At 42.1% G+C, this 72089-nt stretch overlaps 1 protein-coding gene across 2 annotated transcripts; it reads left to right on the top strand.

Annotated features, from left to right (window-relative positions):
• The first annotated feature begins 7956 nt into the window (after positions 1–7956).
• LOC118771149 (1-phosphatidylinositol 4,5-bisphosphate phosphodiesterase delta-1-like) lies at positions 7957–39999 on the top strand. Of its 2 annotated transcripts, none has more exons than XM_036519044.1 (15): positions 7957–8591; positions 18633–18791; positions 25403–25631; positions 26296–26425; positions 26782–27010; positions 27294–27495; positions 29176–29320; positions 29893–30045; positions 32881–33027; positions 34075–34231; positions 36481–36597; positions 37166–37344; positions 37701–37836; positions 38290–38439; positions 39517–39999. In XM_036519044.1, the coding sequence occupies exons 1-15, from the start codon at positions 8561–8563 to the stop codon at positions 39606–39608; spliced, it is 2256 nt and encodes a 751-aa protein (XP_036374937.1). In that variant the 5' UTR covers positions 7957–8560; the 3' UTR covers positions 39609–39999. The 2 variants fall into 2 exon arrangements, with proteins under 2 accessions (XP_036374937.1, XP_036374936.1); XM_036519043.1 differs by lacking the exon at positions 7957–8591 and adding an exon at positions 13352–13462.
• The last annotated feature ends 32090 nt before the right edge of the window (positions 40000–72089 follow it).

The following is a 72089-nucleotide window of genomic DNA, read 5'->3' on the forward strand; positions in this document are numbered from 1 at the left end:
CAGTTAGGAGTGTGTAAGGGGTGGGATACATGTGGTTGTGTGCGTTCAAAGTTTCTCTTCCTTTTAACCTTGAAGTCTTATGTAAATGATATGTATCTTATCTTATGTAAATGATCCTTTCCCCATTCACCAATCCTGTCATGTTGCTCACAAGAAACCTGCTGAACTATTTTAAGTGACCAGATAAGATCACTGAAGGTTGTGTCAGGATCGGAGATCGGGACACAAATGCGGACCACAGGGTAAACGGTTCCAAGCGTTTTAATCATAATCAGTTCGTAGTACAGGGACAGGCAGGGTTCGAAAACACGGGGAAGCAGTCCGGGGGCAGATCCAGAAACAGTAGTCGAGGCAGGCAGAGTCAGGAACCAGGCAGGCGAGTGGCATCAAACAAATCCGAATCGGCAGGCAGAAAACAAAGTCAGGAATCAGGCAGGAACGGCGATAGCAAGCAAATCACGGGAACTAAATGCGGGGACGAGACAGGAAAAATCACTAAAACAAACTAGCAACAAGACAGAGACACGCAGGGAAGATATAGGGCTGGGGTGAGGAGGCAGGCAGGTGCAGGTAATGAGGTGATCCGGTGGGCGTAGACCAGGCAGGGAGCGGGGCGGGGCTGGAACACAAGGAAAACAAAAGCACAGGGACGGGGAAAAACAAAAACACCGCGGCTTAAGGGGGCGGAGCCCTGACAGGTTGATACTTTAGTTAAGCACAAGAAGGCATTCAGATTGCATGCATACAACAGATACAATAAATGCAGAGCCGTGACACCAGGTCAGCAGTACATAAGCAAACCCACATCTTAAGAAACAATGTGTAACTTTTCCCTGTCTGCCATGTTCACCTTCTAGAGTGACTGATAATCACCACAACCCAATGGACTGGAAGGCTGACATCATTCTGCAGACGTAAGGGCTGAACTGATGCCTCTTTTCTGTCGAAATGGGCCAAGCATGCATGTCATATCCAGTACCTGCACCTCCCCCTCCTCTGTCGCTCTTCTAGCAATTTCCACTCAGTGCTGTGTGACCTAGCCTTCAGCCTCCAGCTTCCAAGCAGGGAGGACAGCCGCTGCAAGCTCACCTGGTCACCCACAACAGTGTCAGAGCAGTGGTCAGCTTGTCAGAGGTCAGGGAGCTACTGTTGGTTCTGCATTAGTCCAAGTTCTGCCTCAGCCCAAATGTCAGCATCGGGGTGAGCCCAGCCTCATCTTACTAGCTTTGTCCATACACAGTGAAGCTTGAAACTAATTTAAACAGTAAATAGCAAGAGCAAATAACATTAAACATGGGGCTCAGATCAGACAACTACTACCCACATTGACATAAACACATGTTTAACTCTGACACTGCACATAATGAACTCTAGACAGTGGTTAAATCTAGCATTCAGTGCTCTTTTATTCTTAAATCTGATCACTTCAGCAAGATAACGTTATGTGATTCAAATGTGTTTATGTATTTATGTGACTCAAATGGAGTGCATGTGTCTACATCAGACAAAATTCATTCACTCAACCATTTGGATCATTGCCAGTAAAAGAAACCTATGTTGTCATTGGCTGGAAAGAACAGTTACACCATAATCTTCAAGAACTAGAGGTCTACAGGCCTATAGACTGCTCAAGACTGATGTAATACAAATCACTCAATGACTATGTAGTAATGTAGCATAGCACCTAAGGGGCTAACCATGTGACTACAAGGAGGTTGCTGGTTCCAGTTTTGGGTGAAACACTGCTGCTGTGCTCTCGACAAGGGTGCTTAGCCTCAGTTTCTTCATTTGATATTCAGCTGTATAAATGGATGCTGCCCCAGGGGTGTCTGCTAAGCAATAAGAAATAGGACTCTGATTTATGGGAAAATAATGGATATGTCAAAAGAGACAATTTTACAAGACTGAATCTAGGGATGGACGGTATAAACGGTATAGAAAGTACACTGGTATGAATTTGCCCTACGGTATGGATTTTGACTATACCGTGCTAACTGGTTGAACCCTCACAGATCTAGGTGTAACTTCATCGAAAAGACATGATTCTAAGATTTATCTACATACACAAATCTTTGCTGACCTGACAGTGATTAATCTTTTCTGAAGCATTAAAATATTGTTGTCCGGGACACCGTGAGTTTGCTCCACTGTCAGACCTGCACCCATTCTCTCTCGCTCACACACACACAAAGCAGGAGCCTAACCTCACTAAATGTAGCCTACATACAATGACGTGACAAAACCCTTCAGAACCTCTATATCCCGCTAGAATGGCCACCCATTAAAAGTCATTTTATTTCTTTTAATAATAACGTGTTATTCTCTTTCCATGACTCTTGAATTATGCTATGCATTGTATGTGCTATCAGTTGATTATAGCCTGTTGTATAATGAAGACAAGTAGGACGTCCTCACAAGCCAAGTGCTATAGCCTATGGATGAAGGGAAGTTAGTGTGCGCATGCAGGTGAACACGGCGTTCGGGCTCATCTAATTGCAAACTGTCACGATTCTTAGCTGCTGGAATAAACTTTCCATGTGGATTATTCTAGGTAGGAAGATGTGGGTGGTTGCAAAAGGATTGCTTTCTTCTCGTTCGTCAGAGTGGTGAGATTGCAGGTTGCTCATTTCTGAACCGCGGCTTCTTGCTCCTTCTTCGTCACAAACTTTGACTTTGACTACAGTCTTCATTAACTTTATTCATATTTTTGAACTACTGCTTGCTGGACATGCGACTCTCGTAATGTGGGGATTTTGGGGTATTTTGTCACGTTTATAAATGTACATTTTGGTGTTAATCTAACGTCAGCTTGTGTGTAGACTAAAGTTGAATGTGTGGGTGTCCACCGACAATTGATTAGCCTAGCCAATACACTGTGGGGCTATATTGATTATCGACTCCAATTTTTTCAATAGACTAGGCCTATATATATAAAGGGCTGACCCCGACCAAAGATTTTACTAGTCTACTAGTAGTTGGTAGTTCAAGCTATTAGTCGACTAGTCATGTATGACATTAATTTATTCATTTAATTAGCCTATTTAAATATATAGCCTATTTTTGGGGGCATCAGACAATGGTGTGATTTCCAAGGCTGAGGGACAATGTTATAAGTAACATTGTTAACACTGTGCTATGTTACAGAGAATTACAAAACCGTAATAATGAGCCTTTAAAATATAAATTTTACAAGCAGGCCAGGAAGGCAGCCTGTTAATGACAATGCTAACGGCAAAAGCGGTAAAGATTCTTAATGTGTCCCAACAACCAGCAAGGAGACTGAACATTTTGTTTGTAACACAAAGTGTTCATATGATAAATATGATAAATAAAAAAACAGAATATGAAGTTCAACATGCAGTAAGCCAGGTAATTTAGCTTCACCAGTCCCCACGAACACTTAAGCCTAATAGCGCATATGACAGTATATTTATTTAGCTGCATGAAGCCTTAACTTTGCAATTCGTTAATGTTAATTAAGCCATTAGTTATTTAGCATAATGTAATAGGTCCTAACCCTTAGGATGCGGTCACACTGGTGTGATTAGCCGTTCAGCCGTATGCTAAAACCCGTGCGATTAGAAAACTAGATTAGAAAAATTATAGCTAATTTTAGCTTTGAGGAAACAGTTATTTAACGTTAAAAATATAGCAAGGGTTAACTGAAAACTATGAGAAGCTTAATAACGCTAATGAAAATATAAAGAACAATGTGACCTAACAGCTCGCTACATTGCATAAAAATACGTTATGTGCGAAAGGGATAATAACGTTACGTTACTTAGGGGAGAGCCGGGACGAAGTAACACTTTTCAGATAAACGTCAATAAACTAATTTTCGTTGTGATCAACTCACGTGTGTGTTCTATCAATACCAGGTGCTATTTTGTATTTTGCTTCTCACGAAAGTATGTATCCAGGCGATTTTTCGGGGTTCTGGTAAGTGTTGCATGCTGTACATGCTGACGCAGTCAGGCATATCAGACTTGTATGGGCTCGGAGAAAATCGCCATGTTCCTTTCGTCTGGCTCTCCCTTACATGCTTCAGATGCAAGTCATGTTTGAGGTCGACGAATGATAGGCGAATCTTTGCATGCGGACTTTGCATGTCACCTTCTTGGGGTCGTCCTTTACACGCTTGAAATGATCCCAGACTTTGGATGATTTCCTGCCGGACATAGTAACTAATAACTTTTTAACGACAAGGCGCAGCTCCCGAATGGAGTTTGAGGGTTTTCTTTTTTTCCTGCGACTAAACGACCAATAAAAACTTCGTCGACTAAGACTCTTCTCATCGACTAACGTTTGCTCGACTATTAGGTGGCAGCCCTAATATATGTTATACAATTATATATACAAATATATAATTATATAATATATAATATACAGCGAAGTAGATTGTATGCCTATACAAATCAGCTACCTATCGATTCCTACGTCCCGTAGCACCCACCCCTCGCTTTTTACCCAGTTCGGATCTACACTGATTTCAGACATGGCCTCCCTGGAATCCAATTGACGGAAATCCGTCGTAGCGATGGAGAACTTTAATCCCTGAGTCAGTTTTTATTTTCATTTTGTGCAGCTTGATTTTATTTCATGAAAAAGTGTTTTTCAGAGATGGAAGTTACTTGAGAAAAGGTTTTGGATTTTTTCTATTTATTATTAAAGTTTTGCACAATAAATGTTCTCAAAATACCTCTGTACTATGTGAAATATGTCCTAGTAATACAGTTAAGAGTACAGTAATAGCTGCCATGCAATTGCCATACCAGTGCTTTACCCCTTTTGAAGCATTTATATTGAAATTTTAAGAAAAACGAATATACCATGATATATAGGGGAGCACGGGGCACAACCTAACACATTTTGGTTTTTGCGAAATAATTTTAAAAATATTTAAGTAGGAATAATCATGTTTTTATACAAGCAACATATACATCTCTGCTACAAACGAACACTTGAACTTTGTTTCTAGCACCTACCATTCGTGTACAATTCCACTGAAAATGACGGGAAGTCCAATGTTACAACTTACCCCATGGGTGGGGTTAATTGTAACAGACAGAGGGTTAGTTGTAACACTTACTAGAAAAGTATGATAAATCAATGCGAACAAAAGTTAATTCAATATAATTCTATACTGTATGAAACAAATATATTTTCTAACCATACTGCATTATCTATTATCTATCTATATGACAGACAGACAGATCAATTGATAGATACACACACACGTCAAATTATATATGAATACTGACATGAGACTCCCTTATCTGTTTTTCTTATTCAATGTCTCATTCTGTGAATAAAAAGTTGCATGAAATTAGTTGTATGTATTTTAATGAGAGAGAGAAATAACTGCTTGTCATTGTTTATGAAAGGTGGCTTAGTTGTAATGCCATGTAACAACTAACCCCACAGTATGGAGGCTGTACTTAAGCCTAGCTAGTACTTGCTGTGAGCTCATCACATGTTTCAAAACGGTGGTACATTATAGGCAACAAGATGGTGATTAAGGTAATATAAGGTTGGATTTTGTGATTTACAAACACAGCTCAGTAACTGAAAAACACTTGTGATGAAAAAAATTACTTGCATGCCCTGAAAACACTCTTTGGCACAAATTTTTCAAAAAACTGATTGAAATCTTTCTGAATTTTTGCGGGAGACTGTGGCTAGGAAATATGGTAATGTGGCCAGAAGCACAAGCTGCTTGACCTTGTATAACAACATAAAAAGTCTGTTACATTGTTGCCCCACGTTAGGTTATTCCCCGCACTCCCCTACCGTTACCCTCTGTGCTTCACATTATACCGTGATATAAGTTTTAATCCATACCGCCCAGCCCTAACTGAATCCCTCTATGTGTCAACCAGAGTTGTCTCCAGGACAGAGAGAGGTGCAGAGTGCTGCCAGCATGCTTTTATGACATGTTCCCACTCATATCTCTGATTGGGTTTCAGGAAACAGGGAGTTCAGCTTTCAGTCTTTATGTTTATTGTTTTTGGCACCATGTTGATTCATGGCTGCTTATATGCACACCATCTCCATGGAATGCCCCTATTTTGGCTTTTTCAGATGACAACACACAGCATCAGGCGTGCTTTGTACAGGCTCTTGTGGGTTGTCTGTCATTTTTGTGTGTCTGTTTCTTTCTCTCTCACACACACACACACACACAAAGTAGAGAGTAGACAATGCAGTCTATCAACAAACAGACTATTATGGGCCCTCAAAAGGTAAAGGTAAGAGTAAGACCTTTTTGTTTTTTCTGTCACTGTATGTATGCTGACAAATTTTATCTTGTTGGTGCAATGCTGTCTGCAAATCACACAGATCAGTTTAGGCCTTGTGCTGCGAACTGCTCTGTAGTGGAGTGTGAATGATTGGGTGCAGGCCTGTGTGGATCTAGGATATTCTGTAGTCAAATAAATATAATACTTGCTTAATTAGTTCCACTCTAATTCATGTACATGTTGTATTGGTTAAAGGAAGAATGTAAGCTAAACACACAAATAATGATGATTTCTAACAAGCAGCTTGGGTGAAAATGGCATTATGTTACTTATCACTATTTCTTAATTTCCCTAAACTAGAACAACATACATGGTTTTGATTTTAAATATTATCCATTTATAATGTTATATATTTACTAAATAGTGAACTCTTTAACTTTCTCAATGGCTCAATGCAGATAAGTGGTCATTCTTGAGGTGTAGTTTGTTTCTCACTAGTTCTTCAGGAAACCATGTTTCTGCAGTGTTTTCAGACAGCTCCATCCAAGAAAAAAATGGGGTATCTTCCTGTGATTTTATCATTATCCTTTCTTTTGAATGAATGGTATAACCTTTATTAAATTTATGATTATTATTACCTGCTTAGTAGGTCTTTATAGGGGAGTAACTTGTATGTTCATGTGTTACGCATTTGTAAGCTTATGCTTTAAGCACCTGTATGTTCATGAGTTAAGCATCCGTATGTTCATTCATTAAGCATCTTGCTTAAAAACACAACAGCAGTGCTGCAGTTGGGATCTGAACCTGTGATATTCTGGGCAGCCTGAGCTCCCCAAGCTGTGTCCGAAACATCAAGCACTTGCTGCAGCGCTGCAGCAAAGGGGGAAAGCTGCGGGAAAGTTCGGAGTTCTGGACTTATGACAAGCCAGCTTTCTATGAATCATTCTGCAACCAAACTCCTTGTTTCATTGAAAAAGACAGCGAAAGTTCCAGGACAAAATAACAAGATATCATATTAATTGCAGTTTTTTGAATTTTGCCTGTTCTCAATTTGGTCTCTCTCTGAATAACTATGTATATTTCACACGTCAATATCCCTTATTTTCTCTGTCTTCACACAGCTACAGAAGAGATTGCTACAGGCATCATAAACAAACAGGGATCAGGCAAAGAATGAAAGCAGCACTATCCTGAAAACTTGCTTTAAGTTGGCAAACCCATATCCTACTTCTTCCCCGGCAAATGGCGTATGGTTTCAAACCTGACACATCTCCCACGTCACTCACACACCAGAGGTGAAGGTAACAATGCTGACTATGTCACTATTTTATGATTGTTTCTCAAAATAACATCCCATACACATATCCGCCACTGTGTCTGTCTGTAATATCTGTTCAAATTGTTTGTGTCACATGCAGTGGCATGCAAGTATGGTGTTTTTATTTAAGTGGATGAAATTCCTCTGTATAAGACTACTTTATATGTTCTCCACAAGGCAGAACATTGGCCATCATTGATGATGTGTAGAATTTTCAGTGTGCACTGTTGCTAATCTCATTTACAGTCTCAGTTATTCCAGTTATTCCCCCACCCAACACACACACACACACACAAAGACCCCACCCTTCCCCCTGATCTCTCCCATCCAAACATTTTCACGGGTTTCAGCAGTGTCCCTGTTACGCAATTGATACCATCGGGTGTGGTCCCTCGCCACCCGAGCTGTCGAACGCTCACATACATCAAGGCGCCTGTTCACAGATTCGCGCGAGTTTAAAAAATTCTACAAAACTCGACCGTTTTGTTTAAAATAAATGGAATCTCTGCCCTGTTTTTTTCAACTCCTTTTTTCTTCTAACGTAAACTAGACAGCTAAGTGTTTCTAAAAGTTTTTATGAGTTGACTGAGGAAGAAGTCGGGGCCAACAACAACTCTTTCTTCATATTAAAACAGATAAGAGTTAGCTAATGTTTGTCGACCGTAATATTAATTCATTCGTAGTCCGTCTTGAATACATGTTCTTGACACACGACGCAGAAACGACCTCTACCTTTTTCTTTACAAGACTTGCTAAACCTGCCCGTGACGTCATTGTAGCGAATAAGTCCCAGAAGCGCTCGGAGACACCTCGTCTGTAAACTAATTTGCGCCGTCCCTTTATATGTGTAAGTACTCTCCCCTTTCGACGACTGAACCAAACAGTCTTTATTCAAGAAGCCGCCATCGATTTGGTTCTTCCGTAACTTCCGTAAACGAGGACATTTGGAGGTTTAACACGGCAGTGGAAATTACGTGTCTCATCAAATACTAAAGTCAAAAGGATGGAATCAAATGGCATTGCTGGCAAACACGGTAAGCTACATGGTACAACATTCAGTTTATCTTTTTTGTTTAATATCTTCACTCTTGTATGTGAGTAGCTGTACATTCTTACTTCTGACTTTTGAAACTTCTTATTGTCGATATATGCGGATAGAGACAGGTAGGGCAAAAAAAGTGGATTCTAGGCACCACATATATAGAGTATATTGCATGTGTTGATGAATGACTTCTACGGCTTGCCTACAGACTTGTTGGGATGGTAATCCCAAGTTTTGTGCAACATAAAGCGAGCGAGGTCCAGACATAATTCAGAAACTCGCAGAATTTAATGAGGCAGAGGGGAGGGTGATGCGCGCCTTTTTACCGAAAGCTCTTTTTCGCCTGAAACCTTAAGTACGTTTCGTGCCACATTTTCATAGCGTCCAAGTCATGGACATGACATGTCGTTTTTTCAACTAAATGTGTATTGAAATTACGGTGAAATTAATGTAAACTTCTGTGTCCATTTTTCAAAGATGGTATCGTTTTCAAGGTTTTTAAGGAGTTGGGGTTACTGCATATTGGAATTTTATGTAACTAAAGTTCACTTCTCCTCACTGGAAATGTTTTATTTACTGTAGACACCATGGACAGCTCCGGGCAGCACGAGACTAAATACCACTAATATTCCCGCTAATTAGGAAGTCCTGATGTCTCCTGGAATTCAAATTAAGTAGCATTTACCCTCATCTGGCGTGCTGATTAAACGTAAACGAAAACCTCCCCCTTCCTGCATGTTCCTAGTGTATGAATACGTGTGTGAGACCGTGGAATAGGGGTGCTGTTCCTAGGGACTACCAAACCTTGGAAACTGTTTCATCGAGCAGATAACCGGGCAGGAAACTGTTTCACCTGGCAGATAACTGACAGCTCGTGGCAAACCTGATTGTGGTACCATACATGTAACAAATGAGTATAATAACTTTTATTTCATGTTTTAATTTAATGACTGTGTCACTGTTCATTAGCTTGCGCCTAGACAAGGCCTTCAGGTGTGATTTGAGTAGTAACGAGTTCTCAGGTTAAAGTAAGGTCCCAGAAGTTCTCAATGGGATTAAATGACAGGTGACTGTGACTGACAGCCCATAACCTCTGTTCAAGCCACACCTTCACCACTACTAGTACAGTGTAGCACTGTATCCTGCTGTTTACTCTTGACTAACCTCCAGCTTTTTTCTACACTGAACTCAGGTCTTTCAGGTCTGTTGTGTGGCTGAGGGCAGGGCTCTGTGTAGGCATGCTATTGATTACATTGAACCTTAAGCGTAATTGGGTCAGTTTATTGTTCTTTTCTGCTGATATGAAAATGTTTTGGGCCAGAGAGGAACATTTCTAAGATTGCCCAGATTATATTTCCTTTACAAAAAGGTACAATACAGCCCAGAGCTTGAATGGGGTGTGCGCTTATTCTGTGTAGCTTCTCAATGAAGAGCACACAGCAGGGAGAGCACGATTTCCCACTGAGGAAGAATGTGGTGTAGGAAATTATGAATGTGGCATGAAGCAATGATGCACAACAAACCACATTCCATTTTCTGCATTGCACCATGTTCAAGGTGTCTGATTTTCATCCTCTGTCTGTTGCCGTTCTCCCTGGTTCTTCCTCTCCACAAAGGCAGTGATGACATCAGTAATGCACTGGCACTGATTGGTTGCACTGGATAGGTGCCACATTCTTGAAGAAGGGCTCATTTTGTGTTGCAAAACAAAAGAAGGCATAGCAAAAAATGTACCACATAACACTGTATTTCACATCACACATTTGCAGTTGACTAAGAGACTAACGCTAAAATAGTCACTTGAAGTAGACTGAGATTGCAGTGGACTGCATACCAGAGAGTTACCAAATCAAGACAAAAACCACTATCTATCTATCTACAGGTATATATATATATATATATATATATATATATATATATATATATATATATATATATATGTCTGTCTGTTTGTAGACAGGGAGATTGATTTAGGATTCAGATCAGTTTTATTAACATAACAGGATTATCTGTTGTTGCCAAAGCATTTTACCACATGAACAGGCAAGGTTCATGTGCCTTTTCTCCCCTCTCTCTTCTTCTCCCCCTCCATCTCTCCCTCTCTATTCCTCTCCCACCATCTCCCCTCTCCCTCTCTATTCTTTTCCTCTCCCTCCATCTCTCCCTCTCCCTCTCCATTCCTCTCCCTCCATCTCTCTGTCTCTACTTCTCTCCCTCCCTCTCCTATCTCCCCCTCTCCCTCTCATTTCCTCTCCCACTCCTCCTCTCCCTTCATCTCTCTTTCTCTCTTCCAGTCCTCTCCCTCCATCTCTTTTTCCCTCTCATTCTTTCTCAGCACACTTTACCACTTTAAAAGCGTATGTGCTGTTGTCTGTGGGTGGGTACTTTTGGACCAGTATGTCGGCCAGCGCAGTCCCACATGACTGAGCTGCGCTGGAGCTGCAGTGGAGTGTGCTGTCAGGAATGCACCTCAGCAGACACTGAGCGGAGCCCCTCCAAGGGATTAGAGCATGCTTTGTGCTGCCCCGCAGCCTCAGCCGTGCCTCCTCACATTCCACAGTCACACAATTGAGAAGGGGCAGAGCCCGGTCCATGGCTTCCGCCCCAGTGGGCATGACGCAGTCCCTCTGTCCACGACCGAGGCTCTGTGAGAAGAGGAATCTATGCTAAGGTGAACAGACATGCCAATGCAACAGTATGTTACTGATAAGGGCTTATGTTGTCTGTCTTTTACATTTGAGCATCCACACCGTGAGGCACTCAGGTAATTTAATCAAGCAGTCAGTGGAGTGAATAAAAGCTTTTTTGGTTGACGTCAGCAGGACAGGTAAACAAGTTACACTGGCATGGAGTGGCAGGAGTGTGGGGTAGTGATTTCAGCACTGGAGCTGAGGCCCAAGGAGTGAGACTGATTTAATCAAAACTCTAGCCCAAATTCAGATGCATGAGTTAATACAATTAATAGCACAATGCTCTCTATAACAGTGTGGACAGTGTCTGTCTCCAACATCCACACAGGTGGCTGGCTTCCCTCCCTGAATCCAGAGCAACTTCAGTGTACTGACAACGATGATACCAAAACCATCACTAAGCACAGTGTAGTATCACTGTGATTGTGATGATGTTGCAGGTGATGATGGTGATGGTGATGATGAACTTCACACCATCATCATCAGTTGGTGCACTTTTCCGAGCAGCCGTCTGCTTTTCTGGACCTTCTCCCAGCGCAGTGAAGTTGCGTTGTAAAGAACAGTTCTCCAGTGAACAGGAGTTGGTTATTAATGGCTCCTTGACAAATAGCTCATGACACACCTATGTTCTGACACGTGTACCAGGAGCTGCCCGAGTGCCAGGGGCTGCATGGCACTGCTACTCACCTTGTTTGTACGGAAAGGGCTGACAAACTCTTACATGAAAGGAATTTAGAAGAAAAGGCTGGGGTTCAACAAGGAATGTTAAATTATACAAGCAAACTGTACAAATAGATAAACCATGTGAGCGTGTGGAAATGTGCTCTTTTCATGAAAATGTGTCCTGTGAGGAAATCAGATCTAATACAGAGCAACTATGCGTAAAGATCAGAGCTGACCCATGAGAATTTGAAAAGCAGTGAAAAACAGAAGACAGTTCTAAAGTGCTATATTTGCCCTGGAGTCAGTTTTTAGCTTTGCTGTTTTCGTGATGTGTTGGTAAGTGATTGTGATGTAGCCAGCGTTGCAATACAAATGACAAATACATTTTAAATGTGAGACAACAATGTTCTATAGAAATTAATAATTTAACCACAAGAGGGCATTATAACATAAAACCGTATTTACAAGTGCATTCGGTTATGTGTTTCGCAGGCGCTGTAATGCAGGGTTTTCTTGTTACTAGGAATTGCAGACCTTGCAGATTTTTGCTGGTGCGGATATGGATGAATAAAACCTGTATTAACTTGGTGATAAACTACCGTTTCGCATGTTAAAATCAACTGGTCTGGTAGCATTTGGCGGTCTTTAAGACAGTAAAAATAAATGTAACCGTTGAAAAGTATATGTTTAAATGGACTCAAAGTTCAAGAACATTAAACGATAACTCCATAAGAAACTCCCGTCCACAAAGTCCGCACAAGGTGTCGTCAAAACAAAACATCTGTTTTTACCTATAACAACTTACCCTTAGACATTTGTATGTGTACAGAGACAGACGACACGAATGTTAACGGTAGTATGAAAATAACATTCCATTAGTGAAGAAGAAACATTAAATATGCTGTCCAAAGGACGGAAATAACGGCAGAATAATTAGGTCACTTTTTAACTAAGCTAATTCGTAACATCTCTTGCTTTATGACAGGACGTAAACTGTAATAATGATCAGGTACACTAATAAATAAATACGCTGAACAGATCAAATTATTACTTTTTGAAAACGTGTAAATAAAATAATCCAGGAGTACACAATAAGTAGAGTTTGTTGACAGCTGACTTGTTGATCTCAAAAGGAAATGGACGTATTGTTTTCATGGGAATAGCTGGGAGACGTTTTGAAAAGCTGAACTAACTTCACCTGACTCCAAGAATTGAATAACCTGACTGTTTCGGAACATCCCAGTCGAGTAGGTCGAAGACAGTAAAAGGTGTGTAATCCGAGGATTGGACTTTGAGTAGCACACGCCCCGAAGGAAAGACGGGAATCGAAAACGTCGTATGTAGTCCGCTTTGTTGCAAGAAAAGAGGTGGCTCGTCTTAACAGGGAATAGCGGTTAAAACAAGTAAACCATGCAGTGCGTACGGAAGCAACCTACGAGAACCAAGTCAGAAGAATTAATTTATCAGGAAGAAAGAAAGGCTGTTGCGCGTGAAAATGGGAAACTACTCGGTAAGTTGATATAGGCACGAAGGCTGCTGTACGTAACATTACCACCGCAGGGTTTACACCAACTGCTTGGTTGTCTCGTGTTCATCTTTGTCATTTATACATTTTGTGTAATATCCCGTAATTAACCACAGCAGCCTCAAACATGAAAGGTAGACAATCTGTTGTTTACGAACACAGTGATTAATTGTGACATGAGCTGCACGCTATTTTCATGCTAAGAATTTAGACTTGGTGACGTCACCGTACACTTAAAAACACGAGGGTAGCCTGTGAACCTCAGGTGTAGTTTTGGCGCCGAATGCATGCGTTTGTCGAGATAATTCCTGAAATGCAGTAGATTGCAATGCAGTCAATACTGTGGAATTGGGACAGTCGTGGGAAACGCTCTGTAACATTCTCTGTAATAACCATAATGTGTAAATATTTAATCAAACGATCACGAAGTCTGAATAAACAACAGAAAACAGCTCGATAAACAGGCTGCATGAGTTCAACTGTCCTTTGTTTTACAACGGAATTTGAATACACTTCTATTTTGTTGTGTAAGATAATTGCTCGATGTAGACAAATGCCATTGTTTCCCTTTTGCCCGTTTTTTTTTTTTTTTTCTTTTGCGATTTATGTACCGTCCTGTTTATGATCATTCAGATTCCTCGGTTGGCACGCTTTCTCTGTCTTGATTTTACCTGTTAGCTAACGTTGTTTCTTTGAACATGCCTACTATGACGTGTGAAGACTAGTGTCGCTGTGGGGATGACAATAATAGTTACAGTGTAAATTGATAACAATAATTGACAACAACTTAAAATTCATTCGGTCGTATTGCACGTCATACTCATGAAACACACGCGTGCCGAATACAGTTTGAGAAATGTAGGCCATCCCTAAATGAACAGAAATGCGGGCCCTTGTGTATTTCAGTTCAATCTTTTTGATAAAATCGTGTGTTTAATCTACTTGATCAACCCAGCCCCCCTACCCGTCCGGTTTATCCTAATAGCATGGCCCGAGGAATTTGCGGGGTGTGGTGCGGGGGTCTTGGAGAAAGTGTTCGGTATGAAGTACCAAGCGAATCTAAATCACTAATCTGTAAACCAAGCTTCTACTTAGCACCTGCCTTAATGTTCATTTTCAAATGCTCTTTGTTTTATGTTTAAAATTTAAATTAATTTTAAAATAAGACTTATTATATTTGTAAGATAATTACTGTACATTTAAACCACAGCTTGTTTTCTTAGAATGAGATCCAAGAAGCATGGGTCCCTGATCACCAGCTTGATTGTTAAACGTAGTGTGCCAAGGGGACTGCAGCCTGGATCATGAGTTAGCAGGAGTTGCACATGGAGACCAAGGACTGCTTATTGGATTATACTGCACTGAGGCTGCAGTGATCCATAGTAAATTTCTTTCGTTCCTTCACTTAAGAGAATGCAAAATGAAACTATCCGTGCATTCAGTACTGTATGAAGCACAAGTGTCTGAGACTTCTGTCTTGCTAATAAGCAGCTTTGGATTGGCTCGTCTCTTTGGCTGAGGCTGTTTGGCTCTGTAGGATTGGCTCTATAGCTACCGATGCTTCATGTTATAAACGTAGTTAAAGTTTAGCATAGCTGTGGACACCCATAGTTTACAAACACATGTCAGAACGAAAGGCTGTTAATGGGTGGAGTTGGGGTAAGAAGCAGGGGTCATAGCTGAATCAGCAACATACAGAACCCCAACTTGAAAAACTGTAAGCAATGCAAGTTTCTCTGGGTAAAAGCATCTGCTTAACAAACATTATATATTGTATGGGGCATCACCATCTTGTTCCATAGTTCCACCATTGGCTGACTTGTAACCAGACCTGGAACCTGGTGAGTCAGGCTGGGTCCAGCTCTACAGTGAAAAATGGATATACTGATGCAGTCACAGGGAAGATCAAATGGCTTGTTAATGGCTGCTATGATGGAAAACCCCAGTGGACATAAGTTAATGTAAAAGACTGCTCTCCCTTGCATTATATTCAGTTGCAGCTGGCTATAGAAGGATGTCAGATATCTTCCTCTTCTCTAGCCTTTAGTAGTGTCTCCCATAGTGGCTAACAACTAGCAACCAGAGCAACCTCTAATCTAGCAGAGCAGGTGGAAGAAAGGTCCAGAATTAAATAACCAGTAATTCTCTCTTCCTGTGTTTTTTCCATTTCAGTTTGTTGTAGCTCCTGAGTTAGTGTGTGACAGACACTGCAATGTTAGTAAAACTAAAAACCGTCCTCCCTCCACACAGCTAACAATGTTCCTGACCGGACATGTGAAATGCTTGTTTGAAAAATCATTTCTATTTGCGGGATATTGCCATTGCAAATTCCATGCTGCAAATTCCAGTCCCTGTAGTTTGCTGGTGTGCTCCTGTTTCTCACTAGCATGTGAATCCCTCAAGGTCATTGTTTCTGGGTGGTGCTGGAATGCTCGTCAGCATTGTTTCCTGAAGAGACTTGCGCCGGGGCTGGGGATGTGAGCAGAACATGCCCTTGGGGAGAAGGGGAGAGGGGGCGGGTCACAGTTGTTTAAAGCCGCTTTTTGGTGCAAAACTCACTGTCTGGCTTGTGGCATCCCAGAACAAAATTATTTAAGAGGTTGAGGTCAGATAAAAAGGGTACTTAGAGCTCTTTGGAAGAAACCCCCACACAAAGTGTTTGGTTGGCCTAGCCAAGCATTTTTGAAGCAGCCTGGCCAAAGCTGTGTACTTGGTGCATGTTAGGCATTTCCAGACACTTTCCTTCAGTTTCATATTCTTACAGTCAGTAAATTGTTCCAAGGAAATTAAATGCTTAAATACTGTCATCTCCAGCTGATGCACAATTATATAGTAATAATAAGAAGTTATTCTAATGGAAACATGGTTGCTGTTGACAGAGGGCAGAATAGTATTCAGAAACTGATTTCAATGGAGAAAAAAAACTCATTTTCACCCAACTAGTTTTGTGATGTGTATAACATGCTGTTTTCCCTCTCTTATGGGCAACCCCCTCTGCGTGTTTTTGTGTCATTTGAAAATGCAACAGCAAGTGTCAGGCACTCCCTGTGTGGCTTTGATGTCTCATTAGGAAAAAGGCGTCCAAGCATAGCAGTAATGAGACTGCTGCCATCGTAAAAGTCAGCGGGTTCTTAAAGATGAACGCTGCATACTGCATTTGCAGCTCCGGAGTTTCGGCTGCTCACCGAGCACGGTCCCTACTTTATCACACATTGCATTGCTGACATACTCACTGCTTAATGACTGTTCTTCACTCACTAACAAGCTTCCCTCCTCACTCCATTCGGCAGACAGAAATAGTGATATTATTAAGAGGAATGCGCTACTGCGACCAATCCTCAGAGCGTGGTATCGCCACAGCTCTGCTCTCTGAATAGCAGCCCTTCAACGATTATCCACCCTGACGGGAATGCTGTTAAAGAAGACTGGTGTTCTGGAAAAGCATTGCATTGCAGTAGCTTAGCAGACACTCTTATCCAGAGCAACTTGCATATCTTACACATTTTGCACATTATTGATTTGTACAGTTTGGTAGATTAACAAGGCAGTTTAGCACATACCAAGGATAAGTAGCAGGTTCAAAAACATGATGATCTGTGATTTATTTATTTAGTGAAGCCCATTTTGACACCATAGAACAGAATGACAGTCATGTTGAGATGTATGTTCACTCTGAACACCTGCTGGAGACAGGAGTGAAAATGTGGTAGCCCTTGACAGAGGTTCACAGTATTTAATAAATAACTGATTTTCTCCAAATGAACTTTCAACCAAGTTAGGAAGGGGGATTTCTAATCGGAGTGCTGTAGGGTTCAAATCCGGGGCACCACTGTTGCATCCTGGGTAGTGCTGTTGTGCCTTGCGGTACTAACTCTACTGAAGCCTGAATAACATTCATAGATATTCAGCTGTATAAAAGTACTGAAATGTTAAACGTAATCTGTAATTTGCTCTAAGACTATCCCCTAAGGAAATGACTAGTAATACCCTCTTGCGTGTTTCATTTAGTAAAATAATGGGATTTAGGCAGAAGTAGTGAATATGCAGGTGTCTCGTAGTCTAATTCCGCAAGAACAGACTTGCTAGTGGTTTATAAGGAGCAGCATCGTTGGCCTTGACAGGCTTCGGAAAGTCTAGCTTCATCAGCATGAGTTACGTTTACGTTAACACAGAGGTGAATGTCTCATAAACAAATGTATTCATACCACAAGAAATTCAACACATCTAATGGGACTAACAGGTGAAGTGAGGGTGTTATTTAAATTCCAGGGTCAGGTTGTCAGTATGTGTTTGTTTTGTGATAAAATACATTATGTCACCTACAAATATAATGCAGAATGAACTACAGACCTGTGTGTATGAAACAGAACCCTGGCTACTTAGGGTCATTCCATGAGTAGCTGTATGCTGAGGGCCTGCTGGAGCTGGGGGGGAAAGTTTGGACACTCCGCCCCTTCCTTGCACACAACTTTCTGCTCCCTTCAGATGCTCTTATCTTGTGCCTCCAAGGCCAGAGCCATCCCATAACATCTCCTGGATCCATGTTTGAAGTGTGGCCCCTTTACCTCCACATGGCGTGGGCCTGTCTTCTGGCTGTGAAGCTTAGCCTCCTTCCAAATTATGTTCAATATCTGCTTAAAGCCATGCTGGGTCGGAGGACCCGAGTAGAGCTCGGCAGGCATGAATTTTGGGTTTGTGTGAGCGTTTCTACCCTGAAGGAACAGCTGAAGTTATTCCTCAAGAGGATTTCCTTTGTCCTGGATGTCAAACAAATATGCACTGCTGTGGCGTGCGGAGTGGCAGGGGTTTGAGGTGAGGTTAGCCAGGAGGAACACACACATGGAAATGACTGTGAAGAAGCTTTCCATATGGGAACTATGATTACTGAAAGATGTAGGCATGTTAGTATTAACTGTATGCTTTCCCCTTTAGGTATGATAGGATACAGATCTCTTGTATAAGCAGTATATGTTTAATGCAGCTCTTTAACACAATTCTCTCTCCCCCTCACCCCAACTCTCTCTTTTTCTCTTTGTCTCCCCTCTCTGTCTTTCCTTCATTTCCTCTCCTGTCTATATCTCCTCTCCCTTTCTCTCCATTTCCCTCTCTCTCTTCCTCCCTCCCTCTTTCCCCATCTCTCTTGCTGTGTCCCCAGGTATGGAGGGGGATGCAGACCTGCAGTTCCTGCTGACAGGGGGGGACCTTCTGAAAGTGCGCTCCAGCTCCTGGAAGAAGACGCGCTTCTACAAACTGCAGGAAGACTGTAGGACGATGTGGCATGAGTCCCACAAGAAGCTCAAGTCCAAGCAGACGTGTGAGTGCTTCTGCCTCCCATCCAAATGTGTGTGAGACCCTCAGTGTCCCATCCCCTTCCTTCCCTTCCCCAGCAGTGGGGTAGCGCTGCTTAGCAATGTGTCCTCAGTAAGGCGATGCCATTTTACAGAGGGGAAGTAGCTGTTCCTAACAGTGATGTAGCAGTGGCTCACCAGAATTTAAGATGAAATAATACATGAAATATTCATCTTTTTTCTCTGACATCCATGTGTGTGCTAAATAGACTCCAAAAGGTCAGGTTTAAGATGAAATATTCATCCAAGAAGTAAGGCAAAACACCACAAACTTTTCTGCCCCTACTAACCAAATATGCAGGGCTGGAAAAAAGAGTGCAAGCTAAAACTGATTACATTGGCTTGTCGTTTCCTGTAACTTTTTTCATATCTTCGATTTTTAGAAACGTGGAATGGAATTTTTGAGTCCCATAAACCAGAGGAAATCACAGAGCTATCACTGCTGTAGTCAGACAGTTCCTCTATGATATGCGTTACTTAACACGATCTACAATTAAGTAGAAGAAAGACTTTTTCACTTCTTAAATATTAGTATGTTGGTGCATCTCTTGTGTGGCTCAGTAGGCTGAATGAAATGCAGAACTGTGCAGTTTCCATTCCAAAGAGCCTCAGCAGGGCAACTTCAGCATGGCCTCGAGAAAAACACAAAATTGCATAAGAGAACTAACTGAATTTCTGTCAGTTGTCACATGATAACCAAACAAAACACTGCTGATATAAACTCTGCCACATTCATCTCTGCTGGCTCAGGGTCTAAGAAACTTTGGCCTGCACTGCTATTGGGCTCCAGCGGAAGAAATTAGATTTCTCTCTGAGCCCCAGCTGAAAGGCCGCATTGGCTGCTGCCCTGCCAAGCGGTCTTCTGCAATGTCACTTGACTTCCTTGACATACAATAAAGCCATGGTCAATCTAAACCTTGCAAGAGATGTGGATTTTATTGAGTCATATGGGCAGCAGATGACTTCCTGTCTTTTTTTTGTTTGCAATATTGACCGAGGCACTGCTTAGTCAAGTATTCATCAGGGCTGTGGCAAAACAGAATTTCATAGAAATGTTCCTGGGTTAAATTTCTGTTATATTTTTACTGTGATGCATCTTTAATACATTTGTATGCGGTAGGTGTTTAGTGTATGATTTTATGTGCAGTGACACTCTGTCTATATGAGGCTGTATAGATCATGTGGTCAGTTTGCATTTTGAGGACTGGTCCTTTGTCAATTGTGACTACGAGATTGATTTGGTCCCGTTGAATGACATGCGGGCATGCGTCAGATGCTGGAGAGCAGTGTGTCCGAAAATAAACAGCAGGATGAACAAGTCACAGCAATCCATGAGTGAAAAAAATGCCGGTGTGAAGCAAATGCACACAGATGAACTGATGGAGAGGTTGCTCACAGGATTTTGGGTGGCACAGGAAGAGGAAGCAGAGGGATTCTTTCATCTCCTCGTACAGAAGGCTTACAACACAGCTACACTGTCTCAGGCTCCACTCTCTTCCACTGTCCCATCAATGACTTTGTCTCTGGAGTCTCTGGGGTTTGGCTTCAACTTCAGGGCAAACAGGTATCAGATCTTATTTGCAGACTCTTCAGGCCTAAACTATGGCATTTATGGGAAAGTTAATGCAGACAGGGGCCCATGGCTCGCCTTGCTCCTCTGTCACATCGCGTCCCTGTGCCGGGGCCCTCCTGACTCGGCTCTGTCCCAGGAATGCTGATGGCAGGAAGGCAGGGCTTATTCAGAAACCCTGGCCAGGGTGGTGTCTATTATGGGTGTAGCTGAGACAGGTTAGACCAGCCGCCAGGCGGAGGAGCTAAACAACCCCATGCAGTTTTACATGTACAGTGTCTTCATCCTGTCACTCGTCTTAGTTGGTGAATGAGCTGTAATGTCTGTAGTTTTTTTGCTTGTTTTTTGGACAGTGCTGTGGGCAGTGTTAAGTCTGGAATTTTGTACAATTTACCAAGCATATTTTGAGGAATAGTCCACATTTGAGTTTTTCCATTTGGAGGGTATTAATTTTAAGCACTCTTATTGTGTGTTCATGTTTGGTTAAATATATTTCTGTTTAACAAAAGCCCTATGGTGTATGTAATGCAGGAGGCATGGGTAATGGGTAAAAATGTAAAGATAATAATATGTATTTTTGGAGAGCCAGGATAGGTTTGTTGACAATCAAATTTTAAATGACAAAAGTTGAATGTGAGGGAGAAAAATCTGTTAATCATTTGCTGATTCAACAGATGGTTGTCCCACACTAGACTCATGGGTTTGCAGGAAGGTGTTTAACACATCAGCTATCTTTCTAAACAGGTGACAGTCAAAGCACACAGTTACAAAAGGGTAGTCTGGGCCGAACCACTGAGATCCTCAAACTGAATTCAGTTCAATAATTAAGCTTGTGGTGGACCAGAAATACTCTCAGATTAAACATTGGATCATAACATGAACTGATTATGTTGAAATATTTTTGCTGAGTTCAGGAAGTGATGATGTTTGGTGGTGGCCTTATTATGTTCAGTGATATATGGGTAGGCATTGCCTCAGCTGAACTGCATCATTTCCTTGAGAGTGGATGAATGCACTGGCTAATGAGATTAAGTCCCTCTGAGACTCAATAAAAGTCTGATCAGAGAATCCTTTCCAATCACAGTACCCATGTCAGTGATGTCTGTTAATAGTAAGATTATCTCTATAGATAAAGTGGTTTCAATGTGTGTTCACTGATTAGCTACTAGGTAGACAAATTGAACCATCAGCTGTTGCTTAATTATGAACTAATTGCCAGCATGGAATGCTTTCCAGCTCCACTCACTGTCCCCAAAAGACAAAGCACAGTCACATAGGATTTGGGGTGAGGGGAATGACAGACAACAAGCTGTCCACAGTATTCCAACTCTTTAAACCATTACTGTTGCTATTCAGGAGGCCATAAATAGTTATTTTGCAACTGGACTGCTAGATGTATTGCTGATAATAACTTTGGATGTTATGACAAGGTACAAGACACGGTTTCTCTTGTGATATGAATGTATGTGTGTATACACACACACCTTTTGAAAATAATGCTTCTTTAGAAATTACTCACAGGATAGCCCAGCCCTTTTTGATTGCACTGGTCAAATGCCCACAACCTTTGAACGTTTCTGTGGATTAACCTCAGCAATTAACCAGCACAAAGGGCACACCACCCTCTGTGGAGTTTGAATAGGTTCCATTATTTGGCAGCTATTAGTTAATGGTGGACACTTACATTCGATGAGCTCTGATTGGCTGGCCCCCACTTGTCCTGTGTCAGCAGACTGCTCGCGGATTGTCCCTCACACACTGTCAGACACTAAAGGAAAGTTGATGAGAGGGCCTGGGGCCTGAGAGGTCTGTGAGGAGTTTATCTGGTATGTGAAGAATGGCTGGATCCCATCAAACATTATGACCTGGGATTTTACAGCTCTTTTGAATGTTGGTTTGGCCTTCCCCAGCAGCTCCTGATCCAAGCTGCCATTTGTTGTGTTCTGAGCAGTTGAAACGCAGAAGCTTGAAACAGCTCACTGTGCACTGGTTGTTAAGTATCACTTAGCATATACCAGGGCCTTAGCATGGCCATTCTTGTTGTGTCTTAGGATTGCGGTAATAGTTTTGATTTCCTTTGTGAGTTCACATGGCGTGTGTTTGTTTTTAACCTTACTCTGAGGAACTCTGTATCGAATTTGAACTCAGTTGTAATGAGTTTGAATGAAATGTGACATTAAATGGAGATGAGACTGTTTTGCACTGATGTTACATCCTTCAGACAGGAGCGGATGCTATGTGGAAGTGCTCTGTTCAGTGTGTGCTTAGTATAGGAGCAGACTGCAAGATGCTGCAAGAACGCTTATTTATTTGCCAGAGCAATACCTGCTTATACCACACTGTTGCTCCTTACCACTGCACTACACCTCTGCTCCTTATCACCACACTAAACTTCTGCTCCTTACCACCACACCACACTGCTGTTCTGTTCACTACCACTACACCACAGTGCTGGTCCTTACCACTGCACCACACTGTTACCCCTTACAACCACACCAAACTCCTGCTCCTTGCCACCACACCACGCTGCTGCTCCTTACCACTACATCACATGGCTGCTCTGTTCCTTACCACTTCACCACACTGCTGCCCTACTCCTTACCACTACAACACATTACTGCTCCTTACCACTACATTACACTACTGCTTCTTACCACTGCACCACACTACTGCTCCTTACCACTACACCACACTACTGTTCCTTACCACTACATCACACTACTGCTTCTTACCACTGCACCACACTACTGCTCCTTACCACTACACCACATTGCTGCTCTGACATGATGCAGGCTTTTTGGAAGTTTCTCAGCTGTGTGTGGATTAAGGTTAAGGCAGTTCAATCAGGTCTGAATCCAGAGAAGGATACTACTATTAGCCTTGCGACCAAGCTGCTGTTTTCTTCAATGTGAAAAATGTCAACAATTGTTGGTCAAAATGCATTCAGGCTATGAGTTGTTGTCAAACTCTAAAAGTCTCCCATTCTTAACTCATAAAACAACCCTTTTATCCATTATGCCCACATCATAAAGGTCAAGTGGATCATTGGAAAATGATAATTGCTATGGTGATACATCTTTATTGCCTCTTCCATCAGCCATACTGGCTGAAATAAAAGCCAGTACTTATCTACAGGATTAGTTTAAGATCTGCATTGACTTGCCCTCAGTAAACAACCAGCCTTAAGGCAAAATCAGCCTGTTTGGTAGAGGGTGTTCCCATGCTTCCTGGGGCTTCTGCTGGCACAACACTCATGCGATTATGTAATCTAATCAAGTGGAACATTGTTGCTCTACAGATATAAGGATACTTTACATCATGGTTTATGGTGCCTGCACAAAGTTAGTAGTTCATGTCTTTATAACTGTAGGTTGATAAACCTATGTAATAAAATGTGTTTTTTGTTTGTTTGTGCTTTGCCAAATTTTCTGAAAGACTAGCCTTAATAAACCTTAATAAATTGAAATAGGCACACAAATAATCTAGCAAGATGGAGGATTTTGGGAACTTCTGTTTGTGCTTTCTTAAACATTGTGTGGCATTAGTATGACCTCACAGATTTGTATTAAATAATACTCAAAATTCTTTCATATATTTGAAATATAAACCTTTATAAACTTTATGCATGAAAATGCAACCTCCAGTGAACTTGCCATTGAATAGTAGTTTGAAGCTGTCTACAGACTGTGCAAATGCTGTATTTTCCATGATAACTTTGCATGTGTAATACAGTAAAAACTTAAATGTGCAAAACTCTTATTTCATTATACATTTGCATAGGAAACACCCTTATTCAGGTAGACTTAAGGCTCCAGCTCAGTCACTACCTCTGTTTGCAGTGAACATAACCTCCCCATCAACAACTTCCCCATGAAGACCTACCCCATCAAAAATTGCGCCATGCAAAAATTGCCCAAACTGTCCCATGAAGACTGGTAGTGCAGTGCACTGCCTCCTGTACCATGCTACAGCTAGGTCCAAGCCCACATACCAGTGTGAAAGAAAAAGACAGTCAATGAACTCTGTGTATTTTGTTTCTCAAACTTCAGTTACCTCATAGAAGAAAATATACTTTTAACATACAGAATTAGAATGCAGCTCTTGTCTCTCTGGGATTTTGCAACACTCGCACAATAGTCCGTTGTGTTGAGAGAAATCCCTATCTGGACCCCTGACCAAACAGAAACACATTAGCGAAGGGAAGGGCTCTGGGTACGAACAGCCGGGCGCGTCATGGCAGCGTGGGTGTGTGTCACAGTTCACAGAATTCTCTGTGCAACCAGGCAACCAGCCTCTCGCAGCTGTGTTATTGCGAGGGGAAGTCCAGCTTGGGAGGAAGTCCAGGCTCTCATTGTCACCTAACAAGTTTTTGTTGAGATATTTCCCACTTCCACTCCAGCGTTCACTTTGATTTGAAGCCCCAGTGTCACCCCCTCGCCTGGAATGACCCAGTGGCCAACCCTGGGTCAGCATCCCCTGAGCTGTTTCACCAGCACATCAGATTTCTGGTGTAGGCCTACTGTCATAAATAACACAATTGCAATATCAGTGCCATTTGAAAAGGCACTTAATATAAAAAACAATAAATAAAAGCAACAAATTCTGTTTGTTATTTCCTTTTGGAGCCTGATGCATATATAAATAAAGATTAAAATTCAGAATGAATTCATCTTAAAAGATAGAAATATAGCATTCTGCACTGCTTGCCAGATGTCATATCATCTTGATCATCTGTCACAGCTGGGGAAACACTGTTTTCTTCCATGTTAATGTTTAGCTGTGGGACAGAGCCTGGCACTTCCTGTTGATAATGGAGATGGGAAGGGCCTTACATGGTCCACAGGAACACCCGCTTTCTCTCCCCCCTCCACCCTCCCTCCTCTCTTCCTCTGTCTTCCTCTCTTGCTGTCAGCTGCGTTTCAGGACTACAGTGACATGAGGCCCACGGAGGCCTACAGACACAGAGGCCATGGCCTTGACGTAGATGCACTTTGCTCTCTCTTCCAGTCTCCCTGGATGACATCGAGGCAGTGCGGGCAGGCCGGCAGTCGGAGGGGCTGCAAAAGCACACGGAGGAGCAGGTGGAGGGCCGCTGCTTCTCAATCATCTTCAAGGGCCGCCGGAAGAACCTGGACCTGATTGCCAGCTCCGAAGAGGAGGCCAAGCAGTGGGTCACTGCCCTGGAGAAGATCCTCAGCAACATGCGCAACCTCAGCCAGCAGCAGAAGACTGAGCAGTATCCTGCCACACTGCACTATTTTTCTACATACACTGTGTTAGTTATCCTGGTGATAGGTGATAGGACAGGCAAAAGCTCATAGTCATCAAGCAGTGACATCGTGCCCTGTTGCTTTTAGTCATTTTATGGCTTTCTCGTAACATTTCCTATGGCGCCTTTTGTAAAGTTCCTTTATATATGACTTATATATTTATATCTTAAATGTTAATGTATTTTAAACAAAATAATTAACTTTTACTTTCTGAGGTCTTACAGAAGCATGCATAACACCTTCACACACACACTGCAAAGCAGCATTAACAATCACTAACAAGCTTTTGTAGCTGCTAATTATGGTGAGATGTTTGCATGATGTTTTCAAATCATTAGTAATGCTGCTGCATAGTCTTATGAATGCTAAGAAATGGTTATGAATGCAGTTATTTAGTCTTATAACTTGTGAGGCTATGTCTGTGTAAAGCCGTCTTTGGCACACTTCTGCTGGAGAGGTGGATCAAAAAGTCCTTAAACTATAAAATGACGCATAGATGGAAGATTACAGTGAGCATCCTGGCTTAATGGTTGTATAAGATGAGCATCATGTGGTTATTCTCATTGCATTTCATGCTGTAATTTGTGTTTGTACTGTGGCTCTGAATGCCTCCTTACATCAAATCCATAGCTGGATCCTCAACTGCATGCGCAAAGCAGACAAGAACTGTGACAACAAAATGAGCCTGAAGGAGCTGAAGCACTTCCTGCATCAGGTCAACATCGAGGTGGATGACGACTACGCTGAGATGCTATTTGAGGTGAGGAAGCACTCTTTCACTTTGGGCACTGCAGTTTCGGTAGTTTCCAAATATAAGAACAGACCTACTGTGGTGTTGTGTTGCTATGGTGATGTTGGTTTATGAGAAACCTTTCTGGGGGAAACTTTGAAGCTGCCTAGACCTTCATTTGAACTTTATTTTAACTGTGTCAGAGGGAGGCATTGAATAAGCTGAAATACTGTAGTTCAGTCTGTGTATATACTCTCACACTCCACATATGTAGACATGTATAAAGGGGACTTGTTTCCTTGAGTCAAAACTGACCTTCTTTGAAGAATTACAAAGGATTTCTTAGCTCTGAGTAATGAAGCGTCTCATTTCCCAATATTTTGCAGAAATGTGACCATTCCAAGTCCGGTCATCTGGAGGGGCCAGAAATTGAGCAATTCTACAAACTGCTGACGGAAAGGGAGGAGATCGATGTGATTTACGGGAAGTACGCCCAGACAGATGGCCAGATGAGTGGCACAGACCTCCTGAACTTCCTGCTCAGGGAGCAGCGACAGGCTGTCTCCCTGGACGATGCTCTCAAGATCATTGAGAAGTGCGAGGTGGATGACACAGGTGAGCACATGCACGCATGGCTGAGGAAAACTCATAACCTGCCTAATAATCCTATTTTATCTGACCTAGTACCACTTTTCTAGGGTTAGTCATGGGTCATATGTGTATATATATATATATATATATATATATATATATAAAGCATTTGTGTATGAATTATGTCCTCCAAGACCTAACCCCTAGGGAGGAGCCATCATCTCAGGAGTGCTTTGAGATGGCCCCCGGTGGCTCACTCCAAGATGGAGATAGTCTATGAGAAATCGTTGTTACTGTCACTTTTCAGCCAAGGATAAGCAGCAAATGACCAAAGATGGCTTTCTGATGTACCTGCACCAACCGGAGGCCATGATTTTGAACCCCGCTCACAAGGAGGTGTACCAGGACATGACCCAGCCCCTCAACCATTACTTCATCTCCTCTTCCCACAACACCTACCTGATGGAGGACCAGCTGAAGGGACCCAGCAGCACTGAGGCCTACATCCGGTAAAAAAATGCTGTGTCTACATTGCCTCCAATCTATACATATCAGTAGGGCTGGGCAGTATGCCCTAAAATTTATATCATGGTATAATTTGAAGCACAGACGGTAACGGTATATATCACGGTATATTCGTTTTTCTTAAAATTTCAATATAAATGCTTATGAAGCGGTAAAGCACTGGCATGGCAACTGCATGGCAGCTATTACTGTACTCTTAACTGTATTACTAGGACATATTTCATATAGTACAGAGGTATTTTAAGAACATCTGTTGTGCAAAACTGCAATAATAAATAGAAAAAAATTCAAACTTTTCTCAAGTAACTTCCATCTCTTAAAAACACTTTGTCATGAAATAAATAAAATCAAGCTGCACAAAATGAAAATAAAAACTGACTCAGGGATTAAAGTTCTCTGTCGCTACGATGGATTTCTGTCAATTGGATTCCAGAGAGGCCATGTATGAGATCAGTGTAGATCTGAAGGGGAAAAAAAGCGAGGGGAGGGGGGTGTTACGGGACTTAAGAATCACGCTACCAGGTGATAGGTAGCTGATTAATATGGGCATACAATCTACTTGGATCTCGGTTATATATATATCCATATCTATATATGTATAGCCTATTGAAAAAATTGGAGACGATAATCAGTACAGCCCCATGGTGTACTGAAGTAGGCTGATCAATTAATCTCGTCTTGGCGGATGCACATACATTCAACTTTAGTCTACACGCAAGCCGATGTTAGATTAACACCAAAATACACATTTATAAACATGACAAAATACCCCAAAATCCCAAAATTACAAGAGTCTTAATTTCCAGCAAGCAGTAGAAATAGTTCAAATACGAATAAAGTTAATCAAGATTGCAATCAAAGTCAAAGTTTGTGACGAAGGAGCGAGAAGCCGAGGTTCAAAAAGGAGCAACCTGCAATCTCACCACTCCGACGAACAAGAAGAAAGCAATCCTTTTGCAACCACCCACCTGTCTTCCGACCGAGAATAATCCACAAGGAAAGTTTATTCCTGCAGCTAAGAATCGTGACAGTTTGCAATTAGATGAGCCTGAACACCGTGTTCAACTGCATGCGCACACTAACTTCCCCTCATCCCTAGCACTTGGCTTGTGAGGACGTCCTATCTGTCTTGACTATACAATATAATCAACTGATAGCACACACAATGCATACCATAATTCAAGAGTAATGGAAAGAGAATAACATGTTATTATTAAAAGAAAATAACATGCAGCTAGACTTTTAATGGGTGGCCATTATAGTGGGACATAGGGGTTTTGTCCCGTCATTGTATGTAGGCTACATTTAGTGAGGTTAGCCTACTGCTTTGTGTGTGTGTGAGCGAGAGAGAATGGGTGCACGTCTGACAATAGCGCAAACTCACGGTGTTCCGGACAACAATATTTTGCTTCATGCTTCAGAAAAGATTAATCACTGTCAGGTCAGCAAAGATGTGTGTATGTAGATAAAGGTTAGTATCGTGTCTTTTTGATGAAGTTACACCTAGATCTGTTAGGGCTCTACCGGTCAGCACGGTATAGTCAAATTCCATACTGTAGGGCAAATTATCTTACTAGTTCTGACTGGCTGCAGTAGTCCATAATGATAGGTGTGGTGCATAGCTCTCAGCATGGTGTTGCCATGACAGCAGTCCCCCTCCTCAGGGCCCTGATGAAGAGCTGTCGCTGTGTGGAGCTGGACTGCTGGGATGGATCCGAGGGTGAGCCGGTCATCTACCATGGCTATACGCTCACCTCCAAGATCCTCTTCAAAGATGTCATCAAAGCCATTAAGGAGTACGCCTTCAAGGTGAGTGAAGCCCCACCTCACTCTTACCATGGGTCCACCATGCCAATGTTTTTGTGTTTTTTGAAAGGCAACATTTATTGAGGTTTCATATAAAGATTTGAGATGAGAATTTTCACTCTCCATGCAATTAACAAACCAGTCTCATCCACAATTATAAAAATCCCAATTACCACTTCCTTTCTGTGTCAGCTGTTCACGGCATCCCTCCTCCACACCATCTCCCCCTTTCTTTAACCCGTTTATAATGTGGCCAGGTGCAATCCCTTCATCTGACTCCAAGGCAAAGATCAGCACCGCTCTACCATAATCGACAACTTGCTAGTGTTGAAAGTTGCTGTCAGTTGCTTTCCACCACACTAGTATATCAGTAGCTTTCTAAATCGTTATAGTGCTTTGTTCATGTTGAAATGTAATTAACTTCCCTGTTGACTTTCTTGCTAGGTCTCTCAAGGCTTCCTGGTTAATTAAAGTTTAAATAAAAGAAATGAATAGAGTATGCGTGTGTGTGTTGTGATACCCATCCTGAGTTTGAGATTGTAGTGCGGTCCCTCATTGACTCATTACCCACCCAGACCTCTGAGTACCCTGTGATCCTCTCCCTGGAGAACCACTGCAGCGTGGAGCAGCAGAAACTCATGGCCAAACACATGACCTCAATCCTGGGCAGCGCTCTGCTCACCGAGCCCCTGGGAGACCAAATGCCCACAAACTTCCCTTCACCTGAGGTGAGCTGTATATTACTTCCTCTTAGGGAATTGCTTTTTTGCTCAGGGGATTCTCTGATCCAGAGTGGCTTAGACAGCTTGCAGTTTTCACATATAATCCACTTATACAACTGCGTATTTTTGGAGGTAATTCCAGTTAAGTACCTTACCTAGGGGCACAACAGCAGTGGCTCAGCTGGGAATCGAAGCAGCAGTGTTTGGGTTAGATCCCTGTCACTGTGCCACACTGCTACCAAGCCCAGCTCTGACACTGCACAGAGGGGGAAATACAACAGGGAGTATATCTTAGCAGAGTATAAGGTTACTTGTGTCATATAAATTTTGGCTTCCTAAAGTTCATGTTGGCAGTTTACAACCAGCAGCTGCATAGCAAAAATGACATTTTACGCAATCAGATCACATGAATTTGTTTATAGAAAGTACAACGGGTAAGAACTTTGTATTGATAAGGGCTACAATTTTCAACCTGTGTTTGTCAGTTAAATGAGATCAAAGTTTTTCAGTTTGAAAGATAGCATCCCCGGGACAAGAAATCGAGTGACACCAAGTCTTTTCCACAAGGATGCTTTGGTCAGAGCTGCATGGATCTTGCACAACACTGCCACCTCCTGGTTCACCACTGTATGCACAGTTACAGTATCAGCTTCCTGTAGGACAAATCTATGCCAAAATTGGCCGCACCCTGCCCTACTAATCTCCTGAAACCAGATCTGACCTCTCAGCAGTGTTCTTGTTTACTTTAACACTGCTCCATGGGGGACAGAAAACACATGTAAGTGCAGGTGATTGATTATCAGAAAAACACCAGACACACATCATGAGATCCTTATATTCATTCCCCAGTTACCACGGACACCTTCACTTTGCGTCTAAGGCTGGGTACTCTTAACCTGCTCATCAGCAGAAATGTCTGTCCTGACTGTGGTTGGGGAAGGGGTATAGACTCACAATGGGGTGTTGAGTTATGACCTGAGCTTTGATTGAGGGGGGTGGAAAGGAAGGCCGTGCATTAGTAGGCTGGACAGGGTTTGTCCCAGAGGATGGGCTGTGAAACTGGGAGAAGGGGCCAGGGGGAATTTTCACACTCCCATTTGGACAGGAACTGGCTTTCAGGGCTCATCCAGGAGCAATGCGTGGAATGCTTGCAGCTGGGTTTCATTTAGCTTGCTAACGCCCCTTGCCGGGTGTGACAAGAATGTGCGGCTTTGCCAAAGTCCCCAGTGGAAACAAAATGCATTCGATGTCAGTTCCATGGTGTGACTAGCAACTCAGCCCCCAAGTGAACCACCCAAGCCACCCGTGTGCTTTCTCTTTGAATTGTTATGAGGTTATGGTCATGTTACAACATGGCTACAACAGTGCAGGAATGTTGTAAAGAAAGGGAGCCTAATCAGTTGATTTCCACCTGGAAAGAGGCCAAGTTACAGGAACAGGACTTTGCTGATTGACAGCAGCTCTGGCGCAGAACTTGAGAACAAAAATTGTCTTGGACTGCCATATCATGTGTATGTGGTGAACTTACTTTTAAGGTTGTACTCAGATATAACTCATAATGACTATGATAATGTTTTGACTGCAGGAGATTTGTACAGTAATTACACATTACATAATATTTATTTTTCCTTCCCATTGGCTGAAAGGAGGGTGTGCCTGTGTTTGTGTTTCATTGTTGCCACGGCTAACAATAGGTTTCACCATTGCTTTTTTGAAGTAGACATTAGATATCAGGTGCGCCTAGTAACTTCATTTCAGATATGTTAACACTTGGAGAAAAGGATTATATGGGACTTTTTCTGGCTAGCCTGTTCATCCTAATGTGTGACTGTTTGATCTTCAACCATATCACCTTAAAAACCCCATGTAGTTGTTCAAATTCACTTGAATGGCCCAATTCAAAGTATTTATGCCGAGTCCCCCTCTGTCTTCAAGAAACATCTGAAGACACAACTATTCCACTCTCACTTGAGCACCCGAAACACTACCCCCTAAAGGAATTTCAAGTCTCGAAACTGTTTCCCTATTGAAAATTAAAAAAAGAACATGTACTGTAATGTAATGGTTTAATGCACTCATTATCTCTACCAGCTAGCTTGTACCTTGTCTGGCCAACCATTGAAACTTGGTCATGCTGCACTTCTAATATTGTCGCCTCCTTATGGTTTTTTTGCTTGTGTTGTACTCTGCATCACTTGTAAGTTGCTTTGATTTAAAGAGTCTGCTAAATGAATAAATGTAAATGTAAGTAGCAAATGTTTAACCTACCGACTCTGGGGATCTCCTTATGGAACAGCTTTTTGTGGACTCCACAGCCACTGGAGCCTCAGCAGTAGTTTGATCAGTTTAGTTTAATTGTTTATTAAAAAACAATGGCACAAAGATGCCAGTCCAGTGCTTGACTTCAGGGAACCAACAGCAAATAGATGGCTCCAAAAACAGTCTTGCAAGTCCAAGCAGAATGAACAGCATATCAACACCTAGTGCTAGAATCATTGTAGGCCCCCCAAAAAATGTTGTCTACTGGCATCCTGGAAAAAACATCCCAATTGAAATTGCGGTTTTTCTCTACACTCTTCTGGTCAGTAGTTATATATAGGCTTACCTGGAAGGGAGGCTGCCTCTAGCTGCATTGTTAAATTGCAGCACATGCCAAATAAAACCCAAAACAAAAAGTGTGTGCAGGAAAGGGAAGTGTGTGTGGCCTTAACCCTAACTATACAAACCACAAACTACAAAAACATTTTAATTTGACTTATTTTGATTTAATATCTGACAATGTTCAAAACATGTCAGTGATGTCAAATGACAATGTTTAATTTTGTGTTTTTGCCCCTGCAGGAGCTGAAAGGCCGCTTCCTGATCAAGGGGAAACGCCTGAACAAACTGGACGCCTTCTATACCCTGGAGAGCACGGTGGAGGACTACAGCGTGTCCGAGGATGATGAGGCCGCAGATGCGCAGGAGGACGAGGAGAAAAAGCCCAAGGTACAGGGCAAGGACATCACAGGACAACCAGTGGCAAACCAGCCCAAACATCTAATTTGCTGCTAAACTGCAGTTTTTCAGATCCGATCAGGCTAATCGTATAGCTATCCAATCACTACCCTGTGAGTCTATACCTGGTGCTAATGTGTGCTAATGTGTACTGTATTTGTCCCCTGTATTACATTATACTTTTACATTATTGTCATTTGGCAGATGCTCTTATCCGGTGACTTACCTAGTACATCTAATACATTGCATGAAAAGTTGCATAAACAGAACACCACTAACAACATGAAAAAGTGTCTGTGTCAACCATAGTGCTGAGCTCACAAATATATGTCTAGGTAGACACATAAGTTCAAAGCAATATATATAACTTTAGGACACTAAAAGGACTCTGTTATTCAAAATATAAAGCTAACACATATTACACAAATGCAAGTAAACCTCTGTCTACCCAATTACACAAAACACATATATATATAATTGCACATAAGAGAGACAAAAGATTATGCTTGGGTGGGGGGTTGAAGTGTAGCCTGAAGAGGTGTAGGTGTTCAGTTTGTGACAAAAGATGACCAGCATTTCAGCTGTTCTGACCCTGTCTTTCACTTTCCCTCATTATATGCAAATGTGATTGCAATCCCACAAGACTGTGACCATGGGTGTATGGGAGATTGTGGTACTATTAATATGTTGTATTATATGGTGGGGATGGTGGGAATAACCAGCTTAGACTTGCATGGCAATGGAGACAATAGTGGAAACATGCTGTTGTCTGCAGTGTCTCTGCAATGCTAGCACTGTACACAGAAATGTGTGAGTCAGGAATATAATCCAGGAGTGCTGGGAGAATATGATCTGTTCATTCCGTAATCAACACTGGCTTGACAATTTTTGTTCAGTGAATATGGATAGTAAATTTTATTTTGTTCATTTTTAATCAGGAATATGAATAAATGAAAGTGTTATATCCTGTATGTACATGGAGCAAGTCTCATTTTGCAGATTCTAATTTTATGTCATGAATCTGCTGCTTCATTTCAGAAATCTAAGCTAAAGATGGCAAAGGAGCTTTCTGACATTGTCATTTACTGCAAGAGCGTCCACTTCAATGGCTTTGAGGATGCAAGAGACAACAAGGCTTTTTACGAAATGTCTTCTTTCAAAGAGGGAAAAGCTGTGAAGCTTGCAGAAGAGTCAGGTAACACATCTTACAGGGGCTATAGTGAAAACCATTCATTTCTGTCAGCTAACAAGACCCAGTGTGTTTTGACATTGTGCATGCATGTACACTGTATTTTGGCTTTATGTGATGAAGATAAACACACATTCAGTTTTCTGTACATTACTGTTCACAAAATGAAAGTTTTCAGTCAGATGAGGAGAAAATAGCTAGCCAGGGATGCCAATAAAAAACTTAAGTAGGTATTTTTTTTGTACATGCACAAAAAAGGATAAATTGCAAGCCTGTGTTGCCATATGAACATAAAGTTGTTATCATATCAAAAATACATCCAGAAGCTACATTATTTAATTTGGATAAGGAGTATGGAATGGAGTATTCTGCAGTACACAGTAGGGCTGCCACTGACCAAAGATTTTCCTAGTCAACTAGTAGTTGTTAGTTCAAGCCATTAGTCGACTAGTCATCGCATGTACTGTATATGACAGTTACAGTTAATTTAATTATTTATATATATATATATATATATATATATATATATATATATATATATATATATATGGGGCATCAGAAAATAGTGTGATTTCCAGGGCTGAGGAATAATGTTATAAGTAACATTGTTAACACTGTGCTACGTTACAGAGAAATACAAAACCGTAATATTTTACAAGCGCATGCACGAAGCGAGCCGCTTGTTAATGACAATGCTAAGAGCAAAAGTGGTAAGGATTCTGAATGTGTCGGAACAACCAACAAGGAGACTGAACATTTTGTTAATTTATTTCAACACAGTATAACATAACTTGTGAACTTGTAACACCAACACAATAACTTCTAAAACAAATGAAAAATAAAAAACAGAACATGAAGTTAAACATGCAGTAAGCGAGGTAATTTAGCTTCTCCAGTCACCACGAACTTTAAAAAACCTAATAGCGCATATGACAATGTATTTATTTAGCTGTATATAGCCATAACTTTGCAATTCGTTAATATTAATTAAGCCATTAATTATTTAGCATAATGTAATAACCCTTTCGCGTGTACGGTCACACCGGTGTGATTAGCCGTTTAGCGCGTATGCTAAAACCGGTGCAATTAGAACACTAGATTGGAAAATTCTAGCTAATTTTAGCTTTGACAAAACAGTGATTTAACGTTAAAAAATATAGCAAATGCTAACTGAAAACTCTGAGAAGCTTAATAACGCTAATGAAAACATAGCAAACCATGTAACGTTACAGTGAGCTACATTGCATAAAAATAAATTACGTGTGAAAGGGATAATAACATTAGGCTACCTAAGGGAGAGCGGGGACGAAAGTAATACTTTTCAGATAAACGTCATTTTAAAAGATAACATTACAGACAGAAACTAATTTTCACTGTGATCAACAACTCACGTGTGTGTTCTATCAATACCAGGTGCTATTTTGTACAAATGTGGAAAAACTTCGGTATAATAATATAATAAGTATGGTTGTTATTGTAGAGGGATGAAAGAAACAACTCTTACAATCGTCCCGACAATGACTCCTGACAGTTAAACCTGACTTGGTTCTAAACTGAGAAACTGACATGGCAAACCTCAGGACGTATTAAAGTACTAATTAATCTGTCAAATGATCATGACTATGACACATGAAACAATAGACACAAGTTGTCATTCAAAAAAAAAAAAAATACCGCTTGACTGAATTTACTTTCCGTTTGATTGATAACAGCTTCTCGGGTATAACTCCGCGAAAGTATGATGTATCCACACAATTTTTCATGATTCTGGAAAGCGTTGCATGCTGTACATACTGATGCAGTCAGGCATATCAGACTTGTGTGGGCTTGGAGAAAATCACCGTGTCACTTTCGTCCCATGTTACTTTCGTACCAGCTCTCCCCTACATGTTTCAGATGATAAGTCATGTTTGACATCAACGAATGATAGGCGAATCTTTGCATGCGGAGTTTGCATGTCACCTTCTTGGGGTCATCCTTTACATGCTCGAAATGATCCCTCACTTTGGATGATTTCCTGCCCGACATAGTCTAATAACTTTTTAACGACAAGGCGCAGCTCCCGAATGGAGTTTGAGGGTTTTTTTTTCTGCGACTAACCAACTAATGAAAACTTGGTCGACTAAGACTCTTCACATCGACTAACGTTTGGTTGACTATTAGGGGGCAGCCCTAGTACACAGTCATAAACATTGGTGCTACTGTACCGTATCTTTTGTGTGGCACCTATCTAATAAAATTGTTCTCTGTCACAGCAAACAACTTCATTCACCACAACGTGAACAAGCTCAGCCGAATCTACCCGGCAGGATCCAGGGCTGACTCTTCCAACTACAACCCAGTGTCCTTGTGGGCCGCTGGCTGCCAGATAGGTAACAGCCTTCATTCTTGACCACACTCACAGACCATGTTTTGGGCACGCTTTGCCACGTTCAGAGGACAGGTTCCAGGCACGCTTAACCACATTCAGAGACCAGCATGCCCAGAAATCAGTCTAATGTGCCCACAGCATGGACTACATTTAGAGACTGTACCCTCTAGGCACCCACAACTGCACACACAGGCCATGTTCTGGGTGCACTGGACTGCATTCAGAGGACAGGTTCTGAGAAGTGGCAATTCAGCAGTATTCCAATATGCTGCACACCTCTGACACACATTGTCAGAGTGGGAGGTGTAGTTAGAGCAGATCACTGCACGGCAGTGACTGGCTGCTGCTGCTGCAACTATTTGCTGGTGGTTTGAATGTCAGCATTCACCTGACATGTTCAGAAACTGCAGTGTTCAAATACCAGGTCTGGGAAAATCAACCTGTGAGGACAGAAAAACTGCACTATCGCCATCACACTGAAACCTTCCCCATCAGAATCCATTTCTCTGACCGCATTGGACCATGGCTTTGACCTCCACTGTCACTCCTCTGCCTCTGTCCCTCCCCAGTGGCCCTGAACTTCCAGACCCCCTCCAAGGAAATGGACCTGAACCAGGGCTGCTTCCTGCCCAATGGGATGACTGGCTATATCCTGAAGCCTGCATACCTCCGGGATGCCACGTCCGAGTTTGACCCCATCACGCTGACCCGCGGCGAGTGGTTGCAGCACAAGACACTGCATGTCATGGTAAGGAAGTCTCTTCTGGGCTTCTCTCATACATATCAGAGCACCAACACAGGCTTCAGCAGCTTCCCGTTTATCTCAGAGATTCAACACAGGCTTCAGTAGCTCCATGTATTCCCATAAAAAACTGTAGAGAAGCTGGCTGAAAATGGTACATCACATTATCAGGGGGTATAGCCATTAAAATAAGAGCTCTGTGCTCCCTATATGCCATGCAGTCATGACCTTAAAACATTTAACAGTGTCTAGATGGTGCCCAGCTCACAGTAATCTGCCTTGTTGTAGTATGGCCATGCTCTTCTGCACTTTGATTGAGAGAAGGCTGACCAACCCATCAACATTGTCTTGGGTCCCATCAGGTCATCTCAGGCCAGCAGCTGCCCAAAATTAACAAGAAGAAGCAGAAATCCATCGTGGACCCGCTGGTGAGGGTGGAGATCTATGGGGTGCCAGCCGACATGGCTGAAAAAAAGACCCACCACGTCGAAAACAATGGTATGGGAGCCATCCTGCCCATCTCTCCCCTGGTTACACTGGTTACGCATCGCCAGTATAAGCAAAACACTGCATGTTTCTTTGAATTTGCTCATGACATATAGCACACATACTCACAGAGGATGCTGAACTGTGGGACTTGGCTATTTTCCTGAAGGTGACTAGTTAGAGTCCCAGGGTATTTGACCCTTGAACAAGACATTAAACCTGAACCAGCGAAATATCCAACTATGTTAATGGATAGTATGTTAGTAGGTTACCCTAGATAAAGCGTCATGGTATCTTAAATTAAGAGAGTGCACAGCAACCCATGGGACTCGAGCCAGAAAAGAGGAAACAAAAGTCCGTGCTTGTGTCTCAGCTTGCAGCAAATAAAGCTAGGAAGAAGAAGCTCACTGGTTCCCGGTTCCAGGTACCTGTCGAGGTTGTGACCAATGTTTGGGTTCTCATCAGGTTTCAACCCCATGTGGAACCAGCAGTTTCAGTTTGAGGTGTACGTGCCAGAACTGGCTCTGGTGCGCTTTGTGGTGGAGGATTACGACTCGACCTCTCAGAATGATCTCATTGGACAGTACACCCTGCCCTTCACCAGTTTACAGAATGGTGAGTCTGTCAGCAAACCCACACACACATTCACATACACTCCTCCACCACCACCCCCCCTCCCACACACACACACACACACACACACACACACACACACACACACACACACACACACATGCACACACACTGCAATCAATTAGATACAGTCATAAAATAAAGTAAAATCTCCCCAAGATGGTGGTTAGCTGTTATTAAGTATTTACTCAGTGGACCATCTACTGACTTACAAGGCCCTTGTGGCAAGATACAAAAAATATAACCATACAATCCATCAGACTCAAGCACATACATAGTGTGCTTGTAATGATAAGTAATGCACCTTATGAAGAACCAAGTGCAGACATAACAGAAGAGCAAACAACACTTATACTAGCTTACTATGTAGGCCTGCTCAGTACCCACAGCTGTCACAGTCTTTGCACTCTAAATGATGGCAGTTTACAGTTTCTCTCTAAGACAGCTGTGGTCAGAAAACTACAGAGGAAAAAGTCATTAGTAGAGATTTATTTTTTCAGTTATAATTCATAAATGCAGTTTCAATCCCAAAAGGGTATGTTTTAAAATATGATTTGATACAATTTAAAGGAAAAGTTCAGTAAGAGGACATGCTCAAGGCCCTTCTGGCTTGTGAATTTCCTGTCAGAGAATGAACTATGTTCTCTATTGTCCGCAGCAGAGATGAGCCACTGCCCTATTTTTTCCCATGAAAACTTACTCATTTTTACTAATCTTTTATGCCTGGTTTAAGATACTTTTAAGAATTTAATGGTCTCTTGTATTGATCATTTTGAGAAATAATCCCTGTGTGTGTCCCATTTTTTTAAAATTTAAGATTTGTGTTCTTATTTCAAGGTTTTAAAATTTCAACATTCATAACCAAGACATATGAAAAAAAGACACGATACAATGGGAGACATGGTTTTGAGTCTGTAGTCTGCACTTAAGAAGCACTATTTCTAATGTATCACATAACAGCACTGCATTATTAGGATGTACTTCATTCCATCTGTATTTTTATAATAGATATTCCAAATATGCTAGTCATCAGCTGAAAACCATTTCCTGTTTCCTCAGGATACCGGCACATTCCTCTGCTCACAAAGAACAGTGACGTCATCCCTTCAGCAGGACTGTTTATGCACATCATGGTCGTTGATGCTCAATAATCTCCACCCTCACCAGTCCCCCAGATCTTCAAGCCAAAGCGCAGACTACTGAAGCTGCATACCCTGTTTTACCCCGAAGACATTTCAGACCCCCTGATTCTGTGCCTCCACAGCAGTACCCACCTTTGACATTTCTTTTCTTAGTCTCAGAACAGCAGAGGAGTTCTTTTCAGACTATTTTAATGTTCTTTCAGTGAAACATTGGAAATCTGTTTTTATCTGGGGTTGAATTTAAAGAAACACCATGCATTCTGACCTATGATGACACACAGAACAGTCAAATCAGCTCACAGTCCAGTAAAAGCCCTACATATAGACATGCATTACACCATTTGATCATTTTATATTAAAGAAAATACTCCTACTACATTACATTCTTATCCGGAGCAGCTTTCATCACAATAGAACATAAGTGTATCCATTCAAATTTAAATGAGCAACAGTGTCAGACCAGGCTAACAACACTCCCTGACCAGTGAGTGTGAGCATAACACTATTCGAGCCCTACCACAGGTTAACTTGTGCAATCTGACAGACTGTAGTATACAATCAATATTGTATACTACAATACAATAGTCCCTAGAGCACAGAATCAAAATACTTCACAATATTACACATAAAATAAAATACATACATGACAGTAATGTTCCCTCTGTTAACACATCAATATGATGTTTTAAATGAGTAAGTACTGCTAAAATCATACCACAGAGAACATGTGTGGGGTCTGTTTTCAATTATAAAGATTTCATATATGAATGCTCTATTTTGCCACAGGAAAATAGTCTCTGAGAACAATACGACTTTACTCTTGTAGAGAAATGCAGATGCTGACAAGCTACAGTGAAGGGATGTAGTCAAATGGCAACATCAATTCAAATTCTAAAACTGGTCTGGAGTTTCATTGACAGTACACAACGTCTTGTATGCAGGTATTAACATCAATATGCAAACCATGTTGCACACTACAACAGAAGGATTATGCACATGGTCTGAAATGGAGTATTCCAAGTGCTACAAATGTCTGAGATACAACCTTCAACCTTCTGCTCAAGCTAATGTGACACGTTAATACTTGTCATTTTCAGTGGTTAACAGTGGCTATCATTTGAAAGATTGTATGTTGTAAAGATTTTGTGTGAGAGTTGAAATAAGCCTCAAGCCTTTGCAATGACACGCATTTTGATTATTCATAACAAAGCCTTTGAAAAGGATTCATGAATTATTATCTGTTTGTTGTTTTTGATATCCATCACATAACGCTGTGTTTTTTTAATCAAGAATCATCTGCTTTATGGTGTCTCACAGACCCAGACTGTACACATGAGTTGGAGGCACTAACTGAACAGAAAGAGTCTGCACTCATGAAGTCACTGCATACATCACAGCTGTTGTGAACCACCTGATCAAAGGCATTTTGTTTGGATTCGAGGAATGGCTTTTATTCTGGTTTGGCCTTCAAACTTATGCAGGTCAATTGATAACTTACTCCTCTTAATTATTCTTTCTTCTTGGTCTTCGGTTAGGGTCTGTCAAGGTCTGTGAAATTTTGTTTCTTAGCAATAAAAAACTCAGAATACTTGTACTTATGATATTATTTTCATCATTATATTAAAAAAGAGATCACCAAGGTATCACTTGTTTGTAAAGTATACTGATTGATCAAGCCATATTTTATATTTAAGAGGCTTTTTTAACTTTGCTCAAGTCAGACATGTAGTCATTTACGCTCATTCTTGGATGACATTATTACTATGAGGTATTACAGTTGCAAGAAAGTCTTGTCTTCTGTGCCTCTGAACACATTTTTATAGATGAAATTTCATACTGTAGTTCAAAGCCTACCTGTACAGCTACGTGATGGTTTTAATCAAAACCACTTGGTTTATATTTTTCATAAGCCCCAAAGGAGAGAGTAGTGTTGTGTGTGTTGATTTAAGGCTAGTCCACCCATATATTTTTCCATTTTTGCCATTTTTCTTCTCACTTTGCACAGAACCTACAGTCTCTTGTAATTGGTCACCCCATGAGACGTATCTGGCCAATCATAAGTAAGTGTGCCCTCTGTTCAAGGAGAAAAGAAATGTGCAACCTGTTCCAAGTTAAATGAGGTGATAGTGAACACCCTGCCAATCAGTAGACTCCAGCACTTGAGTGCCATACAGAACAGCATCTTTTCTGAAAATTTTGTGTTGCTGTCCTATTGCCTGATACAGTAGACTTCAGGTTAACAGTATCGCATGGCCCCATTTAGCTAGCTTCTTTTCCACATATCCTCTCTTTATAATGGTATGCACGTATACACTGCATTCTTTGCAAGAAAAAAATCATTAAAAGACAATGGCTTTTATTAATAACTAATTATTAAGTGACAAGCTCTTGTTCAACTTGCCAAGCTATGCCACACCTTATTGTTTGCTAATAGTACACTGTTGTTTGCAAATGCAAAGAAAAATAAAAGTAAATTATTGAAATGTCATTCATGTCTTACCAATGTTGCAGTGTGTTGTTCATTTTGCATGGCTGTATTATGATTCAAGTCTTGGTAACGACAGAATTGAATGCAGAGCACTGCAAAATTTTACTCAATATCGAATAATCATTTAATTTGCTGCGGATTTGAATCTGTATGTATGCCAGTAAGAACAGAAAACAAGGAGCTAAGAAAATCTGAGCCTTACAGCCCAAGACGTCGCAAGTGTGAGACCGAGGTGTCATTATGAGACAATGAGAAGGAGTCTGTAACAGCGAAACATACAGTAATTCACTTTGTACTGTCGGGAGCAGAGTAGGTAATACACTGGTTACGGTACCATCATTCCGGTGATTATTATTTTAGGGAGCAAATGGCTGTCAAAGTAAACGGGCAGTTTCCCTGACACAGACAAGTTGGTACATTCCACTGTTTTTGCTGTTGTATTGCTAGTTGTTTTGATGGTGGGAGGAAACCAGATAGAACATGCAAACTCCACACAGAAGGAACCTGGGACAGCCGGGATTCGGACCCAGGACCTTCTTGCTGTGAGGCAACAGTGCTAACCACTGATCCACCGTGCTGCCATAAGCATCACAAAAGTGAGGTCAGAGATGGAAGAATGGATGCGGTATCAACGGCAGTCCATCATTAAAGAAATGAAGCCGATGATGGAGAAGAGGACCGATGATGAATGGATGGAAAGGAAGAGATTAGAGGAGAGGAAAGAAAAAGACAGGAGCAGTTATGGAGAGAGATGCAGAAGGACAAGAAAATGTGGGTGAAATGTGGGTGAGATTACCAGGAGAAACATTATCAAAAACACAAAAGGCGAAGTGGGGGTAAGTACTTTGCTCCCAACTTATATAATGTGTTTGCACCTGGGGACCACATTCTTGGCAGTTTCATCTTGTGTCCTTTTAATGCAGTTATTTTTTTTACAAACAGTGCAGCCCAGATTATGATTGATATGTTCATTTTAGTTGTGATTTGACAGTGTAGATTGTCCTTGAAACTGATTTTATCAAAGCATTTGTTGCTGTTCTGAAGCACCCCAGTAGATATGCAAGCCAGTCATTCACTTAATGCAGGCCCGGCCCGACGCATAAGTGAACTAAGCGCCTTCTTAGGGCCCCCATGGCCACCAGTGGGCCCCCAAGAGCACTTGAAATGTCCCACAAGAGAGCTTGAAATGTTTATTTATTTATTTATTGTGATATATTATATTATGTCAGTGGTAATCATACAAAACACAACATTATGTTAACGGACTGGCTAGCTAATACTACTGGTTTAATAAATTCCCACTGCCTCTGTCAGAGCTGATGTCATGTTCATGCGTATGAGCACTATAACAGATGTTAACTGTATTTTGATGCAAGCACCCCCTAGCCAGCTATGAGGTCGCTGAGGTCTGGACCTCGGTAATTTTTTCTCACTCAGACTGATGTTTTGCATTATATGCGTGTGAATGAACATGATTTTATTTTGTGAACGAAAGTGTTTTGACATTGTTGTTGACATAAATCCCCCTGCCGACGCATGTATTAGGCTAATGTTAGAGCATAGCCTAGGCAGAACAGTCAACAAATCTGAACAAATTCTCTGTAGGCCCTATGGTCGTATTGGTCCGCCAAATAAGACTTATTTCAGCCAATTAGAACTTATTCCTCAAAGAGCCTGCCTAAACGTTTTATAAAAACTGTTTTCTGAGGAAAGAGTGGGAGAGAGAGTGGTAGCAGGCAGCACGTAGCTCTGTTGTCAAGCATGAGTGAGGCAACTGTCACACGTCTCTGAAACAGCTAGCTAGCTTGTAACGTTAACCAAACTATAACAACTTCATCAGTAATCACAAGCACAGAACTGGCTGGTACTCTGCTTCTTGCCAATGTGATTTCATCTTACAGCACTGGCTAGCCTCATAATTCGACAGCTATGAAAATTAACGTTACCTGTGCAATGTGGTCCAGCAGAGTTAGGCCTACTGTACATTTCTATATCAACTAACTTGCAGTACTCAAGGTTAGCTAGCTAAGATTGGCTAGCTAATGTCAGTCACCTCGGGCCATTGTCTTTTTTTAACCCATTCATGTCCATAACAGAAACATCTTTACTCACAAGAAGGGAACAGCCTACTGATTTTACAGGAATGGTTCAAAATGCCTTAAAATTGAGTTGGTAGTAAGAAGGAAGGGATGTTTGTTTAGCCTACATTTTTGGGAAACAATGGCCTACCCTTTCCTGGGAAAAAAAGTAAAAAAGGTACAAATGTACAGCTATAAAATAAACCCACTCTACTTATGCTTCTGGACCTCAGTTAAAATTTTGCCCTGGCTACAGCCTATCATGCAAGCACAGTCAGTCAGACTAACGTTAGGTTACAGTGCATGCAAATGATCAAGCATCGACAATAGTCAACAGTTTTGGAGGCGGTGGGGGGCCCCCTAATCAAATTCTGCTTAGGGCCCCATAAAGGCTTGGGCCGGCCCTGATCCTTGCTAAAGGTCAGTCAGTTACCATCTACACTGATTCATGCTATGCCATTGAAGTGGTGCATGACTTCGGGATGCTTTGGAAATATCGTGGTTTCCTAATCTCCTCAGGTAAGGCCGTTTCACATTCCAACCTTATTGCCAGCCTGCTCTCTGCCATCCTCCTTCCCTCTGCCATATCTGTTAATAATATAAATATATATCTATAAATGCTCTGCCGACTCCTCCCAAACCGATCCTGTCTCCCTAGGCAATACCAGTGCGGATGAGGCTGCTAAACAGGCCGCGTTGTCTTGTTTCCCTATGGTACTCCAGGCCCCCTCTCTTGCTCCGCTCCCCATTGGCCCTCTACTTGATGACGTGGTCGCTGCCCAACACAGTGCCCCTGATGTTGTAGTCCACAAATAGGAAGCCAAAGGCTGCCAACCTGATGCCTCTGGCCTGTGGCATCACCTTGATGGTCACCCTGTCTGCCTGCCTTCTCTCCTCCACGCGCTGGCCCGCTCAGCACATGGGCCCCCGCATGTAAGAAAAGGGGGGATAATACATAACATCAAACAACAGTGGTTTGCACCAGGGTTAACAGTAGCCGCTGAAGATTTTGTAAATAGTCAAGTCAAAAATCAAGAGAGATTTTATTGTCAGCCCATCTATATACAGTATACAGTAGGGTTGAAATAATGTTTCCCTGGGACCCATAGTGCCATATGCAATCAACTTAATAAATACACAAGACAATAAATAGACAAAATAACAAGACACCAAATTGCCCGTCCAGCTGAATGGTGGAGTCATGGATACGCTTGTGTGGCCACATCTCAGTGAAGATAAGAGTACAGCAGTGTCTCATCTCCTTTCAAGAGGTCAGAAGCAGTCTTATGTAGTCCAGTTTGTTGTTGATGGAGCAGACGTTGGAGAGGAAAACAGACGGGAGTGCCGGTCGTCTAGCCTAGCATGAATGTCGGTTTGCTTACTGCACTTCTGCTTCCTCGCGCACTACTTTCACGTCCTTCCAGACAAATTGCAAATTGATTTTGTACATATGCCTCACGTATAGCGCTATAAATATATGCTTGTCTGTGTAGACAGATTTTCCAAATGGTCTGAAGCCATACCCACTACAAAGGGAGATGCTGCCACAGTGATAAAGTTTCTGTTGAAGGATGTGATTCCGCACTTTGGACTACTGCAGGTCATAGACAGTGATCGCGGGACTTCCTTCACTTCGAAGGTAACTCAAGGGATCAGTGAAGTTCTAGGCATAACATGGAAACTACATGTACCGTACCATCCTCAAAGCTCCGGGCAGGATGAATGGAGTCATCAAAGATAAACTGACCAAAACTGTACAGAGTACAGGCCTAAAATGGCCTGAGGCATTGCCCTTGGTATTGTATGCCCTGCGCAGTGCTCCTAACTGAACTACAGGCCTGACTCCCCATGAAGTTCTCATGGGAAGGCCAATGTCCACAGGTTTGAGCCCGCCAGTAACAACTAGCAGAGCCTCCTTGATGTGGGATGATGAAGTCATTTCTGAATATGTGATCAACCCATCTCGCCTCCTCTCTCACAACCATAGGTGCAGTCGAGACTCCCGGTGCCAGGGGACGCACCTACCCATGTATTCAAACCTGGAGACATGGTGTTTTTTCCGATCTCTCGAGAAAGCTTCTCTCACCCCGAGGTGGAAAGGCCCTTTCCAGGCACTCCTGACCACACTGCTGTAAAGGTGGAGGGCAGACCTGAGTGGAGCTACACATCCAGATGCAAAAAAGCTCCTGAGGAAGAGAAGCAGATGAAATTAATGACATGAGACCCCCCCCCCCCCCAGCTGCTCCAACACTCTGTGGGTTTTCTTGCTGATCCTGCTGGTGATGCTACTGCTCTTGGCGGGAGGAGAGAGAAGCAATGCGGATGGACCACCCAGCAATGACACTGGACTGAAGCTGACGATGATGAACACCTCCAACACGGTCCAACAGCAGGATCTTAACAACAACCGCTTCAGAAACCCTTGCACTGCTGAACGATTGAAACCCCATGCCACAGTCCGCTTGTCTGCTCCCTCCTTTTCAATCTCCTCTTGTAATTCCCTTTGCAGCGTGATAGTTTGTCTGATATTACTGTGTATTGTGATCACTATCACTGGTAAATGCCTGTGTAAGCAGTCCACCTCTCTGTTAGCTGTAAATATGGTTGATTTTCCGGCTACTAATACTGTAAGCACTATAGAACTTAGAGAGCTTGAACATGATATGATGATGCCGAATTATTGGAATGAAGATGAAGTGTTGCTCTCATGAGCACAAAGGGGCGATTGTGGAAGAATATTGTGAGTGTTGATGTTGTTCATTGGAATCTACTGCTCACCCTGTTATATAATATTATAGTGTACAATGCTGAAATAAGCAAGAGGCCTCTCCTAAAAGGGGGATGATCGTTAGCTGCTTGATCCTGTAGTCTTTGGGTCACTGCGTCCTACCACAGGGACACCTACGAACCAGAACCTGCTCCGAGTGCTTCTGTATTGTCAAAACAGAAAGATAAAGAGAAACGTTATGTTTGCTCTAGAAGGAAAACCCTATATAAGACAATGTTTCTAACTTTATCATAGAGTTGACTGCATCACCTGTCCAGTGTGCATGTGTTGACTCTCTTCCGTACGGGCACGAGAATAAAGTTTTGTTCCTAGAACAACTGCTCTGCCTTAATTATTTATGATATAAAAGAACCTAGCTAGCCTGCAGTTGGGTATGATAAATAATAGCTAGCTAGCAAGCCTGCCGTATATCTAGCCCATCCATGTATGCTAAAAAGTAGCTTGCTAGCCTGTAGTAGGCTATAATTAAAAGCGGCTTGCTTGCCTACCATAAAGCTAGCCTTTATGTGTATGATAAAAAGCAGCTGGTGTAGTGTATTGGGTTTTCACATTAATGTGCATGCGCATGTAGTTAGACTCACGTGCTTATCGCGGAGCAGGAAGTAAGTTGCAGTGTGTAATCGAGCCAAGGAGAATGCCATTTTGCTCAAGTTATGTCTGCTGCATTCCATACTATGTTCAGTAAAAGTTTGCTAACAAATAGCATCTCCTTCATCTTTGACAGATTTTACACTGGCGATGAAGCGGATCTGAATGCAGAGAGCAGTTTTATCGGAGCTGCACAGTTTCATGCATGAGATTCAGATTCAATGTTGTTTGCAAACCTGTGAGTAATTCACACCATGCTGGGTCGGATAGAAGAGTTTGATGCAGGCTCTGGCAGTTCAGTTGAAGAGTACATTGAATGATTGGAATGTTTTTTGATGCTAACTAGCTACTGAGCCAGCAATGTTGAATACTCGCGTGCTCCATCCAGAACGAGTTGGTCCACCAGAGTTCATCAGACTGCATACAGTCAGCCTGCGATGAAAGAGAAACAAGCAGAGACTCCAGCTGATGAGAGGCTATGTTTCCGATGTGGTGGCACACACAACCCACGCAATTGCAAATTTGCCTCTGCAGTATGCCATTATTGCAAGAAAAGGTGGCAAATAGCTCATGTTTGTTTAAAGAAAACCAAGGATGGTGCCTTAACAGAGTCTTCCATGGCAGCCCCCCAATCAGCTCAACACACACACACTGTCACTCATAAGGAACAGGATGAATATGCAATCTACAACACGTGCAAGCAGCTACACACTGAAAGGAAACAACCATATCAAGCCACTGTAATTTTGAACAACAAGACACGCGTAATGTAGGTGGACTCTGGAGCTCAATGGATACTGGAGGGGCACGTGAAGCTATTGAAGATATTGATCCTACAGCCTCACCAAAATTTTTCAAGGCACGTCCGGTGCCATTCGCCCTCTGTCCGAAGCTAGATGAGGAGCTTGATAAGCTGGTAGCTCAGGGTATTTTTGAACAAGTGCGAAACTCAAGTTGGGCCACATGCATTGCACCAGCAGCAAGAAAAGATGGCAGCTTAAGGATTTGTGGCGACTATCACTGCACAATCAATACAGTTGTGAAACCAGATGTTTACTCCATTCCTACTGTGGCTGAACTGTTCTCAAAGTTAGCAGGGGGAGTGGTTTTTACTAAGCTTGACGTCAAACAAGCTTACCAGCAGCTTGTGTTGGATGACAATGCTGCAGAGCCGCTTACCATAAACACTCATTGTGGGCTTTTTCTGGCCCTCCAGCTGCAGTTTGGGGTATCAACGGCTGTGTCAATATTCCAGCGTTTCATGGATACCCTTCTCGCTGATATTCCGGGATTTCAGCCGTATCTGGATGACACACTTATCGCTGGCAAAACCACTGAAGAGCACAATGCATGGCTTTGTGCTGTGCTGAAATGCTTTATGGAAGCGGGATTTCGATTGCAGAGGGAGAAGAGCATCTTTGCTGCCAACCAGATTGAATTCTTGGGTTTTCATGTGGATAAGGATGGCGTGTAGCCGACCAGTGAAAAGGTGGAGGCTATTCAGAAGGCACCCTCACCTCAGAACAAAACAGAGCTTCAGTCATTTCTTGGACTGCTTAATTTTTACAGCTGCAACAAGGCTACTGTCCTGGAACCCATGCATCATCTACTTGACCAGTCTGCCTCATGGCAGTGGACTGACACACATGAAAAGGCATACACTGCTGCAAAACAGTTGCTACAGACTGAGGACATGCTGGCACACTATAATGTGACGAAACCCCTGGCGTTGGTGTGTGATGTGTCACCTTAAGGCCTGGGGGCGCTGCTTTTCCATGTGGAGCCGGATGACCGAGAGGCTCCCATCTGCTTTGCATCCAAAACACTGTCTTCCACAGAGAGGAATTATGCACAAATCGACAAAGAGGCATTGGCAGTCATTTTTGCAGTCAAGAAATTTCATAAATACCTCTCTGACCGCCACTTTGTGATTTTCACTGACCACAAACCCCTCTTAGGCCTATTGCACCACTCTAAGCCAATGTTGCCAGTCCTGTCCCCACGCATGTTGCTTTGGAGTGTGATCCTTGGGGCCTATGATTATGAGTTGAGCTATCAGCCAGGTAAACGGCCTGCAAATGCAGATGCTTTGAGTCGCTTACCACTGCCCGCTACGGTGACTGAGACGCCACCACCCCTCTAAGTGCTTTTGTTGGAAATTTTGCCAGATTCCCTGTTGCATGCAACAAAAATTGCTGCCCTTACTTTGAAAGATCTTGTCCTGTTCCGTGTGCTGCGCTGGGTTCTACATGGATGGCCAACAGATGCACCTGACAGCTGTTTCAAGCCATTTCTCATCCTCCATCATGAGTTGTCTGCACTGTTTGTTATGGGGGAGTCGTGTAGTTATTCCCAACCTGGTGAGGAAGGAGGTCCTTGCCATGCTGCACAATGCACACCCTGGCATTGTGCACATGAAAGGCCTGTCAAAAAGTTATGCATGGTGGCCAGATATGGATATAGAGAAAGATGAAATGGTCAAAGCCTGCAAAACCTGCCAGAGGTCATGTCATGCGTCACCTACAGCACACCTGCATCCCTGGGAGTGGACAACTAAGAAATGGTCCTGTCTACACATTGACTTTGCAAGACATTCCTCATAGTAGTGGACTCACACTCCAAGTGGTTAGATGTATCCATGGTGAGTTCCATGTGTTCCTCTGCAGTCATCAGCACATTAAGACAAATCTTTGCAACTCACGGGTTGTCAGATGTCATCATCTCTAACAATGGTGCCTCCTTCACCTCTGCAGAGTTCCAGCAGCTTGCCAGGCATAATGGCATCAGGCATGTGACCACAGCGCCGTATCATCCCAGTTCGAATGGCCAAGCTGAATGCATGGTCCAGACAACCAAAGAGGCCTTATCCAGGATCACTGTTGGTGACTGGCTTGATTTCTGCTGTCACAGCATGTCACCCCTAATTCATCAACGGGTAAAAAGCCCTGCTGAACTTCTCATGAACCGACACCTGACCACTGCCCTAGATTGCCTTCATCCTATGAGAGTGAGATATACTGCAAGCAGGAGGTGAGTGCGGAGAAGCATCAAGGCCAACGGAGTTTTCAACCAGATGACGGTGTGTATATGAGGAGTTATACTGGGGGTTAAAAATGGGTCCCGGGTGTGATTGTGGATGTCACTGGCCCAGTTTCATACAGTGCAGATGCCAGATGGGCATTTGGATCAGTTGTAACTTCACGCACCAACACAGCTTCAAAAGAGTCTAATCATTTTGGCCTGCCACCTGAAGATTCATCATCTGAATCAGCTATGCCTGCAAGGCCAAGCACACCAGAGGATGCTGATGCCGCCAGGCCTGGCCCTTTCTGGGCCTGTGGATGTGCCTTAGCCCACCACCCCTCTACAGCGCCCTGCAAAAGAGCGCCACCCACCACGGCACTTGGCAGATTTTGTGAACTGGGGGAAAAGGGTGTAGTGTATTGGGTTTTCACGTTAATGTGCATGCGCATGTAGTTAGATTTCATGTTAATGTGCACACTCACGTAGACTCGCGCGCTTATCGCAGAGCAGGAAGTAAGTTGCAGTGTGTAATTGAGCCAAGGAGAATGCCATTTTGCTCAAGTTATGTATGCTGCATTCCATACTGTGTTCAGTAAAAGTTTAGCTAACAAATAGCATCTCCCTTGTCTTTGACGGATCTTACAGCTGGCGAGCGTGCAGTCGGGTATGAAAGAAAGTAGCTAGTTAGCCTTTTCGTGTATGATAAAAAGCAGGAAGCTAGCTAACGATCCTGCAGTCAAGAAACGTTATGTGTTGCTTGACAACACGTGTGAATGTAATACTGAAGGAACTATTTTTGTCAGTGGAGCCGAATAAACGACAAAGAACATAATTTGTTGTCTCAAATTATCGTTACTTGATAAACAGCCTTGTTTGTAGAACTGTTGCATGAAAGCAATATCACACTCAAGGTCGTGCTTATATCAGCACAGCTGTGATTATCTTTGGCACTCGTACCTACGACCAAATCACAGCCATGCTGATATTCAGTATAACAGCACTCCCTCTCGTGTGATATTGCTTAAATGCACAGTGACATATGGGGTCAAGGAGCATCATAGAGTGCGATTAACCTGCGTTAGCGTTTTTGACGCGTTATTTTTTCTACAATTAATTAATCGAAATTAACACATTATTTTGACAACACTAAATATAGCATATTACAAAAACATTTCAAGCTCTCTTGTGGGACATTTCAAACACTCTTGGGGGCCCCCCTGGCGGCCACGGGGGTCCTAAGCAGCCGCTTAGTTCGCTTATGCGTTGGGCCGGCCCTGATGCAAATAAGCCAAAAAGTTGATTTAAATGAGCACCAAAGTAATATAGCTAACAGGTAGTTAACTGGCTGCTTCTGTTTTGATGTAATAATTTTATTATCCTGTGAGAGAGTAGCTTAAAGATTGTCTGTGTTGGACTATTGACATTATTTTGCTGTAAATGCCTGTCGGCTGCAGTATAAAGATGATAACTTGCAACATATGTGCTTGTAGCGAAGGGCGAGAGCAGTCACCCCACTTGGCAGTCACCCCACCAGGCTCTTTGGCGTCGCGGTCAAAGTGGCATGGTTGGTACCCCGTAGACCCAGGTTCGAGGCGGAGTGGGGTGACTGCTCTTGCCCTTCGCTACAAATGTTGTCAGTGGGATGGCTTGCCACGACACCATTGGAGGCGTGCCCAATGTGTGAGCTGTATGTGGGATCCCCAGGTTTGGTTGACCCCGGTGTGTGAGGGACCTCAGAGATGGGTGAAGCACAGTGTGAGGGACCCCAGAGATGTCTGAAGCACTGGTGAGTGGGGCACCCTGGGATGGGAGAAGTACGGCAGGGGAATGCATGAGGGACGCCATGGTGCGTGAAGCACATGGGCGCGCTTCCCGATGGGGAGGGCAGTGTGACGGAGTGCCGTCACCACGGTTGAGTATGTGCTCTGACTGCCATACCAACGAGCCTGGCTCTTTGGCGTTGTGGTCAAAGACGCATGTTTGGTACCCCGTAGACCCGGGTTCGAGGCCGGGTGGGGTGACTGCTCTTGCCCTTCGCTACAATGCTAATACATCTGCTTATGTCAGGCACATGCGAACTCATAGTTGTATGTCTAATGCATCTTTTAAGTGTGATTTCCCTGAATACACAATAGCTTTTTCAGCTTTCAAGTTTCACACTTATCGCCATAAAGATCAAAAGAATAGGACTAAACTGGATAGTACAGGAGATATAACATGTCATATTGACTTATGTAGCACTAAGTGTAAGGATATCCGGGGTCTTCTTTTACATCTTAAAAGTCATATTACCAAAGGCAAGACAGTTATATGCCCTTTCAGACAATGTGACAAAAATTTACAGTTAAGTCTACATTCACATCGCATGTGTCAAGAAAGCATAAAGATTGCTCTGAAGAAAGTCTAGTTGACTCAATTGCAAATCCAAGCAGTACCAGTGATTGTAATGATGAGTGTTGTGATATGCAACTTGAGAATCCCACTCAGTCCAATTATGAAGAAACAGGGGTTTTCCCAGAAAAAGCAGATGAAGGATAATTTCTCAGAAATTTAGCCTTGTTTTATCTGAAACTACAAGCTAAATTGCTCCTTCCGTCCTCTACTATTCAAACAATGATTAAACGGGGGTGGCGAGCACAGTGTATGCCCATAGAAGTGGGAGGGAGGGACTTTGCAGGGAAATCTCTGTGTAAGGTCTACTCTCTCCTGGGCATAACTGGTGCCCGCAGAAATAAAGCCATCAGGAGAGCCTCAGAAGCCGCGGAGAAGGCCTCAAGGTGGCTGTGAATCATGAGGGATAAGCCGTGGTCTAACGCTACTTGGACACAGGCTGGGAGCTGATCACTCCCAGTCGGGTTGCCTGGCAGAGGGGGTCTGAAGTTGAAAGACCCGAAACCCCCGAGGATGCCAGGTACTTCACTGATGATGTGTCCAAGTGCATCAGTAGATGTATGTAAACACCAAACACTATCAGGAAATACAAGACGTAAATCAGTCACACCTAATTTCCAAACTTCAAGAAAAGTTTGACTTCCTGAAGCTGACCTAAACACTGTGATAGATACCCTGAAAAGTGAGGATTTCCACAGGGCTTGCAATACCCACACACTCAAAACTGACCATAAGAGAAAAGCATTTTTTAAAAGTAGCTTCAATTATGTGGAGCCAGTGTCCATTTGTCTTGGTTAGAATGAGTCGCGCAACGAATATTTTGCACAATATGTTCCAGTGAAAAACATCATTGAGTCTCTCTTGTCCTCAGAGTCAGTGAGTGAGCAACTACAGCAAGTAGAAACTAGAGTCCAACCTGATGATGTTCAGGATTTGTGGGATGGCACTGTTACAGCCCGGTCTAGGGTCAGACCGTAACAGGGAAAAAAGGGGAGACCACAGTCGCGAACATTGGGAAACGTGTAACAGAATTTATTACACTAACATTTAAAGGCAAAAAAAAACATATAACATAAATAAAGTGGGTAACAGGGAACACAAACTCAGGAGTCAACAAGCCAAAATAACAAACAAAACACACTCTAACTAACGAGAGAGGGAAACTAACTGACCTAACACAAAATAAATCTCAAAACAAAAGATACAGTAAAACTTCCCTTTCTCCCTTCCTAACGAAACCAATGTGAAAAAGAGATGGAAAAGAAAATGGCATCGACTCCCTACTTCCCACACCCAACAGTGTCACAAAGACCAAAAGCAATACTCACAAATACACATGGACGAGGACCTAAGCATATGCACAACAATGTACAACTAACAATCACAAAATACATAAACGACAAGTGGTCTGTTCCCTTGCGCGGACTGAGCCTCTTTGAAGGGAGTGGGCCGGCCAGGAAATGATGGAAGGCTCCAATCACGGGCGAGGGGAGGAGACACCCAGCAAAGGACACACCTCGGGGAAGGGATGAGACGGACCTGGGAAAAACGTAAAACGACGCAACGTACACAGCCGGAGCAAAAACACATACATTGGGGAAAATGAACAAACACAAACACAAACAGTAACGACCATGGTCGTAACAGGCACAAATATTGAAAAGAACTTGCTGCTCAAGCACAAGACCTCTTCATTAGGCATAATCCTTTATCAGGATTCCTTTGAAGTAGTAAACTCCGTAGGGTCTGGGAGGAAAAAACACAAGATTTTGGCCGTGTATCTGACCCTTGCAAATATTTCGCCCCAACACCAAACCTTGTGAGGTGAACCCTAGGGCTGGACATGCAGTTCAGAATTGATGTTTCCTGAGAATGTTGCCAGTATTAATTGGTGATAAAATAAAAAGCCCTGGAGACAGTGAGGTATGGCAGCTTATCATACAGCTGAGAGAGATTGTGGAGCTTGTTTGTGCTCCAACCATTTCCGCAGGCAAGGTAGCATATTTAAGAGTTCTGATAGATGAGTCAGGGGCGTAGCACCAAATTTAGTAGTGTGCCCCCCCCACCTCCTCCCAACCCCCTCCCAACAAAATAAAGGGACAGAAAAATATAAAATGTATTTATTATGTTATATTTAATTATTAGGTTTGTTGGTATGCAATAAGGCTTAAACAGCTGAGAATCAATAAGGTAAGTGTACTTTGAATCATACATCTTGCTGTAGTTCAATGAGAATTAGACTTAAACTTAGTCTCTGTTTGAAACAATGTAATTAGAGAGGAATTTCAAAAGAGAAAAACAAAAAAATACAGTACAATACAAAGAGCTAATAATCAACAAGGTAAGCATGATATCAATCAATCATACTGTGGTTAAATGAGGATTTTACACTTGCTATCTGTTTAAATTTTGCGATCTGTTCAAACAGTGCATGCTGTCTGCATTTATTAGGTATTTGTTCCTCAAGTTAAAGCCCACTGTCGGATATTCTTGTTGACAAAGTCACATATACGATCGTTGAAGTCCAACTTTTTTGCTAAGTGGCTTTCAATTGAGAGGTGTTAACTATTGATAAAATGCTTACTAGCTGCATTGAATCAAATCCTGCTTCTTTATCAGTTTGTGCTTGTTGTGAATGACTGCTAACTAGCTAATCGCTTGTTAGCAAGATAGCTCACGTTACTGCAACATATTTACTGTTTGGCACTTTAGGCTCACCTGTTTCCTGAAAGAAACTCATCAGCAGTTACCTGCCCTCTTTTAGCTTTCTACATGTACATTTACATTTATTTATTTAGCAGACGCTTTTATCCAAAGCAATGTACAAAAGTGCATACAGTAAGTATAGCGACAGTATGGGGACAGGATGTGTACAGTTCTACAATGAGAGTTCTCAGCTGAGAGCAAGGTCTGTTTGAGGACACAGTACTATCAGATTTGTACAGCTACAGTGTATAGGGCAACTAATACGATACACCTTCAAACAGCAAACATCAACAACTTCAAACAGCGCAATGAGTGTCAGGGTAAAGGCGGCGACAAGAAACAATTTAAAAAGCACAGCAATTTACGACAGCACTGATGGGGGGGGCAGCAATTGTGTGCTGGGTCAGTCCAGGTAGAGTCTGAAGAGGTGCGTCTTTGGGCCCCGTCTGAATGAATGGGGTGAAGGAGCTGTGCGTAGCAGGACAGGGAGTTTGTTCCACCACTGGGGAGCAATGTAGGTGAAATGCCGATGTCTGGCAGAACGAGCACCTCCTGCCTTGACCATGCAAGGAGCGAGGCGTCCAGTTGCTGCTGAGCGCAGGGGTCGGGCTGGTGTGTAGGGCTGGATGAGTTCTTGGAGGTAGGTAGGAGCTGTCCTGTTTCTCTCTTGCTCTCTGCGCTCCTTGTGCTTCTGAAATCCTGATTTTGATTTTGGTTTCATTATGGTTTCAGAATTGGTGAAAGCCACTGACTGCTCTCTTTCAGCCATGTTATTTACATGATAGATTTGCGCACCAGAGGATCAAAGCACTTTTGCTTTTGAGGCGGGGGAGGGGGAGGGGTGACATGGGGGCAGGAAGCAAGCACATAAGCAGATAAAGGAAACAACATGCAGATAAGCAGAACTTATTATGGGAGTTATTATTTATTTCTATAATAACAGAAAGTATCAAAATTAGAAACCAAAATCAATTTATTTCCAAAACTTTTGAAGGGCCCCCCATCCAGGCAGGGCCCTGGTTAGTCAGGTCCACTATTACCTGCAGTCTGATGCCCCTGAGATGAGTATTTGCATATCAGAATGCAGACTTTTGGGGATCATCCACTTAAGCTTAAGCATCACTACCTAAATCATTATCCAGAACTCATTGTTCACTTTGGGCCACTCATCCGTCTATGGACAGATTTGAAAGTAAGCATACTTACTTCAAACAGTGTGCAAGAAAGCTGCATAACTTTAAAAACCTCTGTGGAACCCTTGCTGAAAGACATCAGCTTTTGAAATCTTTTCTAAGTGCTGGGACCCTATTCTCACCATCTGCTGTGGGAGAGAAGGGAACTGAATTTATTGTGGGAGACTACAATGATAAGACAGCCAGTTAAGTACAGATCTTAACTTTGATCCTGTAAATACCCTCATTAGTCATGATGTGACAGTAAAAGGGACAACATATAGGACCAACATGTTTATTGTGGTAGGTCATAATGATGATGGCCTTGTAGTAGGAAAAATCAAAAAGTCTGTCATTCATAAGAACTCAGCATGTACAGCTGGATGACATCAGAGACCTCTTGCCTGTTATACAGCAAAGGAAACTTCTGGAGGCATTCAAAATGGGTAATTATTATCAATCTAGTGTTCATAGTTTTCCTGTCCAATTAAAGCTACAGTAATTAGTCAAAAACAAGACTGTTTACACTCTGGCACTCATTGCGCTATTTCAAGTTGGATCTTATTAGTTGCCCTATACCCTGTAGCTGTATAAATTAGATTTGTGGAACTGTACACATCCTGTCCCCACACTGTCGCTAATACTTAATGTATACACTTTTGTACGTCGCTTTGGATAAAAGCATCTGCTAAATAAATAAATGTAAATGTAAACATTGTGAAAATAGTGAAGTCATTTATTTTATTTTCATATGTGTTTCAGAAACTTCTACAGTCACACTCGATCTCCAAATCTCGCGAGTTGACTCAACACATACAAGTCTGTCTTCACTCTCCTGTCCATTGCCTTGTTCCTCTTCATCTTCACTGTCAAGCTTTTCACCCCTGTCAAGCTCTTCACCAGCATGATCACCTTGTACTTCGAGCAGGGTAAGCCAATCAGTCAACATATCCAGTAAATGGCAAGAAACATTTGAAGTTCCATGGAATAAAATGCCGGAGGAAGTGCAGTCAGCCATTGCCAATAGCAAGAGACCTGCTCCTGACAAGCAACGCCAGATGATACAAATCCTTGTGGATGAAATAAGAAAGTATGAGGCTAACCCCACACGCAATGAATATCTCATCATCTGCTGAAACATTGTTAAGCAGTACTCCAGTAGTTTTGCCGATATGACACCAGGAGGTGTCATCATTTGTGGTGGTTTTACTTCACTGCTTTCTCAAGTGAAAACACGAATTGAGAACATGAAGCCACACAGATCATCAAGACTGTCCGGACAACTGCAGAGGCCAACTAATTCTTACAGATGCACACAATTTCAGCCAGAACTGACATAAGTTCTGGCAACATAAGCAAAACTAGACCTGAATAAACCTTAACTCCCTGCCTGTTTTCTTTTCTTTGCTTTGTTCTTTCGAAAGATTGACAATTTTTAATTGAAACGACAGTGCATACAATATTTGGTAACTTATTGTGACAATTTTGTTTTTGTGAGAAAGGCACATCAAACTAACTGTTCTTTATTAGCCTGCTGCAGAACAGCAACAGCAGTAGTATTGCTTCAATAAGACAATACAACTATAGGATATACAGTATAACAGTCGAAACCATAAATAAAACAATAAACATTCAATAATAAGTATTCTCTTTTTTTGCTGTTTTTATTGTTGTTGACAGTTATAAATAATTTAGATACCATCTGCTTTTTAAACTTGTTCAAGTTAAACTGAATGCAAAAATGCAAGGTAGGCTGAAAATGCTGAACAGAATAATAATGAACTACCTTAGTGTTTGGGTGCATTTGCGTTTTTGCCTAGTATGATAAAAATGAATCTGATTTGAAGTTCCAGTTAACTAATTAAATTTGGTTTGTATGTTTTTGCTTTGTGAGATATTAGAAATTAGATCTATTCCCAGCCAAATTTCTTTTAAAATTCGCCTTTATGGCAAACGCACTTAAATATTCCATTGGCTTTTTTTCTTAGAATAAGTTTGTTTGTCGTATAGAGCACAGTTACTTAAGAGGCAAGTTAGAGGGAATCCTGTAAAACCTAAGTAGTCTAAAGTGTCCAGAGTTTCCATTTGTCTAATCTGTAGTCTTAGACAGCCACCTTGTAAACAAAGAGTGCAGATGTCCATATTTTATTCACATACTTACCAACCACAATCAAACGTGGGGTGTCAGCCAGTGGGACAGTCAACTGTACAATGGCTGGTGTGGCAGACACTTTAAAAAAGCACAGAAACAAAATGAGTTATTAGACCTTTCAGATGCATGCTGATTGACAATGAATGAACTAGAATTTTAAAATAATTGAAAAGACATAGTGTAAAGAAAGAAAAAAATGTCTAACAACAATATTGTTTCAAACAGACACTGTAACAAAGATAATCTTACATCAGTTTGGATGATAAGGACATCCAATGGCTCATTGAAGTGTGCCATTAGAACCTACAGGATGTTTGAAGCAGTCACACTGCAATCAGTGCTGTAGAGAACAGCCTTTACATCATCATTTGTTGGGTTTTGTTTGAAGAACTCCACGATGTTTCTGCCATGCTCTTCAAGAAAAGCCTCAATCTTTCAGACAATTGGAACATCGGTCAGCAGTTCAAAATAAGTGCACATGCTCCTTGGGAAAGACAAATATGGCCATTGCTGGTTCATGTCCTCCAAAGCTGGCGCTAGATTAGCATTTATCATTTAGCGTTGCAAGTAATACGTTAGTGTTGTTTTAATGTTAATTTAAGCTGAGACGAAATGTTGACGTGCTAATTCTAGCTACCGTTAACTAGAACATTGCAAATATGCTTTTCATGGCTCTTTTTTTCTCTCAGATTGCATTGCAGTTTACAGTATGACACTGTATGACATTAATACAGCACAGAGCTGGCCCTGACCAATTTGGTGCCCGAGGCAAGATTTTAGCTGGTGCCCCTTGCACCACAGCCAATTCCACCACCACGGTTAGTTGTGGCTTTAAACTATTCTTTATGGTCAAACCATGACAAACACTTGCCAAACAGTGGAACATTTCACAAATCTGAGGTAGAACATTCAAAACAATTATAATGATAAAATCTTTTTTCAGCATCAAAATATGCATGAGTAAAATTAAGTAAAATCCTTTTTCAGTCCTTTTTCCTCAACAAAATGAATATCTTAATAGAAAAATTAAGTCCTGCAGTGTGATACAGCACACATGTAAGATGACTCAGACTGCAAAGTGTTTTAAAGGATAATGTCAATAAATAAAACAATAAATAGTCAAAGAAATCTTAATTCTGGTCAGCATGCCAAACCCTTTGTACAGATGGGTTGAAACATTTTGAAGTGTTTTAGCTGACAATGTAAACAAAATAAATAGACAAAAGAAAAATCTCAACTGTGGTCAGTATCTTCTGTACAAGTTCTAAACAAGCAAAGCCATTACCCTACAAGTTACGGGCAAGAAAGACAAATCTGTCTCAGGTTTTAAAGCTGCCCTGTGACAGCTGATAAGCTTCTTGAATCCCTCATTTTTGACAGTGCTAATGGGAAGCATGTCTTCTGCAATGCAATATGCAATTGCATTTGTGATGTCTTTGTGTCTTTTTGTTTTTTTGTCATAAGGCACGATGCTGGAAAATGCTGATACGATCGTTTGCTGCTGGGTAGTCGCACTATGTCCTGGCTTGTTGCGTGTCAAGGGTCTAACAACACTCGTTTGGGACTGTAATTTCTTACTCTCTGTGTGTTCTAACAGGTGATATTGTTTCAAATGATGAAACAGGTTTGTGGTGTTGCCTGTCTTTGATGGCACGTGTCTTTGGCACAGTTTGCAGCACACACTGCTCTGTTTTTTGTCGAATTGTAAATAGCCAAAATATCTTATTTATATATATTATATATTATCTTGCGCAATAAATACCTCAATTCCTGCAACATGATTGGCAGTTCGTAATTCATTTCTGTACATGCTGTCTAAGCATGGACATTAATTATATCGAACATTTATTGAACACTTGTTGTATTTCTATCAAGTAAAATTATATCTTGATAATCACTGTTATCATTTTATCCCCCAGCTCTACTTACAACTATTAATTACAAAAGGTGATGGAAAAGGAAAAGCATTCTAATTGACTAGTACAAGCAAGGCTAACGTTTGCTAGCTAGACTAAGATGTCAATAAAAATGTATGCCTGGCTTCTTGAGGCAGACAGTGGATGGTTCGTATAAAAGAAAAAGTGTATTTCTCAAAATTAGGTTATTCCTCAAACACCTGAATAGTCTTTCCAACCTTCCCTACGAATTTAAGGTGGGAGTAACTCACGTTAACTATAGTTATTTGTTAAATTAGCAAATGGAACTATCGTCCAAAGTAAGCTAGTAACACCCTGCTCCAACGGTAAATAGTATTACTATGCAATAGATAAACTATTCATTCATCACATTGCCTCTGTCTGCTGCCCGATTTTCATCGTCTTGACTTTTTCATTTTCTTCCCTGGGCAACAGAGGACTTCAGTCTTTTTGACATGATTACACTACTGATGTTAGCCTAATCATATCACGTTTCACGGTCACTAGCTCAGAAAACTCGACCATCCCACAACCAGGTAAGTGGGAGGGGGGGGGTGCTTGTGATGCCCCGGCATGATGCTGCAGGCAACCCAGAAAATAGGCTAAGTAGTTATGCTGCTTTGGGATTTTTTAATGTTTTGAAATAACAGTATTAAAAAAAGTATAAAAATTAGGTTCAGCACTCGGCTTGCAACCTAATACCTACGAATGAATTACAGCCGTGTTGATATTCAGGTTATGGTTTAGGATTAGGGTTAGGGTTAGGGTTAGGGTTAGGGTTGGGTGACGGTTAGGGTTAGATTTGAGTTCATGGTTAGGGTTATTGTTAGATCCTGAATCTAGTGGTACCAGTTTGGTGTCTCTACGACCTTCCTAAGTGGGTGTTGCCATAGAAGTCCCATTATAAAAAATGTCCATGTCAAAATTAAGTCCCATATCGGGCTACTTGGAAAAGTATCATGCCACACTCTGGGGGAGCAAGTTTCAGACCATTTAAAGTCAGATGGTACTCCCTTTGCATGACATGTTATATTGCCCCCATACATTGGTGGCAGCCTCGGTGCACTTGGTTATTGGTGAATAACATTTGATAGGAAGTTGCTAGAGTGTTGAAACCAAGTTCCATCCAGTATATTTTAACTATGCTCTTTACAACAGTACTAGCCTCGAGTTTGTGCGAGCTTCCATTCCAAAAATTAGGGTTATGGTTAGGGTTAGGGTTAGGGTTAGGGTTAGGGTTGGGTGACGGTTAGGGTTAGATTTGAGTTCATGGTTAGGGTTATTGTTAGATCCTGAATCTAGGGGTACCAGTTTGGTGTCTCTACGACCTTCCTAAGTGGGTGTTGCCATAGAAGTCCCATTATAAAAAATGTCCATGTCAAAAATGAGTCACATATCGACAACTGAGTAAAGTATCATGCCAGACTCTGGGGGAACATGTTTCAGACCATTTAAAAGTCAGATGGTACTCCTTTTGCATGACATGTTATATTGCCCCCATACATTGGTGGCAGCCCGGAGCACTTGGTTTATGGTGAATAACTTTTGCTAGGAAGGTGCTAGAGTGTTAAAACCAAGTTCCAATCCCATATATTTTGACTATGCTCTCTCCAACGATACCAGTTTCGACTCTGTGCGAGCTTCCATTCCAAAAATTAGGGTTAGGGTTAGGGTTAGGGTTAGGGTTAGGTTAGGGTTAGGGTTAGGGTTGGGTGACGGTTAGGGTTAGATTTGAGTTCATGGTTAGGGTTATTGTTAGATCCTGAATCTAGTGGTACCAGTTTGGTGTCTCTACGACCTTCCTAAGTGGGTGTTGCCATAGAAGTCCCATTATAAAAAATGTCCATGTCAAAAATGAGTCCCATATCGACAACTGGGAAAAGTATCATGCCAGACTCTGGGGGAGTATGTTTAAGACCATTTAAAGTCAGATGGTACTCCTTTTGCATGACATGTTATATTGCCCCCATACATTGGTGGCAGCCTCGGTGCACTTGGTTTTTGGTGAATAACATTTGATAAGAAGGAGAAAGAGTGTTGAAACCAAGTTCCATCCCATATATTTTGACTATGCTCTCTCCAACGATAACAGTTTTCGACTCTGTGCGAGCTTCCATTCCAAAAATTAGGGTTAGGGTTAGGGTTAGGGTTAGGGTTGGGTGACGGTTAGGGTTAGATTTGAGTTCATGGTTAGGGTTATTGTTAGATCCTGAATCTAGTGGTACCAGTTTGGTGTCTCTACGACCTTCCTAAGTGGGTGTTGCCATAGAAGTCCCATTATAAAAAATGTCCATGTCAAAAATGAGTCCCATATCGACAACTGGGAAAAGAATCATGCCACACTCTGGGGGAGTATGTTTAAGACCATTTAAAGTCAGATGGTACTCCCTTTGCATGACATGTTATATTGCCCCCATACATTGGTGGCAGCCCCGGAGCACTTGGTTTATGGTGAATAACATTTTGATAGGAAGGTGCTAGAGTGTTAAAACCAAGTTCCATCCCATATATTTTGACTATGCTCTTTCCAACGATACCAGTCTCGACTCTGTGCGAGCTTCCATTCCAAAAATTAGGGTTATGGATAGAGTTAGGGTTAGGGTTAGGGTTAGGGTTAGGTAGGTTAGGGTTAGGGTTAGGGTTGGGTGACGGTTAGGGTTAGATTTGAGTTCATGGTTAGGGTTATTGTTAGATCCTGAATCTAGTGGTACCAGTTTGGTGTCTCTACGACCTTCCTAAGTGGGTGTTGCCATAGAAGTCCCATTATAAAAAATGTCCATGTCAAAAATGAGTCCCATATCGACAACTGGGAAAAGAATCATGCCAGACTCTGGGGGAACATGTTTCAGACCATTTAAAGTCAGATGGTACTCCTTTTGCATGACATGTTATATTGCCCCCATACATTGGTGGCAGCCCCGGAGCACTTAGTTTATGGTGAATAACTTTTGCTAGGAAGGTGCTAGAGTGTTAAAACCAAGTTCCATCCTATATATTTTGACTATGCTCTTTCCAACGATACCAGTCTCGACTCTGTGTGAGCTTACATTCCAAAAATTAGGGTTAGGGATAGAGTTAGGGTTAGGATTAGGGTTAGGGTTGGGTGACGGTTAGGGTTAGATTTGAGTTCATGGTTAGGGTTATTGTTAGATCCTGAATCTAGTGGTACCAGTTTGGTGTCTCTACGACCTTCCTAAGTGGGTGTTGCCATAGAAGTCCCATTATAAAAAATGTCCATGTCAAAAATGAGTCCCATATCGACAACTGGGAAAAGAATCATGCCACACTCTGGGGGAGTATGTTTAAGACCATTTACAGTCAGATGGTACTCCTTTTGCATGATATGTTATATTGCCCCCATACATTGGTGGCAGCCTCGGTGCACTTGGTTTTTGGTGAATAACATTTGATAAGAAGGAGAAAGAGTGTTGAAACCAAGTTCCATCCCATATATTTTGACTATGCTCTCTCCAACGATACCAGTTTCGACTCTGTGCGAGCTTCCATTCCAAAAATTAGGGTTAGGGTTAGGGTTAGGGTTAGGGTTGGGTGACGGTTAGGGTTAGATTTGAGTTCATGGTTAGGGTTATTGTTAGGTCCTGAATCTAGTGGTACCAGTTTGGTGTCTCTACGAACCTTCCTAAGTGGGTGTTGCCATAGAAGTCCCATTATAAAAAATGTCCATGTCAAAAATGAGTCACATATTGACAACTGAGTAAAGTAATCATGCCAGACTCTGGGGGAACATGTTTCAGACCATTTAAAGTCAGATGGTACTCCCTTTTGCATGACATGTTATATTGCCCCCATACATTGGTGGCAGCCCCGGAGCACTTAGTTTATGGTGAATAACTTTTGCTAGGAAGGTGCTAGAGTGTTAAAACCAAGTTCCATCCCATATATTTTGACTATGCTCTTTCCAACGATACCAGTCTCGACTCTGTGTGAGCTTACATTCCAAAAATTAGGGTTAGGGATAGAGTTAGGGTTAGGGTTGGGTGACGGTTAGGGTTAGGGTTAGGGTTGGGTGACGGTCAGGGTTAGATTTGAGTTCATGGTTAGGGTTATTGTTAGATCCTGAATCTAGTGGTACCAGTTTGGTGTCTCTACGACCTTCCTAAGTGGGTGTTGCCATAGAAGTCCCATTATAAAAAATGTCCATGTCAAAAATGAGTCCCATATCGACAACTGGGAAAAGAATCATGCCACACTCTGGGGGAGTATGTTTAAGACCATTTACAGTCAGATGGTACTCCTTTTGCATGACATGTTATATTGCCCCCATACATTGGTGGCAGCCTCGGTGCACTTGGTTTTTGGTGAATAACATTTGATAAGAAGGAGAAAGAGTGTTGAAACCAAGTTCCATCCCATATATTTTGACTATGCTCTCTCCAACGATACCAGTTTCGACTCTGTGCGAGCTTCCATTCCAAAAATTAGGGTTAGGGTTAGGGTTAGGGTTAGGGTTGGGTGACGGTTAGGGTTAGATTTGAGTTCATGGTTAGGGTTATTGTTAGGTCCTGAATCTAGTGGTACCAGTTTGGTGTCTCTACGAACCTTCCTAAGTGGGTGTTGCCATAGAAGTCCCATTATAAAAAATGTCCATGTCAAAAATAAGTCCCATATGGGCTACTGGGAAAAGTATTATGCAAGACTCTGGGGGAGCAATGTTTCAGACCATTTAAATTCAGATGGTACTCCCTTTGCATGACATGTTATATTGCCCCCATACATTGGTGGCAGCCCCGGAGCACTTAGTTTATGGTGAATAACTTTTGCTAGGAAGGTGCTAGAGTGTTAAAACCAAGTTCCATCCCATATATTTTGACTATGCTCTTTCCAACGATACCAGTCTCGACTCTGTGTGAGCTTACATTCCAAAAATTAGGGTTAGGGATAGAGTTAGGGTTAGGTTTAGGGTTAGGGTTAGGGTTAGGGTTAGGTTTGGGTGACGGTTAGGGTTAGATTTGAGTTCATGGTTAGGGTTATTGTTAGATCCTGAATCTAGTGGTACCAGTTTGGTGTCTCTACGACCTTCCTAAGTGGGTGTTGCCATAGAAGTCCCATTATAAAAAATGTCCATGTCAAAAATGAGTCCCATATCGACAACTGGGAAAAGAATCATGCCACACTCTGGGGGAGTATGTTTAAGACCATTTACAGTCAGATAGTACTCCTTTTGCATGATATGTTATATTGCCCCCATACATTGGTGGCAGCCTACGTGCACTTGGTTTTTGGTGAATAACATTTGATAAGAAGGAGAAAGAGTGTTGAATCCAAGTTACATCCAGTAGATTTTAACTATGCTCTTTATAACGGTACTAGCCTCGAATTTGTGCGAGCTTTCATTCCAAAAATTAGGGTTATGGTTAGGGTTAGGGTTAGGGTTAGGATTAGGGTTGGGTTACGGTTAGGGTTACTTGTGAGTTCATGGTTAGGGTTATTGTTAGATCCTGATTCTATTGGTACCAGTTTGGTGTCTCTACGACCTTTCTAAATTGGTATTGCCATTGAAGACCGATTATAAAAAATGTCCATGTCAAAATTAAGTCCCGTAGGGGCTACTGGGAAAAGTATCATGCCACACTCTGGGGGACTATGTTTAAGACCATTTAAAGTCAGATGGTACTCCCTTTGCATGACATGTTATATTGCCCCCATACATTGGTGGCAGCCTCGGTGCACTTGGTTTTTGGTGAATAACATTTGATAAGAAGGAGAAAGAGTGTTGAAACCAAGTTCCATCCCATATATTTTGACTATGCTCTCTCCAACGATACCAGTTCTCGACTCTGTGCGAGCTTCCATTCCAAAAATTAGGGTTAGGGCTAGAGTTAGGGTTAGGGTTAGGGTTAGGGTTAGGGTTAGGGTTGGGTGACGGTTAGGGTTAGATTTGAGTTCATGGTTAGGGTTATTGTTAGATCCTGAATCTAGTGGTACCAGTTTGGTGTCTCTACGACCTTCCTAAGTGGGTGTTGCCATAGAAGTCCCATTATAAAAAATGTCCATGTCAAAAATGAGTCACATATCGACAACTGGTAAAGAATCATGCCAGACTCTGGGGGAACATGTTTCAGACCATTTAAAGTCAGATGGTACTCCCTTTGCATGACATGTTATATTGCCCCCATACATTGGTGGCAGCCTCGGTGCACTTGGTTTTTGGTGAATAACATTTGATAAGAAGGAGAAAGAGTGTTGAAACCAAGTTCCATCCCATATATTTTGACTATGCTCTCTCCAACGATACCAGTTTCGACTCTGTGCGAGCTTCCATTCCAAAAATTAGGGTTAGGGTTAGGGTTAGGGTTAGGGTTGGGTGACGGTTAGGGTTAGATTTGAGTTCATGGTTAGGGTTATTGTTAGATCCTGAATCTAGTGGTACCAGTTTGGTGTCTCTACGACCTTCCTAAGTGGGTGTTGCCATAGAAGTCCCATTATAAAAAATGTCCATGTCAAAAATGAGTCCCATATCGACAACTGGGAAAAGAATCATGCCACACTCTGGGGGAGTAATGTTTAAGACCATTTAAAGTCAGATGGTACTCCCTTTGCATGACATGTTATATTGCCCCCATACATTGGTGGCAGCCTCGGTGCACTTGGTTTTTGGTGAATAACATTTGATAAGAAGGAGAAAGAGTGTTGAAACCAAGTTCCATCCCATATATTTTGACTATGCTCTCTCCAACGATACCAGTTTCGACTCTGTGCGAGCTTCCATTCCAAAAATTAGGGTTAGGGTTAGGGTTAGGGTTAGGGTTAGGGTTGGGTGACGGTTAGGGTTAGATTTGAGTTCATGGTTAGGGTTATTGTTAGATCCTGAATCTAGTGGTACCAGTTTGGTGTCTCTACGACCTTCCTAAGTGGGTGTTGCCATAGAAGTCCCATTATAAAAAATGTCCATGTCAAAAATGAGTCCCATATCGACAACTGGGAAAAGTATCATGCCAGACTCTGGGGGGAGTATGTTTAAGACCATTTAAAGTCAGATGGTACTCCTTTTGCATGACATGTTATATTGCCCCCATACATTGGTGGCAGCCCCGGAGCACTTAGTTTATGGTGAATAACATTTGCTAGGAAGGAGAAAGAGTGTTGAAACCAAGTTCCATCCCATATATTTTGACTATGCTCTCTCCAACGATACCAGTTTCGACTCTGTGCGAGCTTCCATTCCAAAAATTAGGGTTAGGGTTAGGGTTAGGGTTAGGGTTAGGGTTGGGTGACGGTTAGGGTTAGATTTGAGTTCATGGTTAGGGTTATTGTTAGATCCTGAATCTAGTGGTACCAGTTTGGTGTCTCTACGACCTTCCTAAGTGGGTGTTGCCATAGAAGTCCCATTATAAAAAATGTCCATGTCAAAAATGAGTCCCATATCGACAACTGAGTAAAGTATCATGCCAGACTCTGGGGGAACATGTTTCAGACCATTTAAAGTCAGATGGTACTCCTTTTGCATGACATGTTATATTGCCCCCATACATTGGTGGCAGCCTCGGTGCACTTGGTTTTTGGTGAATAACATTTGATAAGAAGGAGAAAGAGTGTTGAAACCAAGTTCCATCCCATATATTTTGACTATGCTCTCTCCAACGATACCAGTTTCGACTCTGTGCGAGCTTCCATTCCAAAAATTAGGGTTAGGGTTAGGGTTAGGGTTAGGGTTGGGTGACGGTTAGGGTTAGATTTGAGTTCATGGTTAGGGTTATTGTTAGATCCTGAATCTAGTGGTACCAGTTTGGTGTCTCTACGACCTTCCTAAGTGGGTGTTGCCATAGAAGTCCCATTATAAAAAATGTCCATGTCAAAAATGAGTCCCATATCGACAACTGGGAAAAGAATCATGCCACACTCTGGGGGAGTAATGTTTAAGACCATTTAAAGTCAGATGGTACTCCCTTTGCATGACATGTTATATTGCCCCCATACATTGGTGGCAGCCTCGGTGCACTTGGTTTTTGGTGAATAACATTTGATAAGAAGGAGAAAGAGTGTTGAAACCAAGTTCCATCCCATATATTTTGACTATGCTCTCTCCAACGATACCAGTTTCGACTCTGTGCGAGCTTCCATTCCAAAAATTAGGGTTAGGGTTAGGGTTAGGGTTGGGTGACGGTTAGGGTTAGATTTGAGTTCATGGTTAGGGTTATTGTTAGATCCTGAATCTAGTGGTACCAGTTTGGTGTCTCTACGACCTTCCTAAGTGGGTGTTGCCATAGAAGTCCCATTATAAAAAATGTCCATGTCAAAAATGAGTCCCATATCGACAACTGGGAAAAGAATCATGCCACACTCTGGGGGAGTATGTTTAAGACCATTTAAAGTCAGATGGTACTCCTTTTGCATGACATGTTATATTGCCCCCATACATTGGTGGCAGCCTCGGTGCACTTGGTTTTTGGTGAATAACATTTGATAAGAAGGAGAAAGAGTGTTGAAACCAAGTTCCATCCCATATATTTTGACTATGCTCTCTCCAACGATACCAGTTTCGACTCTGTGCGAGCTTCCATTCCAAAAATTAGGGTTAGGGTTAGGGTTGGGTGACGGTTAGGGTTAGATTTGAGTTCATGGTTAGGGTTATTGTTAGATCCTGAATCTAGTGGTACCAGTTTGGTGTCTCTACGACCTTCCTAAGTGGGTGTTGCCATAGAAGTCCCATTATAAAAAATGTCCATGTCAAAAATGAGTCCCATATCGACAACTGGTAAAAGTATCATGCCAGACTCTGGGGGAACATGTTTAAGACCATTTAAAGTCAGATGGTACTCCTTTTGCATGACATGTTATATTGCCCCCATACATTGGTGGCAGCCTCGGTGCACTTGGTTTTTGGTGAATAACATTTGATAAGAAGGTAGAAAGAGTGTTGAAACCAAGTTCCATCCCATATATTTTGACTATGCTCTCTCCAACGATACCAGTTTCGACTCTGTGTGAGCTTACATTCCAAAAATTAGGGTTAGGGATAGAGTTAGGGTTAGGGTTGGGAGCCGGTTAGGGTTAGGGTTAGGGTTGGGTGACGGTTAGGGTTAGATTTGAGTTCATGGTTAGGGTTATTGTTAGATCCTGAATCTAGTGGTACCAGTTTGGTGTCTCTACGACCTTCCTAAGTGGGTGTTGCCATAGAAGTCCCATTATAAAAAATGTCCATGTCAAAAATGAGTCCCATATCGACAACTGGGAAAAGAATCATGCCACACTCTGGGGGAGTATGTTTAAGACCATTTAAAGTCAGATGGTACTCCTTTTGCATGACATGTTATATTGCCCCCATACATTGGTGGCAGCCTCGGTGCACTTGGTTTTTGGTGAATAACATTTGATAAGAAGGAGAAAGAGTGTTGAAACCAAGTTCCATCCCATATATTTTGACTATGCTCTCTCCAACGATACCAGTTTCGACTCTGTGCGAGCTTCCATTCCAAAAATTAGGGTTAGGGTTAGGGTTAGGGTTAGGGTTGGGTGACGGTTAGGGTTAGATTTGAGTTCATGGTTAGGGTTATTGTTAGGATCCTGAATCTAGTGGTACCAGTTTGGTGTCTCTACGACCTTCCTAAGTGGGTGTTGCCATAGAAGTCCCATTATAAAAAATGTCCATGTCAAAAATGAGTCCCATATCGACAACTGGGAAAAGTATCATGCCACACTCTGGGGGAGTATGTTTAAGACCATTTAAAGTCAGATGGTACTCCCTTTGCATGACATGTTATATTGCCCCCATACATTGGTGGCAGCCTCGGTGCACTTGGTTTTTGGTGAATAACATTTGATAAGAAGGAGAAAGAGTGTTGAAACCAAGTTCCATCCCATATATTTTGACTATGCTCTCTCCAACGATACCAGTTTCGACTCTGTGCGAGCTTCCATTCCAAAAATTAGGGTTAGTGCTAGGTTAGGGTATGGGTGGAATTAGGGTGAGATTTGAGTCATGTTAGGTCATGTTATTCCCTAACTAGTGGCTACCAGTATGGGGTCATATAACATGTCATGCAAAGGGAGTACCATCTGACTTTAAATGGTCTTAAACATGCTCCCCCAGAGTCTGGCATGATACTTTTCCCAGTTGTCGATATGGGACTCATTTTTGACATGGACATTTTTTATAATGGGACTTCTATGGCAACACCCACTTAGGAAGGTCGTAGAGACACCAAACTGGTACCACTAGATTCAGGATCTAACAATAACCCTAACCATGAACTCAAATCTAACCCTAACCGTCACCCAACCCTAACCCTAACCCTAACCGTCACCCAACCCTAACCCTAACCCTAACCCTAATTTTTGGAATGGAAGCTCGCACAGAGTCGAAACTGGTATCGTTGGAGAGAGCATAGTCAAAATATATGGGATGGAACTTGGTTTCAACACTCTTTCTCCTTCTTATCAAATGTTATTCACCAAAAACCAAGTGCACCGAGGCTGCCACCAATGTATGGGGGCAATATAACATGTCATGCAAAGGGAGTACCATCTGACTTTAAATGGTCTTAAACATTGCTCCCCCAGAGTCATGCATGATACTTTTCCCAGTTGTCGATATGGGACTCATTTTGACATGGACATTTTTTATAATGGGACTTCTATGGCAACACCCACTTAGGAAGGTCGTAGAGACACCAAACTGGTACCACTAGATTCAGGATCTAACAATAACCCTAACCATGAACTCAAATCTAACCCTAACCGTCACCCAACCCTAACCCTAACCCTAACCCTAACCCTAATTTTTGGAATGGAAGCTCGCACAGAGTCGAAACTGGTATCGTTGGAGAGAGCATAGTCAAAATATATGGGATGGAACTTGGTTTCAACACTCTTTCTCCTTCTTATCAAATGTTATTCACCAAAAACCAAGTGCACCGAGGCTGCCACCAATGTATGGGGGCAATATAACATGTCATGCAAAAGGAGTACCATCTGACTTTAAATGGTCTTAAACATACTCCCCCAGAGTGTGGCATGATTCTTTTCCCAGTTGTCGATATGGGACTCATTTTTGACATGGACATTTTTTATAATGGGACTTCTATGGCAACACCCACTTAGGAAGGTCGTAGAGACACCAAACTGGTACCACTAGATTCAGGATCTAACAATAACCCTAACCATGAACTCAAATCTAACCCTAACCGTCACCCAACCCTAACCCTAACCCTAACCCTAAACCTAACC

Source organism: Megalops cyprinoides, chromosome 24 (assembly GCF_013368585.1).
Source record: "Megalops cyprinoides isolate fMegCyp1 chromosome 24, fMegCyp1.pri, whole genome shotgun sequence".
Taxonomy (NCBI): domain Eukaryota; kingdom Metazoa; phylum Chordata; class Actinopteri; order Elopiformes; family Megalopidae; genus Megalops; species Megalops cyprinoides.

What these genes read in the sequence shown, in the direction of transcription:
- LOC118771149 (XM_036519043.1), top strand. Translation starts at nt 13,363, where the DNA reads ATGCAGTGCGTACGGAAGCAACCTACGAGAACCAAGTCAGAAGAATTA. An exon ending in TTAAGGAGTACGCCTTCAAG is followed by an intron (nt 29,321 to 29,892) that starts GTGAGTGAAGCC and finishes TTACCCACCCAG; the next exon opens with ACCTCTGAGTACCCTGTGAT. An exon ending in GAAGCTTGCAGAAGAGTCAG is followed by an intron (nt 34,232 to 36,480) that starts GTAACACATCTT and finishes TCTCTGTCACAG; the next exon opens with CAAACAACTTCATTCACCAC.